Source organism: Chelonia mydas, chromosome 9 (genome assembly GCF_015237465.2).
Source record: "Chelonia mydas isolate rCheMyd1 chromosome 9, rCheMyd1.pri.v2, whole genome shotgun sequence".
NCBI classification, from domain to species: domain Eukaryota; kingdom Metazoa; phylum Chordata; order Testudines; family Cheloniidae; genus Chelonia; species Chelonia mydas.
The window spans coordinates 74199023-74259970 of record NC_057855.1 but is presented as its reverse complement, the minus strand read 5'-3'; the positions used below and the strand labels follow the sequence as shown (position 1 = coordinate 74259970).

General features: G+C 40.6%; 1 protein-coding gene across 1 annotated transcript; it reads left to right on the top strand.

The window, feature by feature from the left end:
* Positions 1-1073: 1073 nt before the first annotated feature.
* LOC102930405 (transmembrane protein 182) lies at positions 1074-22505 on the top strand. Its single transcript, XM_007055285.4, has 5 exons — positions 1074-1226; positions 3474-3591; positions 8393-8491; positions 13064-13201; positions 21861-22505. Exons 1-5 carry the CDS (start codon positions 1074-1076, stop codon positions 22088-22090), a joined length of 738 nt encoding a protein of 245 aa, XP_007055347.2. The 3' UTR covers positions 22091-22505.
* The last annotated feature ends 38443 nt before the right edge of the window (positions 22506-60948 follow it).

The following is a 60948-nucleotide window of genomic DNA, read 5'->3' as shown; positions in this document are numbered from 1 at the left end:
CCATCCTGAAATTATTATTCTCCTAGTCTGGCATCCTGTCCCTGGCAGTAATCTATGACAGATGCTTCAGAAGAAGACAAAAAACATTAGCATCCAAATGAGAATGAACTCTCTACTCATTAAGGATTTCCCCATTTCTGAGGGGACATTTCCTTCCTGGTCTGGTTAGGTGTTGGTGGGGCAAATTAACACCATAGTTGTACTTCTTTATGAGAGGAAAGTAGAAAAGAGAGAGTCTTTTCAAGACCACCTAAAGGGATGGACCAGTGTTCTATCTGTCCACTTGCACCTGATTTAAATGCCTATTTATGGTTTGACTTAACATAGTCACATGACATGATTAACTATACTTGCAACAGGAGGTAGTACTGTATGAGCAGCATCGCCTCTGAAACAGAGACTTTAAAAGAGATATTGGCCAAATTTTAAATATTGCTTTTTTCATCTGAAATCAAGACTTGTGTTCTATTGTAATGGGAAGGCGAGAGGAGAGGAGGTGAGAGCAGAAGGAATAAAGGAATAGCTTGGGGATGGTGGATGTGCCGCCTTCATACTACAGGTGTGGCAGAGCAGCTAAAGATGTGCCTCTAGACGCGGCTATGGAGTTTTCAGCTTTGACCAGGCAGTTCACAGACTCTGTGCCACACAAACACAGAGCAAATATAAAAATAACCTGTTCACGCAGTAGGCGTTACTTGGACAATTTTACGTCATCGATCTATAGAAGCTGCTTGACACCAGTCCAATAACTGTTTTTCATGATAAGTTCTCCACATTGCTTTTGTAAAATGAATGCCCATATGTTTATTTGGGAATATTCATACCTTAGCTCTATAGATAGTTAGTTATAATGTTTCTTTAATACCACAGCTGTTTGGCTGTGCCAGCTCATCTGCTTTTATTAGTCCTTTTGCCACTGCAACTCAAACCAGTCATGCAACTATGCTAATCTGTGTCCAAAAATAGCATCCTCTCTGCGTACTCCACCTCTCAGTCTCCCTTTCAAACGTTGGACACTTCAGTACTTTTCTTCTTTTCTGACTTTCAAGCTTACTACCTATTGTTGTTCCATCATGAAGGCTGGAATACCAGCCTTTATAGCAGGAATTCTTGGTGGCATTGGTGTTCTACTGTTTCTCATAGCTTTTGGGACAGATTATTGGCTCCTAGCAACAGAGACCTGTGGAATCTTTGAAACTGAAAATAAAACTCTTCACACCACAGAGGTAAAAACTAGAAATCTTGTGATATTCTGCAAGTTAAAAAATACATGTTTAAAATAACTTGCTATAGAAATGTTTTAAAACCAACACAAATGCTCTCAGTGTTGGTGCTGGTAGTTTTAAGGCAATGGTAATATGTGCTTATTGTATATACATTTGATGTATAAAAACTCAACTCGGCCTTACCTATAAAGTCACAACCTGTATCTCAATAAAGTGTATCATTGATAAAGACTTGAAGCAAAATATGCATAGGGAGCCATTACAGGAAACACTTCTGTATTCTGATAGCTATGGAGCAGAACGCTGAAATGTGAAAATGTAATACGTTTATTTGCTGATACCAGCATCAGCCACTAAAGACAAACTGTATTATGCTGAGCTTCATATAATAAAATGACATTTGATTGCTAAGTTCTAATATGGCCCTTTAGAAATCCTGATTTGAGCTGAATTTGCTTATGGTGAAACTGTTCAATAAATGCTATGAAATAACAGCTGGATCAGCTCTCTGATTCTTTAAATTCTTCTTAAAAATTTTTGGGCTGGTCAATGTGTGTAGTATTAACATTTTTAAGAAATATCCCTCTCTTATGCAGACTTTTCTTTACTTTAATGTCCAAACCAATTACTTTTGCTTTTTCTGTTCAATGATTCACTTTTGGAAAACTTTATGGTGTCAACAATAAGTGTCCTTGGTTCCAGGGTTTCAGAATAAAGTGTAGGTTTCTGGCTGCATCAGCCATATTTCCAAATGACTTTTCATATAGAAAGCAGACGTCCCAGCAGAAGTCATCTTTGTATAAAACAGTATAATAAGGCCAAAGAGGGCAGAGAGCAAAAGTTTAGCAGGCATAAATGTCCAGCTCCATTTTGTTGCACTTAGAAATGAAACATCAACGTGAGAGGTTTCAGAACGTTTTAAATTTACTTTGATCTCTAGTGTGAAAAAGGTTCCGGGCTAGAAGTGTTGCACTGTATTAAATAAAATAAACATCCCAAATATTCAAGATATGTGGTTACGCCAACTGCCTGTCTGGCATAGGGGTCCCGGAAGTGCCTGTCAGAGCAGCATCAACTATTGTTTCTGAGGTTATTGTTTTTATTTTAATCAATGGTTTTATACTTGGATTATTGCTCCCTACTCTTTGCTCCATGCTATTCCCCCCCATTGACACACTCTCTACCCCCTTTTAAACTGGCAGGCTCTACTTCTTATGCTCATTGATGTCTTGATTGTATCTTAGCTATCAACCAGCCATCAAAACTAGCATAGATTTAACAAGTCAGCAGAGTCACCCTGTTGATGGTGTGTGCCTCTTGCATATCACTGCAGTCAAGGCTCATACCTGAACCTGAAAGAAGCAGCTCTTCCAGATGAGCCAAGTGAGTGTGTCTCTGGTCAACCCAATAGGACCTGTGTATTGGTATTTGGTATGTAAGGACTCCAGGGCTTGGAGAAGCTGAGTGCCTCAAATCCCATTGAACGCAATACTTTCCAAGAGGTGTTCTGCCCTTAATAGGATCAAGCTCTATTGATGCTCCATCAAACTGTGCTGGATAAAGATAAGTGTTTTTAATGACAGATTTAATTATTTTCCTAACGAGTTAACTCACAGCACAGACAGTACAGTTCTCCTGACATGACTTGTGTCTCATGTTTGCAGAACTTTCATGCAAGTTACAATAAATGAGAAATTGGTGCAAATCAATCAAGATAAGTAAGTGTGTGTCAGTAGTCATAGTTGAACTCATGAGGATATACTGATATAGACAAAGAGTAACTTCTGTCTGAGATAAACTAAGCACAGCGCCCACTGATTTGATCAGAGAGAGGGGGAGACCTTTTTGGGTCATCCAATAGAAGGGGTTAATGAGAGGTTTAGAGACGGTAGTAATTTTGGTGCATAAAGCCTGCAAGATGGGATCTGCACAGGATAAAAAAATCCTACTTTCTCAATGATCTGAAGAAATGTTTCACTTATCAGAAAGTTAGGAAAGCCGCAGATAAAGGCCTGAGGTCAATGGCATTCTGCATAGCCAAGGAGGTCTGTATTAATGGAGCTCAATTCAAGATGCTAAAATGTTACTTTTATTTGTCATTTTGACAATGCAACCCCCTCCACCCCAAAACACTCCCTCCCTCAAAAACTGACTTGCCAGCCTAGTAACTAAGCCAATAGTAAAGATGAATTCCATGTTATCTGTCGTTAATACAGTTTCATAGGCTTGTGCTTTATTCTCTTGTAGGATGAGGTTTTGAGCGAGGTCAGAAAAGAGATCCTCACTTTTCACCATGAAGGTTTCTTTTGGAGATGCTGGTTCTATGGCGAGGATTATGAGGAGACGATATGGAACTTCTGGTTCAGTGAGTGTTACTGATACATTTTATAGCTTTGTTTAGCAATGTTTTAAGGGGCTGGATCTGACATCAATGATAGTTTATTATAGTGTCCATGTTGCTGTGTTAGGGTTGTGTCAGCACTTCTATTATAAAGCTCTAATTCTACCAGAAAATTGAGCTATAAAAATACAATCTGGACTGCAAGTCAGTGAGGGAGGTCTCTCCCAACTGAGAAGCAAGCTGTCTTTACATTTATTTTATTTTTCACAGGATCTGCTTGGCCATTTTTAAATAGGACAAAACCAAAGCTATCCCCAAATTCCCCCGATCAGGACACTTTTTCTGCGCTCCATTTAACTCTGAAATTTTTGGTCTCAGATGGTCTTTTGCAGATTCTAGGAGCACAGTGACTCACCCATTTTCTCCCTTTTTAAATATCATCTTCTCCAACAGGGACAGAACTCCCACTCATGCCCCTATTGCTACTTCATGTAGTCACCAGACGGACTTGGTAGACTAGAACCCTGTGGCTCTCTGCCCTTTTATCTTTATTGTCCTATTAATGTCTTCATCCTATGTGGTGTCCAGTGTCCTCAATTCTCATTGACTACAATCTGTGGGACACTCTGGCCAATGCAGGAGATGCTAAGCACCAGGTAGGATCAGACCCATATAAATCTGAGTGTAAATGCAATCAGGACACTTACTTTACAGCATTGTCTATTTCCCTTTTTTCATGGAAATTATGAGAATCAGCGCACCCACTATTAGTAAACACCGATGATAGCAAAATTCATCTTTTTGAAACTGCACTAATTAGTTGGAAAACAACTTTAAGCAGAATGGAGAAGTTTAATCTTGCAAACCTCTGATTTGCCAGTTGGAATCCAGCTCATCTGATAGTAGTTGAGTGGTCCATGTGAAGTGAATTTGGTGGTCTCAGTAAGACAGGTGTTCATATATCAAACAACTGCCATCACAGTTGACACTAAGTAGCACTCTTTGTTGACAGTAGAGAAGCTAAGGACTGGATGGAACATGAAGATGGAGCTGTCTTTTCTTTCCTAGAGGTGGTTGGGTTGCACTGGCATGGCAGTACTTGTACTGCTGATGCCCCAGTTATATCTACTCTGTAGATAATTAGAGGGCTTCAGTTTCCCAGGCTACCAAAACCATAGATAAGCACTAAAGAGAAATCACTCAAACAATCTCTGTAAACCTTTTAAGTACTATATAAACCTAGGCTTCTAAAGGTCTCCCAGTCATACAGTTAAATGTCATTCACACAGCCACCATTTTCTGTGACATCTTTCCTGGGAGGGCAAACCCTCAGGCAGTGATGCCATCAGACCTTAATTTGTGCTGGGGCTTGCTGGAGCTCAGCCCCAGGAAATGGCTGAGATGAGCAGTTATGGGTGTTTGACTCCTGGATGGCCTCTTTTCTTGTTGGGGCACAGCCCTGGCACCTCTTCTGTCAGTTGTGCAAGGTGCGATGTAGAACACAAGAACATAAGAATGGCCATACTGGGTCAGACCAAAGGTCCATCCAGCCCAGTATCCTATCTACCGACAGTGGCCAATGCCAGGTGCTCCAGAGGGAGTGAACCTAACAGGTAATGATCAGTGATCTCTCTCCTGCCATCCATCTCCACCCTCTGACAAATTCCAGGGACACCATTCCTTACCAATCCTGGCTAATAGCCATTAATGGACTTAACCTCCATGAATTTATCCAGTTCTCTTTTAAACTCTGTTATAATCCTAGCCTTCACAACCTCCTCAGGCAAGGAGTTCCACAGGTTGACTGTGCGCTGTGTGAAGAAGAACTTCCTTTTATTTGTTTTAAACCTGCTCCCCATTAATTTCATTTGGAGGCCCCTAGTTCTTATAGTATGGGAACAAGTAAATAACGTTCCTTATTCACTTTCTCCACACCACTCATGATCTTATATACCTCTATCATATCCCCCCTTAGTCTCCTCTTTTCCAAGCTGAAAAGTCTTAGCCTCTTTAATCTCTCCTCATATGGGACCCATTCCAAACCCCTAATCATTTTAGTTGCCCTTCTCTGAACCTTTTCTAATGCCAGTACATCTTTTTTGAGATGAGGAGACCACATCTGTATGCAGTATTCAGGATGTGGGCGTACCATGGATTTATATAAGGGCAATAAGATATTCTCCGTCTTATTCTCTATCCCCTTTTTAATGATTCCTAACATCCTGTTTGCTTTTTTGACTGCTGCTGCACACTGTGTGGACGTCTTCAGAGAACTATCCACAGTGACTCCAAGATCTCTTTCCTGATTAGTTGTAGCTAAATTAGCCCCCATCATATTGTATGTATAGTGGGGATATTTTTTCCAATGTGCATTACTTTACATTTATCCACATTAAATTTCATTTGCCATTTTGTTGCCCAATCACTTAGTTTTGTGAGATCTTTTTGAAGTTCTTCACAGTCTGCTTTGGTCTTAACTATCTTGAGCAGTTTAGTATCATCTGCAAACTTTGCCACCTCACTGTTTACCCCTTTCTCCAGATCATTTATGAATAAGTTGAATAGGAGTGGTCCTAGGACTGACCCATGGGGAACACCACTAGTTACCCCTCTCCATTCTGAAAATTTACCATTTATTCCTACCCTTTGTTCCCTGTCTTTTAACCAGTTCTCAATCCATGAAAGGATCTCCCCTCTTATCCCATGAAAACTTAATTTACGTAAGAGCCTTTGGTGAGGGACCTCGTCAAAGGCTTTCTGGAAATCTAAGTACACTGTGTCCACTGGATCCCTCTTGTCCACATGTTTGTTGACCCCTTCAAAGAACTCTAATAGATTAGTAAGACATGATTTCCCTTTACAGAAACCATGTTGACTTTTGCCCAACAATTTATGTTCTTCTATGTGTCTGACAATTTTATTCTTTACTATTGTTTCAACTAATTTGCCCGGTACTGATGTTAGACTTACCAGGCTGTAATTGCTGGGATCATCTCTAGAGCCCTTTTTAAATATTGGCGTTACATTAGCTATCTTCCAGTCATTGGGTACAGAAGCTGATTTAAAGGACAGGTTACAAACCACAGTTAATAGTTCCACAATTTCACATTTGCGTTCTTTCAGAACTCTTGGGTGAATGCCATCTGGTCCCGGTGACTTGTTACTGTTAAGTTTATCAATTAATTCCAACACCTCCTCTGTGACAATTCCTCAGATTTGTCACCTACAAAAGACGGCTCAGGTTTAGGAATTTTCCTAACATCCTCAGCCGTGAAGACTGAAGCAAAGAATTCATTTAGTTTCATTGGACCTGCCATGTACAGTGTGTGAGAGGTCTTACTGTGCGCTGGACAGCATTTTCAATCCTGGCACCTCTTTCTTTACAAATTAAGCACTGAATGTCACCAAGATCTGCCTATCACTGTTTCTGAGTCAGCAGTATCACTTTCAGGAGTACTGCATTAGGGTGGGGTATGGAACTTTATGGAATAACATCAGAGAAAATAGGGTGACCAGATGTCCCGATTTTATAGGGACAGTCCCGATTTTTGGGTCTTTTTCTTATATAGGCTTCTATTACCTCCCACATCCTGTCCCAATTTTTCACATTTGCAGTCTGGTCAGCCTAAGAAAAAATGAAACTGATGGGTATTCAAAGGCTGAGAAGAGTCAACAAAACAGACAACCAACTCTCGGATAGTTGAGTTATTCAATGTTCATCTGTGACTGATGTTTCCTAAAGTGGTTAAGTCCCTCTCTAAACTACATGTAGTGGGGTCACCACAAAATGCGATCAAGTCATAGCAAATTTACCATATGATCATAAAGTTAACAATGCAGTTCTGTCAGGAACCCATAGTGAATTTACTATATGATGATCAACATTTCAGGTGATTCCTACTCTTTGCAAACTACTGTATATTTTAGGATATGGTTGTCTCCATTATAAAATTAATATTTGCTAGAGTATGAAATTTGCTAGAGTATAAAATTTTTCATACAGAAAGTGTTTCTGTCAAAAAAATGTCCTGAGAAGATTTACTACCCAATTGCATTACATGGGAATCCATGATATAATATAATGTTACGTGAAGTAAAATGATGAAATAAATCACCAGTTGGAATCCTTTTAATAACACTAATATTAGATAACTGGCAAATCTGTATTATTTCTTTAGGTATTTATTGTAATATGATTAATCATGGCAAATTAGTTTGCTGCTATTGTGGATGTAATAATTAATTCAATAGATATTCCATAGTTAATTTAGTATGAACTAATGTCCACCTATTATAACTGTTCCTATGAGCTGGGGAACATTTAAAAATAAGTGGCCAATCATTAATTAATTCATTTAACATTAATTCTATTACCATTAATCATGATAAGCCTCAGTGGTATTAATATTGATGGGACACTTCCATTGTAATTGTGCTTTCCTTTCCCACAAACTAGAGATACTATATGGTAGGTAGTTCTAGTATCCAAATATTTAAATCACTTCTAGACAGAATGGAAAAAAAACCTAGGCATGGGGAGAATTATTCTAATTTGAACAAATCCATATTCCTATGATTTTGTCTGGTTCAAGTTAATTTTTGAGGGAATTAAAACTGGCTGTGTAATGTTCTCAAATCCTGTTGCATCCTATCTATCTCATTTTGCATTTTGAACATGTTCAACTTATACTTTACTCCATATCCCCTTTAATGCCTATGAGTGTTTGACAGGTTTTGCAGGATTGGACATTTTATCTGAGTATAAAGGTTGTCATTTTGCATATAATAAAAATGAAATGCTATTTATTCTCCATTTCTTTTTCAGCTAGCCAAGCACATCCCAAGTATTGCATGCATGGCTACCTGTTTCCTATGCCCATTGCTCTTGGACCTTTCCCTCATCCTTCCTATGATGCTTCCGCAGGTTGGTACTTAACCAGCTGTGTTCACCTCTTCCTTTACACAGGGATCCAATAGAGTGCTCAGATGTGTAGATCTGTACTGTAATTACTCGGTGACCTTGATCTTGTTTCCTACCATTATAAACTTGCATGGGGGCATAAGAGAAAATGGGGGCACACTCCCCTTTGCAGAGTCTATATGAGTCCTTGCCACAGCTGCAGCCCCACAATTTAAGGAAGCAAAGGGGGCTGTGCTCCAGATGCTTTCCTCCGAGGGTATGCAGGGAGTAAATGGAGCCAGGACTCCAGCCCTTCAATGCATGCCAGCCAGCACAGCTATCCTACACCCTTCTAATGTATCTAGTAAATTACTTCTCTCCAGCACAACTGCGGTCTCCTGGTTACACACCCACTAATGCAACAGCCTTACTTGGACTACATGATAAAATTATGATCTAGCGCTCTTTTGTGAAGGGTGTTTTCAATAGGATCTTACCTCCCTTGCTATTAATCCCTCAGCTCTACCAGGGATATACTAACACACCATGGTAGAAAGAACACTAGGAACTTGCACTTGGATAGGTCACTGGAAACTGTCTGTTGTGCTTTATTAGAAACTCATGATGGCAGAGGTGCAGCTGAATGTCAGCAACAAAAGAGCAGCTTGTTGTTTTGTTTTCACACTTTTGTTCAGACCCCAGATGCAAACTGCCCGCCAACAGGAACCTGTTATAGACCTGGGTCACACTGGTCTCCTTAGGAAGAAGGCTCTGAATATGGGCTTAGGGCTAGATCATAACTTTATGATCTACCCTGAGTGAGGGGCAGCTGCAGCGTCACTGTCCCAGGAACAGACCTGGGAACTGAATTGTGACAGAACCTTGCTGTCCACTTCCCCACTTGCTGCCCATCTCCAGGGAAAATTATTTCATTCCTTTATGCAGAGCAGTTTTCTCCCCCTTTATGGCAGATGGGGCAATTTCCTGCAATATTCTTGAAAAATCGTGTTGAATTACGTTTAGGTATATCTAGAATCCATCATATTAAATGCAAAGGTCATTTGTTATTGTGAGGCCAGGATTGTATCTGACCGTCTAGGAGAGACGTAGGGTGTGAGCCCTGGGAAGTGTTATGAACTTCAAAGGACTATACTAAACAATGGGACAGACAAGAAAGGACTGTTGGACAAAGGGTCAAGTGGTTTCCAGGGGAATCTCAAGGGGGAGGTGAATGCAAATTCCCCGCCTCCAGTTATGCAAAAATTCAGCTTTTGGAAGCTCCATCTTATCTGTTCCCAAGTCTGAAGATCAAAGGCCCAAGCTTTATAAAGACAAGATTAACTTATGTATGAGTGTGCTTGTTCTGAGCTAAGGCTGTTATGAATTTGTAACCACAGAAAACCCCTTTGTGGGGTTTGCAGGACTGACTTCTACCAGAGCCCTTGTGGAGATTGAGGGTGATCCCTTGTTAAACTGATTGGCAGGAGTATAAGGTTCATTCTTATTGTTTTTAACATGTTTTCTCTGTAATGCTTTTACCTTAAGAATAAACATGTTTGCTTAGAAAGAGCTGTGTGGGAAATTAGGCTGTTCATAGGCTCTGAAGAGAGAGAGCAAGCACAGAAGCTGGACTGGCTAGTCAGTCTGACTTGTTGGGAGTATCTCAGTGTAGGAAGGGAACTGTGCAGCCTGGAAAAACCCCAGTCAGAAGAGAGAGAGACATGGGGCTTTGTCCAGGAGAGCTGAGAGCTGTGAGGAGCTGGAAGCCTAACAGTGGATACCCTTGCTGGACTATGGAGGGGGATATAGATGGAGTTGCCCTGAACTGTGATTCCCCCTTCCCCTGCTTTGTTCAGCAGACTACTCTGGCCAGCAAGTAAGTGATGTGGAACCAGAGCACTTCCTGCTTCTCACTGCTCTCCAACCCCTCCTTGCCCTCTTCCTCCCAGGGGGGAACACTGGGCAAGTAGTTCCTGCTCTTCCCCAGTGCAACCGGATTTATGATCTGGGCAAGGAGTAATGAGTGTTATATTTACCCTTATTCCCTGGTGTGGCTGAGTACTGGCATGGGCCAGTCTAGCCTTGAGTCACTGAATAAACTGTAGTGTTGTTGGGTTGGTTTTGTTAAAAGAAAAAGCACTAAAAACTATTCTTAAAAGACCTACATTGGCAAAGCAAACTGAGTCCGTTACTAAAATAGAGAAAATCAGTTAAACCAACAAATTCAAATTGATTTCCCCCCAGTGTTTTCCCTGGATTCCCATCCCCATATATTTTTGGATTTCTGCAATGAATTAGCTGCTGTTTGGAATTTTAATATAACTGGTGGCAGAGGACAGAATTAATCCACTAGTCTTTTTTAAAATTAATTGATTTCTTTAAATAGTACACATCACTCTGCTGTGCCTCCTGGGACCTTGGGCAGGTATACTGTACAAACAAACATCTTGACCTTTTCTTTAGCCTTTAGCAATATCGTTTTTTATGGGGAATTCATTAAAAAAATTGTCTGGTTTTTTTTCTGTGCTGTGTATGATTTCTGCCCCAGGGAGCACACTGCAGTATAAAATGGATATGATGTGTGTGTTGACAGTAAAGTGAGTAGCACATTTCAGGCTCTATCGTAGACTGTATAAAAACACCATCCAGAGTTAGTTAAGCAGTGGTGGGTTTTTTTTCTTTTCTTTTTTTCTTACAAGAGACAGTCAGGGTTACCAGTTTCTGAATGATTTTACTAATAAACAGACTAACTTTTCTGAGCTAAATAAAGGGCCCCCAAGCCATCTGTTCCTGTCTGTCAGTCCGTGCTATGAAACAAACCCCTCAGCTGCCTCTTATGAATCTTTTCTGAGACTGGCTTCTGAAAGGCTGTTAGATTACTTAAAGTGCATGTGTGAGCAAAAAGTTATACAAAGAAATATCTTCTCCTATAGCACTGTCCCTTGAAAGGAACTCGTTACTCACCCTAGGGCCTGTAAGATTATGTTGTTCTGTAGGAGACACAGTGATAATACTAGAGTGGTGATATGGGGATGTTCTCTGCATGGATTGTTAGCCAGAACTGTGTAGTTCTTGCCTCATGTTTAGCATCCAGTCTTTACTGCGTCCCTGTCTATAGACTTAGACTTAATTATATGACCACTTGCATCCAGGTTTACAATGCTATTCCTCACCTATAACATCAGGATGTAATAATGCTTATGTACACAAAGGGTGTTGGGAAGCTAACTTAATTCAGTCTAAAGTATTTGAGATCTGCCAACAGAAAGTACTAGTTAAGAGTACAGTATTGCTTTATTTCAAGTAAGAAAGTGTTTATATGTAAAATACCATAGAGCGGGAGGTGCCCAAGGAAAGAGTGACTGACTAAGGGCCATATCATAGTCAATAGGATGTAACTGAGGGAAGAATTTGGGGTGATGTGGTGTTAAGGTATACACGTGAATCATGGGATTTCTTTAAAAGTTCAGGATTCTTTTACTAAATGGATTCCTCGTCAGGCTGGCTTAAAATGAGTAAAATGTGTCTGCTGTAATATCATTTTTCTTTCATGTGTGAATCATGACGGAATTGCCCATTTTCTCCTGCTTAAGTCAAATAGTCATAACTACTGCTTCACAGACACAGTGCACAAAAAGTGGAAGATGATAGCATGAGGGGGCTGGATGGCTGAAGAGATGGGTGGTGGGCTATGGAGCCTTTTCACCTGTTTGAATCTAGTCGGGGATTGTGGTATTCACTGAAAGTTATTCCCATCAGATGGTGTTCAGCGAAATAAGTTGGTGATCAGGCCTGTTCTTAGCGGGAAAGTGCCCACTACACAAAAACACTACAGTTAGTACTAACTAGAACTGTTGCTTGAAGTCCTAGCAGAAAATCCAAGACTCTATGAGTCAAAGAATCTGAATCCCCTCCACTAGTTGTGATCCTTCTGGTTCAGGAGGGAAGGCAAACTAGAGCAATGAAAAGCTTGCACTGTTGCTTTCTGTGTTTCACCTGCTCTATGGGTGAATATGGCTCAACACTCCAGGATCATGAACCTGGAATCTTTAACTATTGCTAAGTAAAGGGAGGAGGTGTGTGTGTGTGTGTGTGGGGGGGGGTTAGGGGAGAAAAGAGATGATTCTATGTCTTTGAGTTTAGTTTCCATTTCTTTCTTTCCTACCCCAAGCTTGTTGCTCTCCCACAAAGTTTGTGCCGTATTTTACCCTGGCAATAAAAAACCCTTTTGAGCCAGGCCTTCCTGACACACCCATCGGAGTTCTGCTATTCAGTCTAGGCCCATTATTTATGGTATGAAGTACATGACAAATAAGCTAAACCTTTCAAGTGCTGGCCATACACTGTATATCTGAGGACACTAGGGAGTTAGTAATATGTCCGATACAACTCTTCTCGACATGAACAATAACTCAATAAGTCTAATAAAATATTTAAAAATTGTTCATAATCCTGGTATTCATTACAGCAAGGTTATTATTTTTGTGGTTGCTGAAACTGGAGTTATATGCATGTTTCATACAGACTTCTGAAAACTGATCTGATTACGCTGGTTTCCTGTCCTTTCCAACAACTTTATTCTTTCCCATTGTACAGTGTACAGAGGTTTCTGGACTGCATTCATTGTACTAGCTGTCGCTGCCAGTCTGGTGGGAGGATTCCTGTTGGTGTGTGGTGTGCCCTTTTTCAATGCTAGATTCTATAAAGTAGGAGGTGGATTCCTCATCACATCTGGTAAGCTGCCAAGTCATGGTAATTGGATATACTAGTGCCTGGAATGCTGAGACCAAGTTCCTCTTTGTGTGTGTGTGTGCGTGTGTGTGTGTGTATGAAAAGGGTAGGAACTCTAATTATGAGGAACAGTAGTAGAAAGATGTGAGCGCTGGCAAATTATGTATGAAAATTTAAGCACTGACTTCGGAGAAACTGTATTTCCCCACCACTCTAAAAAATAAATTTTGTTAAATGAAGTTTTAGAAAGATATTGCTTTGCCATAAAAGACTTTACTTTTCAGAAATGCATTTTTTTCTTCTTGTATAAGGCTCTGATTTTGTTATGCAATCCACTGGGAAAGACCTCTGAGCCTAAATGGGGTCTATGGCCCTCGTATTTTTTGACAGTAATTATCTAGGCCCCAGTCCTGCAATGCAATCTTCTAATTTGGACCACTGTTGTATATTGCCGTCAACAGTGGACAGAAATAAACATTTGTACACTATCAATAAAAATCCAAGGTGAAATAAAACTTGAGGGACATGTTCACATTTAATCTGAAAATTATATAGAGTAGCATCAAGTCAGGAAAATGAACTAGAAACATTAATTTATAACCCTTCATGCTAACCTGATTAATCACTCCACTGTAGTGTTATTAGCACCTGGAATTACAAGACATTTTTCCTCTCTCTCTTTTTGGGATTGGTGGGATTATTGTGGGGGCTTTGTTGGAATTGGTGAATTTGTTTAACTAAAATAAATCATTGTTTTCAACCTTTGACCAAAAATCAAAAACCTTGTAACCAAACATGAACCTGATTGACAAAAGTTTGGTTAACTTTTCTTTATATATATGGCACTCTTTGTAGGATCAGGGAAAACGAATGGAATTGTCTTAATTTTTTTCAGGGCCTAATTCATTAAAACACTTAAGCACATACATAACTTGAAACATGCAAGTAGCCATTTGAAGTCATTGGGAAATACTCTGTGAAATAGGCCATTATTTCAAAGTTGAATAGATTTTAAAGGAAGTAAAATTCTGTACTTAAAAAAGAAGAATAAAACTGACTCACTACATTTCACTGTTGGTGTTTTATTTTAATCTTTAGTTGACAACTTTTTCATTAAAAACCAGGACCGAGAATTTCACAATTCTTAAAATACCTGATTGTGTGCCACATAACCTCTTAGCCTTAGCCAAAGATGCTCCTATTAAATAAAATTTGTGCTAATGCTGTCTCGATTTAAGCAGCAGTCATTATTATTAACTATCATTAGACTAAATCAGTTCCTTGGGAGCTGTCCTAGGTAAGTAGATTTATTGTTCAGTGATTTATCACTGTATTTTTAATGCAAATGAGAACTGAAAGAAGGGGCAACCTTGCAAAAGTGATCATTCTTGTGATATTTCCAGCAAGATTTACTCAGTGGTTCACCAGATGATTTTTGATAAACATCCAAATGTCTGGATTCTTATTGAAACTGAGTCTCTAAAATATTTGGAATGCGTTGCTCAGTAGTTATTTTCTTTGTTTCCATAAAATATAATCTGTTCTGAAAATATCTTGGTTTTTGACTCTCTATCATGTGGATGGCAGGATTTGGTCTGATGGTACAAGAGGAAGCTGGTATTGCCTTCTACTCATGGCCTGAAGCTCAATTTTAATTAACCTTCTTCACAAAATGCTCTATCTTCTCAGAAGTGTGAAAACATTTGTAATTTATAGAGAGGAGTGTAGTCTAGTGATTAGATTTTGAGATTAGAAATCAGGACTCCTCAGTTCCATTCCTGCCTCTGCCACTGATTCACTGTGTCCTTAGGAAAGCCGTTATTTAATCCTTAACCTCTGTGTGCTTCAGTTTACTCTGATAAGACTTTCCTACTTTCCTCAGAGGTACATTAGGAGGCTTAATTAATGCTTGTAAAGCAATGTGAGATTCTTTCCTGGAAGACTCCTAATCTAACATAGATGTAAATATGCTGAAAAGCAATTTTTTTTTTTTGGTAAATCAGATATTCCTAAATTTCTCTTGGAAAGCAGAGATTTTACTATGTGCATTTATTATTTATTTAGATTGACACTGTCTCACACTCTAGATACCCCTAACAACTAGATAAAAATGCAGTCTATACCATCAGTATCCCCTAGATCTGAAAGCTATACTTTAAAATACACACTGTAGGAAAGAGAACCTAAAAGATGGCTTGGCTGTTTTCTTTGAGGGCAGTGCTGACACTGAAGATGAAGCCCCATCTCTAAGTTATTCCATTGGCAACAGCAGACTGTGTGTCCCTACACTGCAGGGGAAATTCAGTGTTTCACAGTGAAGTTTTTATCATCCCACTGGATTCCTTGGGTTTGCTTTCCAAGAACTGCCTCTCATTATTTACTGTACTTTCAGAGGATGAGTCTGATAGCCTGCCAGCTACCATAACAAATCTTGTGCTCTGTGGGTGGTATTCTTGAGAGCTCTTTCAGAAGAACCAGCTCATTTTGCTTGATTTATTCTGAAGGATAATTCAGTAGATAGAACCGGAAACTGCTTGACGTTTATTGCTAGTTTCATTTGTAGATCTTTCTCCCCGCCCCAGTTAAACAGTTGTCCTTGACAACCTGCTTCCAAAAATGACTCAACCACACGAGCAGCTAACCAGGGTATCATCTTTCTTTCTAGAATTTGACATGCTGTCAATAGTTTAAAGGCATCTTTTGGGAAGAAAGACACTAACCAATGACTAGTTTTCACTTGTTTCAGTAGTCAGAAAATGATATAATTAATTATAATTACGGTGTCACCACTAGGGCTGGGTGAATACTGCAAAATATTTTGTGAAAACAGTGTTTGTATTTTGAAATAAATTCACTTTGACTGTATTTGTGCCTCCTTTTGTTTCAGTTCCCATGGATAATTTAGCAAGCAAGTTTAATGGTAAGAATGTATGGGTCTGATCCAAAGCCACTGAAGTCAATGGGAGGCTTTCTATTGACTCTAGTGGGCTTTGGATCAGGCTCTAAAATGGTAGGATTAAGAGAACATGTGACCTGTTGCCCATGTGCTGAGTCGAGGAGAGGCAGCGAAGGGACTGTTGGGGGAAGAGCAAAGGCCTGCTGCAAACAATAGAGCTGTGAGACCTTCTCAAAGAAAAGGTCAAGAATACTTGATAATGGAAAGTGTTAGGCAACCTAAATATCGGGGTTGGTACCAGCTCCCCCATCACAGAACACACAAATACACAATAATCCAATATGTCTATATTTTTCTCTCAGCCATTCAGATCAGAATGTTATTATACAGGGTTCCAAATACTGTTGTGTGATTCCAGCCTGTTACATTTTTACACAAATGACCTGAATATTTTAACAGTGAAACATTTCTAATAACCACTCTGCAATTAAGAGGAACTATTCCAATGTTATAAAGTAATTCTACTGTGAGCAAGATGTCTGAGGTTTTGTGTGTGTGTGTGTGCTTGTATTAATCTGTTCTGTAATACTGGCTTATTGCAAAATTAAAGATGAACTCTCTGCCAGTCTTATGGCTGGAATTCTTTGTATTTTATACTCTATTTCCTTTTTTCCAAAATGAGAGCTCCACATTCAGCAATCACCAGGTATTTTGTATATAATGCATCTATTATGTAAGACAGGTGAAAGTCAGCATTCCATTTTCTTACCATAAGGTTCTTTAAGAAACTAGTAGTCTAGAAGGTGAATGAGACACTGAGAGTTAAAGTTCAGTTTTCCTATAGCTAGCAGATTATATGAAAACTCTTTAGCTTCCAAGGAATAAGAGTTAGAGATTGAGTTCATTCATCTGTCCTTACAATTAGCTGCTATAAAGGTGTCACAAGCATATAAAACAAGAGGAAGAAAGACCCAGAGTTAGACTTCAATTTACTCACTAGGTGCTACTATCCTTTAGAGTGGGAAGACAAAGAGTCAGGGGTTAGTTGTCTTGCAGTTAGCCCCTAGCTGGTGTCATCAGGGTATGAAGGAGAAAGATTTAATGCCACAAGTTCAATTTTCTTGCAATTAGCCACTCCCCAGAAGATGCCATTGACCTCATCAGCACTGCGACTGAGTTTCACAGTTAATTTTTTCCGTACCAGCCTAATGAATAGAGGCAGAGGGAGAAAAAGAAAGAGATCACTCTGCTAATTTTCTACCCAGCAGAAACCAGCGAGCTATTAAGAGGAATATATGGACTGTCTCATTTGACATGCCAGTCGCTTATACTTACCAGAACCCAACACACAACAGGAGAGACAACACTACTGCATGTGTAAGCAGGAAGGTTGTCTGGTTTAGTAATCTCTTACCATTGCGCTCTGCCACCTTGTCCCCGCACTTCTAAATACTATATTAACAAAAAGCCTAACTGCAGCAAAACAATCCCCAATCCTTAACTTGACCCCCAAAGTGGCTCTTTTGCTCACTACAGTGCATAGCCATGCTCCTCATTTTATCTTTATTATGCAAGTGGCATATAGCGTTTTACAGGCACTTGCGTAAATGTCAAGGGTCTAAGGGTCTGATCAATTTTTATTCATCCCTGTTTGATTTCTGCAGTTAAAATCTTAGGACTTCAATGTCCCAGTGACCTTTCTGTTCCTTCTGATGGCATCCTGAGGCAGGGCTGTTAACTCCAGTTTCAGTTCTCTGCACTTCCTCTTCTATTTTCCTATTCCATTTGTCCTCTTCATTTTGTCTTCTCATTACTGTGATTGTGTAAATTCCAGGGGCTCTTCTCCACCTCATTTGTAATTATTCTGATGGAGAAATTGCTTATTTTACTCTCTTTTTTGTCACATTCAAAGAGTATGAAATTGTTCTTAATTTAGATTCCATTGTTACTCTGGTGCCATCATCTCCAATACTTTGTTTAATAACAAATCCTGAAGTGTGAAGAGCTGGTGATTTTTCTAGTGAGGACTAAGGAGACATTTTCCTATTCAGCACTATGGGAACCTGAATATTGTTTGTCCTTCCTCTTCATTGGCCACTCATGCTTTCCTATGTTGTTTATCCAGTCATCATCCAATGATAATTATTTTCTTCCATCTTTATAGTGAAGGTATGAAATTTTCTTCTGAAAATGGGGATATACATATATAAATGGGGATATGCATTTTCAGAAGAAAATTGCATATATATATTTTAAAAGAGAGTAGATACAAGCTAGATCTAAATATGTATGTTAGCATATCACTGTCCCATGCCCCTCAGGAATATATTTTTTTATTTAGGTCTATTAAGGTAGATATCGTATGTTAATAAGATATGAATTGATCTTAAGAAGGATGCTTACTGAGGTTCATTTGGTATCCAATTAGTTTAATTTTCAATTACATTAACAATAAAGACTTAATTACATTCTTATCAATATATTGTATTTTGTGAAGAATGTGTGACTATTAATTTATACATACAGCAATTTCCTTATAGCAAGATAATTGATATTTTAAACATACAACTGTCATATTCCATGTAAATTACTTATTTGCGACGCTTAATTTAAAGTGCTACTACAAATTATAATGAACATCTGGGTATTAGAACACATAGCATTTAACTCCTTGACATCCAGTCCCAGTAGGCATAGGGCCTTTTCCTTATAAGTCTAAAACATTAGAAAAAAATAGAGTTCCCCTAGTATGTTCATAGGTTCCAATTCTAAGGTACTGGAGAGCCGGTCTGCAATTTTAATAAAAGTAAGACAAATCTAGTGACTTAGTTTTCATTCTCTCTCTCTCTCTCTCTCTCTCTCTCTCTCTCTCTCTCTCTCTCTCTCTCTCTCACACACACACACACACACACTTTGTATATAACCCAGCATGACTTAGCTGAAGATTATTTTGGCTCCTATATATCTTCATTTAGACCTTCTGTTAGGCTTTGATGCAGGAAAGCACTGAAGCATAATCTGACTCATTACATTTCTTTATTTAATGCTGACCATCATTGGCTTTACCATTGAAAAGGCACCACTTCCCTACAGTTAGCATACAGCAGTATTTGAGGTGATGTAGGTTATTCAAATCTGTAGTATTTTACAAAACTCTGTGTGACAATGTTGACTGACTAATGGGGACCACTGCACTAATTGTAACATAATAAATAATATGTTTCTATGATATTTTGGAGCATGACATGGCTGTCGGCTAAACTAGAGTTTTGTGACAGGGGAAGTGGTCTCCTCTTTTTCAAAGAATCCACCCACATGATAAAGATGGGCCATACTTTGGAATCTTAAGTCTCCATCTTTTGAATTTTGGGGGAGGAAGTTTCTGATTAGGATACCTGGATGTGAACCCGTTCTGGGTTGGATCCAGATCTGGTAGGCAACTATTTTCCAGTTCTGTTTCGGATGCAGCTGGAATCTCACAAAAAAGCTGACCTCGCGATGTTTTCCCCATTTATGAATGTGGAAATCTATTGAGATCACTAGGTCTCATCTGACATTTTGAGCCAATGTATTTTAAAAACTGAAGGGTTAAAATCCATTGCTCATGTAATCACCTGGTATATGGATTTGTGTACAGGACCAAAGTCCAGAGTTCGGTCAAGAGGTCAGAGGCCTAGCAATAGCTAAAAGAAAGCAGAATAACCAAAAGATAACCTTGTTTTTGCTAAGATATGCCTGGTCAGCAAAACGCCAGATGTTGGGGGCAATAATTGTGTCTTATTCAAAGTTGCAGATAGAACAAAGAAGCCCTGGTTTTGTTGTGTTAGTTTCTTCTGTAGGGAAATGTTCTTCCCACACTTCCAACCGTGAGTTTATGAAAGGTTCAAGCATGTCAGTATAAGATATGGCCTCCTCCCACCTCCCTTTCCCAGGGACCAATGCCTGCCTTAAAACACAAATGAACAACTTAAAAGACAATCTTGTTTGCCACATACTTTCGTTTCTTTGCTTTTACCCCTAGATATGTATCTGTTAATCAAAGGAGCTACTTCATTCCGATGGACCCCAAATAAAAATTCAACATATATATTTTATACTAATACATTTATTAAAGTACTAATTAAATGTTAAATGTTAATTTATCAATTTAAGACCATGGGCGGAGGCATTATGTAACCTTTGACCATTGGCTACTGTGCTATCATGTCTTGCTGCTAGACCTAACCGGGGATGTGGGACTGCCTAGCCAGTCACTGTCCCCCGCCCATGAAAAATCCATATATTCCATTGTAATCAATTAATTGACAGTGTCTCTAAGCCTAATAAGCAAGGTGACACTCTGTCAGCGCTGTACGTAATAAACTCCTGTGCTTGACCTCTACACGGTGTGGATTTATGTCCTTCAAAAACACCTTGCAAGATTTTTGTGGCAACAAATAGGAGCACAATTTCAAAACCTTCTCCTGATGTGGCACTGAAGCTGAATACTACCTTAACCCAATATCCAGATCTGACTGTGATCTCAGTCCATTTCTGGCACATGGCTGTAGAGGAGGATTATCAAGGTATTGCTTGAGAATATGGGTAATACTCCCCCAAAACTGTACCATCCCCCAAGAATTCCAAACTTCATAGACATTTCTAGCTGTGGTGTAAATTATTTATTTATTATTATTATTAAACAATCTATCTGAGATTATGTAGAGTGGCTTTGCTTGACTTTTTTATGTTGTATTTCCTAGTGAAATACTATCTTCTAGGCCCAGTGTCAGGTGTTTTTTTGATACTTTGTTCCAATGCTTAAGAAGACATCATACAAGATGAAAAAAGGCAGGTCACCAGAGCTGCAGCAGCCACTGCACTTGGTCTATCCATCATTGATCGTGCTTTCTCTGTCCGGCCACGGAAGTAACTACAGAGCAATGTTATGTAAAATGATTCTCACCATCAGCAAATCCACATCCCCACATTTTTGCATTTCTTGTGGAAAGCAAAGCCGGTTCTAGCTGGAATGTCTGATTTGTTTTTTTCGAGAAGATAAAAATAAGGTTTTTGTTTTAATCTTGGCCCATGTTTCATTGCACTCTTGCCAGGCAAAAAAGCCTCTGATGAAAATGGAAATGATACACATTTTTCCAAATCTGGAAAAATTTATCCGTTTTTCAAAATTAACATGGCTCTAGATCCTGTTCCCACTGAAATCAATGGGAGCCTTGCAATGTCAATGAGTGAGCCAAAATGGGAAGACCATATTAAGCGTCATTTGTAAAGACGCACTGCACAGAGGTGAATTTCACTCAGTGAGAGTAGGCTCCGACCCCACACTATGTTATCCTAGGGGCAATTTTCTAAATAATATCCAGCACTAGACTCTAATATAAGGGAGCCAAAAAGTGTGGCCTGAATGACCAAAACTGAGTGGTGAGTGTGGGTTTTATGTAAATATTCTGCTGATTCAGTGTAAAAACATTTTTGGGAATTTATATTTATTATAAAATATAATCAGATGTTATAAATATAAATAATCTTACATAAAATTTTGCACTGTTTTAAAGAAAAGAAACTCTTTACAAAGCTTGCTGCATAGTTTGAAAAGCTCAAATACCAGTTTTTCATATTCAGTCTGTTTAGTGTATGGCAAGCAGCTTTAAAAACAAACACTGACATATAGCCAGTACAGATTCATAGACAGAATTTTGTTAATTTCATTAATGATTTCATATGCTGATCACACTTTGAAAATCATCGATCTTTGTCTCTTTTCAGGAGGCTTATTTTTCCTGCTCATATTTCTCTTTGTGATGTGGAAGGAGTTTGCAGCTGATCTCCAGAAATACATACTTCTGGAAAGAAGTGAAAAATGCATGGACGGTGTCCCTGTAAATGTGTATTATGGATGGTCGTTTATGTTTGCTGCAACTGGGGTTCCCTTGGTTTTACTTTCTGGACTTCTCTTTTATCTTGTTGGCCGAAGCATTCTGCTGGAAGTGGAGTAAACAAGCTGTGCGGCTGAAAAACCCTCTGAGAAGATCTTTGAAACCACCTGAAAATGAGGATAAAACTGTTTGGGGAACTAGACAATTTTTGTAGCTTAGGTTCTTGATTAAGGGTCATTGTTAAATGATGCTAAGGAACACTGGAAATATAAACCAAGTCATTTCAAATAGAGCTGATTCTGAACCAAAACCTCAGTGCCAAAATATCCAAATAGCTTTCCCATCATTATCATGGGAAAGACCAAAGGTCCAGATACAAACATGTAGACCTGTAAAAACATAAATGTTCAGATTCAGACCCAAATTTTACAGCTCTGGTTCAATTCTCACTTCAAAATCAATGTAATACTCTTCATTTTGTAATAGACTGGGCATATCTAAAACCAGGCTGTGGGCTTCACTATTTATAAATATTCAGAGGGATAGGGATATTATGCTGAAATTTCTAGTACCTTCATTTCTTGTTAAATGTAATCAAATCTGGCTGTGATGATATACCCTGTAATGTCTATTTGTGAAAACCAATTAGGATGATTTTTTGAGCGAGCAAGCTCTCATTGACATTAAAGGACAACTATTACAAGGCTTTTAAATACAACAGGAAAGTGATTTGTCAGGAGATACACGAATTTTTTGGCTCCTTTAAGGTCCCAAATCTGCAAATACAAATGCACATGCCTAACTTTAAATATGTGAACAGCCCCACATCTGTTACATGCATAACAAAACATATGATTAGTATAATTTATCAATTATTTACGGTATTACCCACTGTGTGCTAGGTGTTTTCTAAACAATCAAGAAATATTGTCGCTGTGAAGAGTTCACAGTCCAAGGACAGAGAAGTAGACAGAATTTAGAGAAATGGGAACGGGCACAACAATATTATTATTAGTGTTTGTTTCAGTAGTGCCTTGAGGCCAACCGAGAACAGGCTCCCATTGTGCTAGGCACTGTACAAACACAGAATAAGAAACAGTCCCAAATAAGCAGACAAAAGATTTAAGTGTCTGGAATTACTCAAGTGCATACGATTTGCAGGCTAGTTACCATCAGACATGCTAATTTGAATGCACTGTATACAAGACAATTGAGATCCAAAAGGCAAGCTAGTTTATATTTGTATTATACATAAGGATTTGTAAAAATATTGGAGTAATGACAAGATTTGGTGCTGTCACTATGTGTTTTGGGTTTGATCTCAGTGCTTTGAAGTAATTTTTGCTAGGTCCTTGCTTGTTTTTATGGTTTGCATAATGTTTGAATCAAACTTACAAAATTATGTGCTGAATTCATGAATGCCATTATTTGTTCCAAACATATATCTTTAAGCTATATGCCATGCTATTGACTATTTGTAGTTAATAATGTGATGTAAATCTATTGTAGAATGCAGTGAAAATTGTTGGAGGTATAAATTATTTATTATTACTCTTCCTAAAATATTATGAAAGTCACTGTAGCAAGTTCTAATTACTCATTTACAGAATCCATGGTATGTATAGAATGATAATTTGTAATTCCAATGTAAAGAATACTTCTTTCATCTGAATAACAGACTTGGTCTGTAGTTTTCACTTAAGTAAAACTCTCATTGATCTCCATTAATGGGAGCTTTGTTTGAATAAGGATGGATATAAACAATATCTCTTATAGTACTCCAGCAAATAGATATTTCATGACATTTAGAAATACACAGATATTTAAATGTTTTATTTGTCAATTTTAAAGGGTTTTTTAATTATATCCGTTAGAGTTATGTTTGTGCCCCATCGGTTCTTCAGGTGATAATTTCTCACTATAAATTGTCTCTCTTTGGGTAATTTTTGTCATTTAATTATCTATTCAGTGTGAAGCTGAACACTTATGGCCACAAAGAATAAAAGTATGTAATCTGGGAGCAGAAGAGGTCAAGATTTACAGTCACTTGCCTTTCACTGATCCCATAAAACAATCCAAGCATGCAGAAATGATGAGCCCATAAGAGACACCAGGGCAGAAGTATGAGAATGCAGCAAGAAATCCATCAGACTTATTGATATCTACGAAACGAAGGATCCCTGAAGTTGTGAATAGAGAAGTGAATTTTATAATATAGAATGAAATATTTATTAACTTTCTCCATCTGTTCTTTAAAAAATTTAGTTTAATGTCATCAAGGCATTTATGGAATACATTTAGTTTAATCACGCATTCATGCCTTGGGGAGTAACTGTCCCTTGGAGACCTACTCATTCTGGATCAGGTCTAGAACAAGCAATAGTTTAAAACTCAATCATTCTTTTAGAAAACACATGACTTCGACTCATGTCACAATAACTTGGGTTTTAAAACTTTTTGTATTCCAGGCATCGTGAATCATGAAGCCGTGGCAATAGAAGCTACATACACTACAGTAACACAACAAAATGATGTATTAAATCCTATGTTAAAATGCATCATTTATGGCTGGCTTATATGTTGAGCAAACGTGTCATTCTTTTGGGCTACAGAAAAGATACGTTTATTTCTCAGCTCTTCTGTTGCCTAAACTCAGGATAACTTGTCTGGACAAAATTGTCCTTCTGAGGAATCATTTCTTCTGAAGAGGAATTTTCAGAGATAACCTCCTGGGTTCAGTGACATAGTTTGGAAATTATGGGTGCCTCAATCTCTTTTATCTGTTGGATTTGAAGGCGGTTGACGAAAAGCTTAAGTGGTATAGTGACAAGATTATGGGTTTGATTCTGATCTGACATGCACCAGTGCAATTCCAGTTAAATCAATGGACTCACAACTGTATAAAACTGGTATAATTGGATCAGAATCAGGCCTAATAAATACATTTTCAAAAATGCATAATTAAACTGGTGATTTCATATCACTCTAATGAATTTTAGTCAAGGTTGTCTTCAAGGATGCTTTTCTCACATTAGTATTTTGACATTAGTAAGCAATGAATAATTCCATTTTTTCTTTCTAACATCTGGGACACTTCCTGCTTCATTTGCTAGTCACTCAACAGTCTGCAGGAAATATTAATGAGTCCTAGGTGTTCAAATACAGGCCCTATGATCATAGTCAGGAGGCAAGGTTACCTCTGAGAGGTCCCGAATAAGAGGCTTGTTTTGGGCGAAATGAAAGGTCAGTCAGCATAAGGAAAGGACTAATAGTAGTGTACTGAAACAGCCAGTGAGGTGCCCAAAAGTCACTAGAACACTCCTGAACAGGCCACCACTGGACTTCTATCTTGAATCTGTAGCATCTGTCATGCATTCTGTGTATTAGAGCTGAATGCATGCAATATACTTCAAATATATTTCTGGCCCTGCTCTGTGATAGCCAAGACAGGGTTATTGCCGTGCACACTGCTAGACAAAGCTCCTTCCTACATTGGCCTGTGTCCACAATAGAGAACTGAACCATTGATATCTGAAGTGGCAGGATTGCCCCATTGCAAATGCCAAAGGTGCATTGCATCTACACTAGCCATTCTGTTTCAGGTGCAGGTCCCTCTAGTACTCATGTACAACACTGTAGTGCACCATTACATTTGCACTGTGGTCTGGGTACCTATCTCAGAGCCCCGATTTCTTGAATCACTAGCTTGTGGGAAATTTTGGAGGCCATCCAGGAATCAAAGGCCCATAACTGCTGATCTCTGCCATTTCCTCCATATCAGTTTTTTAAAATGAAGGCATGGATGAATGGTAAAATTGTGCCAATAAATGTCTGTTGGTGTCTCTAAAAAATAGTCTCCAACTTCCTCCGGTAGCTCAGGACAGCTGATTGAGTGTGTGCCAGCAGCGCCTGCAGGGAGCTAGATAAGGAGACCAGCAGCTAATATAATATGTGTTGCAAGGCTCAACCCCCCCTCCTCACAACCTCTGTAGTAACTGGCTCTGTGTATAGCTTCTGCATGAAGCTCACAGAATAAAGCATCACATTAAATCAGGACTACAGACTAATGGGACCAGGTTGTTCCGACTTGGAGTGAGCAGCAGTGGCTAGAGCTTCAGAATGAGGAAGGAGACTTCTCTAGAGAGCTGAGCCCAACACTGCAGCACCAAGCCAGAAGGATGAAAATACTGTTGAATGTGGGAGAGTGATTGGTTCCTGTGCAAACTGGCACTAACCTTAGATAGTTACCCATTGGAGAGCCACTAGTTTGGGTTGGGAAGCCCATGATGCATACTTCTGTGATGAGTGTCTGTGTATCGCCAACAGACCCCGGTCATGGGGATTGAACCTGGGACCTCTGGAGCTTAGTGCATGAGCCTCTGATACATGAGCTAAAAGCCAGCTGGCTGCTATCAAAGGCAGTAGAGCAGACTAGTTAACCTCCTTCTCTCTCTCTAAGTGGTCTCGGTGCCACTAGATGGGACAGAACACCACACCCCGAAGATGTGTGGGTTACATTTGCATGGCAATATCTGCTATGTTACAGTGGCATGTGAAGTAGGTAGCAAAAGTCTCAGAGACTGCTGAATAACTGGGCTTCTCTAACTGTGCAGGGGCTACAGAGGAAGCTCATGTGCCCATTCTGGGCTCTCCAGTCAAACCCAGGAATACATTAACAGAAAAGACCCTCGCCCCTTCTTCCCCCCACCCCAGATGATGTAAGCCTTAGAGGCCATCATGGCAAGTCTCTGCATGTGCAAGTAAAATCCACAATGCCAGACTTTTTAAAAACTCTGGATTTTTCCCACCCCACAAAGTTGACATTAATGGTGTCTCCGTCCCTTTTATGATTTGCTGTGATCCACCACACTTGTTGCTGCTTGGCACGTAGAGCCATATCTCAGTTACATGAAACCAGTCAAGACAGCGATCTAGCTACATGCTTCACCGTTGCAGGCTGGTGTTGAGCATGCTTTCAGCAGGCATAAAGTGAAGTGGAAATATCTATTGATACATGTGACAAATGTGGGCGTTCTGTTTAATAATTACTAATACTGTTTCTGTACCATGTATGGGGGGGGTGCACTTCTCTCTAGTCATGGGGTCTTCCTGGATAGCAGAGCCAAGGTCAAAATCAAGGGGAGGCCCTTTCTAAGAGTTGTATAACAGCTGACACTTAAGAATCACTGAGAGATAATCCCAGAGCCAGCTTCTTACTAGCTTTAGCCCATTCTTCGAGGCAGTTCGAATTGGGAAAACCAGCCTGAGAGACCCAAAGATACATAGAAGGATTTTGTTGTTAAATTTGAGTCGGTTCAGGTCAATTCCTGTAACTCACATGGAAAGCCTGTCTCGCTTAGCTGGTGGTGAAACGTAGGATTAGATGAGACTAAATATGCAGGCAGGCTGATTGCTGTTTTAAAATCTGCTAAATAAAACTGTTAAATAAAAGTCATTTGTTTTAAAGAGGATCTTGCTCAAGCTCACTGGTCACAAGTTCCTGAAGGGAGGAAACACAGGTGCCTAAACCCCACTCAGACCTGCAGGGCAATAAGCAGCATGCTCAGGTCCTGGCCTAAGGCTGGACGACTGGAGAGATTCTGTCCCAAGACAGATAAGCGCCAGAGGCTTACAATCTGAGGGGATGTGCACTCCGTGAGACCAGAAAGGAGACAGCGGTGTCGCTACCCCCATAACTGTGACCATACATGACAGTGTCATCAGCAATGTGGCTCCGTCAGTTGTAGTCTGCATAAAATCTATCCAAGCAAGGAAGAAAAGTGTCCAATAAATGTGGAGTTAGGAGGCTTCAAGACTTGTACAAATTATGCACTGCCGGACACGCGGGCTGCAGCAACTGATGTCGTGACTTGTGACAGCAGACCTTGTAGTGAGCATGAGTACCAAATCAGGTGTGCCTTGTGTGTCTAGTTTGCAATTAAAAGGCGACAGCAAGAAGTTGTGGATGGATGTTCAAGATGTAGATGCATATTTGTTGGTATTGTACATCTTAGTAATCGCATATCAGAAGTTGTCTTAGCCCTCTAATAATAATGGAAATTAAGGAAGCATGATCCAGTCTATTTAGGAGTGCTCCTGGCTTGCCTCATTGATGCTAAAATCTCACAGAGCAACACGGGCAAGTAAATCTTGCTACCATCTCTGGTTGGCTAGGAGACTTCACCCCAGCCTGGAGGACAATGACTTGGCCTGGTATTTATGCCTTCATCACCTCTTGGATGGACTACTGCAATGCAATGCATCTGGGCATGAAGCCATCAACCCTTAGGAAACTCCAACTAACACAGAACACTGCAGTGCATCTTCTCAGCAGCACAGGCTACCAGAAGTGCATCAGACCTGTTCACCATTGGTTTCCCATAGAACGCTGTGTCAAATGCAAGATCTTCTTGTCTTCACGGCACTCCAAAGTCTGGGACCAGGGTATCTAAAAGATCACCCAAAGCTGGGGAATGAGGTCCATAGTCAACAACTCCACGCCAGGCATGTTGGAACTTCTTACCACAAGGGCAAAGCTTGTCTGTGCAGGCACCAGAGACCCGGCCCAAGACTGTGGAGCCAACTCCCACAGGAACGAAAAGCTGTCACAAACCTGACCACCTTCTGCTCCACGTGCAAGGCATACTTCTTCATTGTAGCTTTCTCTAATACAAGCACAGAGCTACATTCACATTTAAAAAGAGAGAACTCCTACCAAAACACAGCCCTATGCTGTGTACCCCCTGGGGATTTTTCCCCTTCCTCTGCAGCATGTGGGTGCAGATCAGTTGCCAGGATTATCTGGGTGTGCCTCATTCAATCATTTCCCTGCCATGGCAGGGGCCTAGGGCACGCGTGCACCTCGGTCCCTTCTAATCTCTGCTTGTGGCCCGGCATAGTCTAATCTCCTGTGGGCTGGAATACTTCTGTCTCCTTTTGGTTGTTGGGTTAATGTGCGGGTGCTGGGTGGCGTCAGTGGCCTGTGATATAAAGGAGGTCAAACATGTTGATCTAGAGGTCCCTTTTGGCTTTAAGCGCTCTGACACAATTGTACCGCTGGGGACAGAATGGGAGAAAGAACAAACCACATGTGACAGAGGTGTAGTCGCGGGGCTTAATATGCTGGTGTTCAGATACTACAGTGATAAAGGCAATATAAGAACCCACACAGAATAGAATTTAGTAAGAAACCAGTATCTCTTTAATTATTACATCAGCAGGAATGCATATGCATGGTTTTGATAGAAAGATGCCAGTCCTTCCTCCCTCCTATTATCAAACGCAAAGGAAAATGGAGGTATTATCTGTCAGGCATTGTCTGTCTATTGAGGCTAAGACAACTAGCTAAGGTTTACATGGCTCGCATCCCACTTGTTCCCATTTGGCCGCCTACCCCTTGCCCTGCTGAATCAACATCTTTTGAAGTACATCTTGTCAGTCACAGAGAGGAAACGCTGCCTCATGAAGTGCTGATGAGGCAATGGGAAGCAGCAGTGTAGTAGGTGGACAAGGGGACAGACACAGTTCAGAAAATTAAGGCGCAAACAAAATTAAAATAAAAAAGTAAATATAAACTAGCACCATGCATCCTGCACCAGGCAGTGTATTATTCCCAGATTAAGACACATTGTCTAGAGTACATTTTACAAGAGTGCACAGCACCTCGATCCCATAATCAGTAACAGTACATGCTGCGGCACAAAGAACTTTTATCTAGAATACTACTTTGAATTTAGTGAATGTATTTAATCCCTGGTGCCTGCGGAGCATCAATACTGTCTTCTGGGTTAATTTATTTATTCCAGTGATCTATTTTTAGTCTTTCAAGTGCTTGACATTTGAGAAGCAGATTTTTTCCTTCTATTAAAAAAAAATCTGAATTGATGAAAAATACTGTTTAGGGAAATTATTTGTTCCATAGTTCATTCCTCACTTTTCCTCCTGAGCCACGTAGCCCTTCTATCAATAGTATGGAGCTCATTCCTGAATTCTCGCTGCCTGTCTATGCACATTCTTAAATCAGTCGTTGATGATCTGTGGATCTTCTCTTCTTCTCCCCATCTCTTTCCCCAAAAATATTCTCTGCTCCTGTCCAAAGAATTACTTCCCTTTGAGATATATTCAAGATACCGCCAGGTGTTTAGTTTGGGAGTTGTAATGAATATACACAGTGCTCTTATTTTATGGGACTTGAATTATTGACGTTATTGTAACATGAACAATAGATTGAAACCAAAAGAAAACAGTGGTTTGAATTAGGTGAATACGGACGTTGGTTTTTTTAAAGGAAAAACAATATGAAAAAATGCTTTTACCGCAGATGCACTGATGATGTAGTAGCAGTTATTATCAGAGCAGTAAAGAATGCGTCCCAATGAACCCAAATGGTAGGCACTAAACACTTGATTATGGGAGAGTAGATTGAAGCTGTCTGAGTTTTAGGGACTGGCAAGAAGAAAAAAAAAATCTTATCTGACCTTGATTAGATTAATGATGGCTGCATAAAAGATGGGGAGGGGGGGAACCGTGAAAGCAAAGTAAAATAAAAGCCAATTGTGTGAGAAACAGAGGGTTAATGACATTTTCTCTTTTCATCTTCCAATATTTCTCTGCCTGGCTTTCATTAAAAATGCAACAAACGTTGACAGAATGAACCTTCCATAGGACGGAGATATTCCCCAGAAAAAATGTACTACCTGTCCTCAGAAATATTTGTTTTAAAGGCCCAGAGTGCAATTGTTTTTTCCACCTCTGATTTTTTTTTAAAAAAAATCTTCCATACAGTTTCTTCTTTGTAAAAATTATTCTGTGTGAGAAGCCATTCATCGAACTGATCAGAAATGCTGTAGAAATGTTACACAATGAAATGACTGCTTTAAGTTCTGAAACATTTATTACTGGTGAAATCTCATCTGTTACTCACTAAAATGACTTCAATGCACAGTGAATAAGATTCAGTTCATACTGAAATAAAGACATCCATTGAATTTATTCTCACCAGAAAAAGGTAGGAAAACTTAACAAATCAGACAAATCAACCATTGAATTAGACCCATTACTTATAAAGGTGGATACATGCACTGACTAAAATATATCAGATAATTTCTTATTGATCTAGACAAGCTATCAAATCAAATACATCATTTTCAGAATCAAGGTTAATACCTAGTGAATCAAATAATTATTTCTAAAATCCTATCGATAATGAATCAAATATATTGCACAATTCTTGCAGCATGTCCTGAAATAAATACATAAGTATAAATATATTAGCTATTAAAACGGATACAGCTCACAGTAGACTTTATGTTTGCTTTTTAAAAGTTTTCTCTAGGAGGAGGCTTAAGTCTTGTTCAGTTTCAGAGCTTTTTTCTTGTGTCATTTGGCCTGACAGAAGATACCTTCTGAAGAGCATTGATGTAAATGCTTTAGATTCGTAGCAATTTCCCTAACATGGCTTTCCTATTTTCACACCAACATGGAGAGATAGCTCAGTGGTTTGAGCATTGGCCTGCTAAACCCAGGGTTGTGAGTTCAATCCTTGAGGGGGCCATTTAGGGATCTGGGGCAAAAACTGGGGATTGGTCCTGCTTTGAGCAGGAGGTTGAACTAGATGACCTCCTGAGGTCCCTTCCAACCTTGATATTCTATGATTTGCTTAACACTTTTACAGAAAAAAATGATGATGACAAGGGAAAGTGTTAAGGAAACCTAGAGGCAAAAGTAAATGAAGAATTCTAATCTCTCACTTCCATGAGCAATAAATTAATCTATAAAATTAACACCAGGAGACTTAATCCTGCAGTCTTCATGCTGTCCTCTCTCAGTTTAAAAGCTACTTCTCACCCCAGGCAGTCACTGGGCTTGATTTTTTTTTTATATAGAATATCAGGGTTGGAAGGGACCCCAGGAGGTCATCTACTCTAACCCCCTGCTCAAAGCAGAGCCAATCCACAATTTTTACCCCAGATCCCTAAATGGCCCCCTCAAGGATTGAACTCGCAACCCTGGGTTTAGCAGGTTAACGCTCAAACCACTGAGCTATCCCTCCCCCCAACTTTGCTGGTTTATCCCAGCTTATGGTAGGGTCCCCAGTGGTGGAAAATATACTGGGGGGATTTTGAGGTGGCACAAATCAGGCATAACTTCCCATTGTCCCCTCTCTTGGGGTCTATGCAGGCTGTAGGTACTCAGAGTCCTTAAAAAATAGGCAGTGCTTGTAACAAGGACACAATATGGCACCTGTGTAACAGGATTACTAGAAAGAGACATTGGCTTTTTGCTGGCCAAAGTCACCTGGCATTGGCCAGGGTTACAAATAACCCTGTCACTTGTTGTGGGTCACTATCCACTAACTCCAGTGGCTACTGTTCCAATCCTGATTGGGATGGGACATGGCCAGGACACTAAGGAGCAGCAGTGATTCAGTGCATCCAGGCTGAGCACTTCACTTTTGGGAATCTTACGGACCCTAAACAGATTAACACTGCTCTCCCCACTGAATGCCTTCTGGGCCTCCCCGGGGAAGGAAGGGCAAGCAGCATTGCCCTTTACTTGTGAAGGTGATTTGAGCCAGCCAGCATTCATCTCGCCCTCCGCATTGTGCTGGAAGATACTGACCACCCTCCTCAAACCATCTCGCTATTTTATATTGGAAGAGTACTGCAAGCTACAGTAGCTGACCTTCACCTGCATCTCTAATAGTCACACCACATATGCTGGCAACCCAGCCATGATTTTCACAGTATTCAATTCAGTATCATCCGCAGTACAAGTGATCTGGGTGGACAAACACATTGGAGAACTCAAATAACATATTTGAATATCCTGTCCTGTTGGGAGTTAGGATCACCACCACCTCTATCGGTCACTCATGTAGATAATAGTCTTAAAATATTATTGTCTATGTGAAAACCAGAGCCTGGGTTTTATGGTCAATAAGTGACACACTAAGAATTTGTAAGGAGCTTTTCCAGAGGTTTAATTTGAACGAGAGGGGAAAGCCTTAGCTCAGATGATTCTGAGATCAAAAAATACCTGAGTTTGAGAGAGAAGAAAGCATGAAAAAATAGAGAGGCAACGCCACAGGCCAGTGGAGTTTAAAAATCCCTGTAACAAAAATCTATTCATTAGCTTTTGGTACTTTTAGGTGCAGTGGGATTATAGAGTTTTGAAGCACAGATCCTAGAGCAGTTATGTAATATGTAGATTGCAGCTCCCTCTTAATACTCCATGTGATGGGAACTTCCTTTTCCCAGGGAGGCATTATATAACTATTTCCATTCTTTTTTCTTTTCCTACTAATTTCTCAGCAGGATCATTTGGCAGTTGGGTAGTCTGATGAGATAAATAAATGGACAGGAAGCCTAGCTCTGGCTGTGTCAAAGAAGATATATGGTATAGCCCCTCAGCTAGCTATCTCAGAAAGGCTAAGAACAATGCAGATATTGTCCATCTCCGCCACTGTCCAGGAGTTTGTCAGGGTGCAATTCCCTTCACCGGCCCAAAGCCAGAGTTACCAGACATTATGCTGGTGAAATACGTGGCAAGAGAGGAGCAAAATTCTCACCCTCTCCTCAGAGTTACAGTGAGGGGATTTAATTCACTCTCCATTAAAACAGTTTTCCCAGTCTATAGGCCTTACCTCAGCTCACCCCAATCCATCACCGCTGCTGCACAAGGCACACAGCCAATGGACATTTTCAATTTCAGATTCAGTCTAAGTCTCTGGTCCCCCGCTTGTGAAGTATCTGTGACTCAGGCTGTAGCCATTCTCAGAGCATGGAAGCCAGTGGCTTTTTTTGTAAGTAAGATTCAAGAACACAAGTATACTTAAAGCCACTGGTTTTGCTCTGTAGGGGCCCTCAGCCCATGCCACAAACACTTCAAAGGCAGGAGATGCTCACAGCTAGGGTTGAAGATGAGACTAGAAGTGCTGGCTTCAGTTCAGTCTCTACATAAAAGAATAAATGGACACAAATCAGACGTCAAGAATTATAACATTCAAAAACCAGTCAGAAAACACTTCAATCTCTCTGGTCACTTGATTACAGACCTAAAAGTGGCAATTCTTCAACAAAAAAACTTCAAAACCAGACTCCAGCGAGAGACTGCTGAATTGGAATTAATTTGCAAACTGGATACAATTAACTTAGGCTTGAATAAAGACTGGGAGTGGATGTGTCATTACACAAAGTAAAACTATTTCCCCTTGTTTATTTCCCCCCCTACTGTTCTTGTCAACTGCTGGAAATGGCCCACCTTGATTATCACTACAAAAGGTCGTCCCCCCCCCCCCACTCTCCTGCTGGTAATAGCTCACCTTTCCTGATCACTCTTGTGACAGTGTGTATGGTAACACCCATTTTTTCATGTTCTCTGTGTATATAAAATCTCCCCACTGTATTCTCCACTGAATGCATCCGATGAAGTGAGCTGTAGCTCAGGAAGGCTTATGCTCAAATAAATTGGTTAGGCTCTAAGGTGCCACAAGTACTCCTTTTCTTTTTGCAAATACAGACTAACACGGCTGCTCTGAAAGTTGACACTAGGTTTCAGGATCTTAGGGCATGAAGCACTTTTCATGCCCTTTTAGTGACTTAAAATGGAAAAGATAAATAGAGAAATAGCTTAAAATTCATTTTCTGAAAGTCTCTTTTACTTAAAAGTGCCAATTTAAGATTAAACAACCCTTTAAATAGGCTATTTATAAATGTTCAGTGTTTAAAAGTGGCTGCAGAAACCCATTCACAGTAGCCATTTTGGAGTGTGGATGTTTCTCTCTATTTGACAACAATAACATGGTTACCAGCATGTTCTCCAGTTTCACAGCAGATGATGGACTATCCTCATTTGACAACTTTAATGTGTGCCACTGAAGCTTACTGAATGGAGTTGTAGACACTTCTATCAGGTTCTAGCTGTGGCCCCAGTCCTCTGAGTTTGACAGTATAATGTATTCCCCAGGCAAATAAAGAAATGTTCTTGGATTGCATAAAGCCAGAGGGCTTGATTCTTTACACTAAGGCCCTTCACACTGCTCTGGCAATGGAAAGGGAACATAAAGTGGGTGTAAATGTAACAAATTAAGTCTCAGTAGGCCTTAAGCATGTGATTAAAGTTAAGTACATGCTTAACAGCCCATCCTTGCGGAATAATGGGGTTGCTTTCTTGCCTTTCTCTCACCCTGCCATTCCATTTAGGGCCTCTCTGCCAATGTGTTTCTCTTCTTCCTGGCTTCCAACTCAGAGCTAGAGTGGGCTGACAAGTGCTGCTTGCTGACAGTAGGGTATTTCTTGCTCTGTTTCTTTGTGAGCAGTCCTCTAACTGGTACTCTGTTCCCTCCTTCGGATGTGGCAGGACTGGATTGACTGAGGGTGGCCAGTTGTATCTGAGTCACAATGCCCCTCACAATGCAATCCTGTAGTCACGCACTGGGAGTGTTGGCTGCCTAAGGCCTGCACTCCTAACGGGGATGGACTTTAGTTTTCTAGATAGGCAGCCCATATTCAGGCAACCTGATTTCCTACGGAAGCATTGGAGCTGGAAATGATAAACAAGGGTGATGCTCAGAATGCCTTGCTCTTAATGACAGCCTTTCCTCCATATTTACAGTGTGTGTATGTCTTTAAAAGTCTCCCTGGGTGGGTTTTTAACGTTATTGGAAGTATTTACAGTATTTGTGCTATTTCCTGTGCTTATAGTGGAATAATTGCTTAAACATTTCAATGAGGTAAATGCATGTATTTGAGCTGTGTCTCTCATTTCAGTCTGTGGGACAGCCATTGGAACTGCGTGTGACTTCAGAACGAAATCATAAAGCTCACCACCTTGCATGGCTGCACAAGGACCTCATTGATGGCAGTCTCTGTGCTCGGGAGAACAGATACCACTTGCCTCTGCTACCCACCCATGGTATAAGCCACATCAAGGGAGTGGGACGGCTAAGGAGAGGACAGAGACCATAAACTAGACCCCTCTTGCAATCCTGCATAGACCACGCACTGGGGCTGGGGGAGGAGAGCAATCTGGTCAGGAAGCAGCCCCCAAAAAGATTGTACACTGTCTGCAGGCCTTGAAAGCCACAACCTTGCCTTAAACGTAGACATCAAGATGAGCTCACTTTAATACAAAAATGTAAAAACTGTAAGAAAGAGAGAGAGAGAGCTGATGGGTTATTACTAGCAACCTGGTTCTGTCTCACTCTGCCAACTGCAGGGGGAAGTTAAAACTGGAGCATATCATTAGTACTTTTCCCCAGTTTGACCACTAGACATATTACCTTCCAGGGTTATATGTAACACTGGATACTGTGCATTTGAGGCCAGATCCTCAGCTGATGTAAACCAGCAGATTTCTATGCTTACACTGATTAATACCAACTAAGCATCTGGCCTAGCACCTGCAAAAACAACTCTTCTGAGCTCTTAGGTACTACTAATAGGTACAAAAGAAAACAGTGCATTCTAATTGCAGAAAGATTGACAGAACTTTCTTCTATAGAACAGCTCCTAAGCTTGCCCTCAGAAAAGAAAAATTGCTACTGTGTATTTTTCCTTTCTATGACTGTTTGCCAGCAGGCTCTAAACAGATCTTGCAAAGTTCCCTCTGGGATTCCTGAGCTTAGAGAACTATCAAGGAAAGTGGCAGAGTTCAACTGGGCACAGCTGGCTTGCTCTTGATTGTCAGAACTGAATAGATTTGGGTTTTATATAAGCAACTTTCATTTTCCAGGTGTCTCAAAGTACTGTACAAAGAAAAGAGCAAAATACTGGTAGTTCAGTGACTGTGGAAGCAAATGGTGCAGCCATTATATGCTGAACAATAGCTGACACACAGACGTGGACATTAGAACCTTTTTCATTACCAGGGGAAATGTTGGCCAGGACTCTGGGGTTATCCCTGCAGTTTTCAAACAGTGCCATCTGATCTTTAGCTTCCACTTAGACATATCCCTTAACCTTTCCTGGCTCCCCACAATCTCCTCTCACGGGCTTGTCAGTTAGAACACAGTGCAAACTCTCAACTGCCTAACACAGAGCTCAGGAGTCTGTGTATTATGAAAAATCCAGGGTCTACATCCCATGCAAATCACAAGGACCCCATCCAGGGACATTCACTGAAAAACAGTAAAGGCACAAACTGCACATTAGTGACTTTTCGAATATAAAACATTATCTATACTATTTTAAATATAACATTCCTGTCAGGTTTTCTACATTCCATCCTGTTGGAAGTCAAATACCTGCTTAAGGAAGAGTTATTGCTGCAAAGGACCTCATTAAATATCAGGGCCAGTTATCTGATAATTAGCAAATTATCATTGTGGGGTTAGATTTTGACTTTAGAGACAGCCCTGAGCAAAGTGTGGTGCATAAACTGCGCCACCCCAAGATAAGCAGTGTTACACAGTTGGAATAAGCAGTGGGACAGAGTTGGAGATACACCTGAGTCACAATTCTTCACCTGCTTCCTCCTTGCCCCTGGACTCAGAGTATGTGTGTGTGTGTGTGATGGGTGGGTAGTAGGGCTGTCAAGCGATTAAAACAAATGATTGTGATTAATCACATGATTAAAAAAATTAATTGTGATTAATTGCACTGTTAATAATAGAACACCATTTATTTAAATATTTTGTATGTTTTCTACATTTTCAAATATATTGATTTCACTTACAACACAGAATACAAAGTGTACAGTGCTTATATTTATTTTTGATTTATAAGTATTTGCACTGTAAAAAAATAGTATTTTTCAATTCACCAAATACAAGTACTGTAAATCAATCCCTTTATCTTGAAAGTTGAACTTACAAATGTAGAACTATGTACAAAAATACCTGCATTCAAAAATAAAACAATGTAACATTTTAGAGCCTGCAAGTCCACTCAGTCCTACTTCTTGGTCAGCCAATTGCTCAGACAAACAAGTTTGTTTACACTTACAGGAGATAATGCTGCCAGCTTCTTTTTTACAATGTCAGCTGCAAGTGAGAACAGGTGTTCTCATGGCACTGTTGTAACTGGCGTTGCAAGATATTTACGTGCCAGATGCGCTAAAGATTCATATGTCCCTTCATGCTTCAACCACCATTCCAGAGGACCTGCGTTCATGCTGATGATGGGTTCTGCTCGATAACAATCCAAAGCAGTGAAGACGAAAGCATGTTCATTTTCATCATCTGAGTCAGATGCCACCAGCAGAAGGCTGATTTTCTTTTTTGGTGGTTTGAGTTCTGTAGTTTCTACATTGTAGTGTTGCACTTTAAAGACTTCTGAAAGCATGCTCTCCACACCTTGTGCCTCTCAGAGTTTGGAAGGCACTTCAGATTCTTAAACCCTGGGTTGAGTGCTGTAGCTATCTTTAGAAATCTCACATTGGTACCTTCTTTGCGTTTTATCAAATCTGCAGTGAAAGTGTTCTTAAAATGAATATGTGCTGGGTCATCATCCAAGACTGCTATAATATGAAATATATGGCAGAATGGGGGTAAAACAGAGCAGGGGACATACAATTCTCCCCCCAAGGCGTTCAGTCACAAATTTAATTAATGCATTATTTTTTTAACGAGCATCATCAACATGGAAGCATGTCCTCTGGAATGGTGGCCGAAGCATGAATGGGCATAGGAATGTTTAGCATACCTGGCATGTAAATACCTTGCAATGCCGGCTAGAAAAGTGCCATGCAAATGCTTGTTCTCACTTTCTGGTGACATTGTAAATAAGAAGAGGGCAGCATTATCTTCTGTAAATGTAAACAAACTTATTTGTCTTAGCGATTGGCTGAACAAGAAATAGGACTGAGTGGACTTGTAAGCTCTAAAGTTTTACATTGTTTTGTTTTTGTGTGCAGTTATGTCACCAAAAAAACTACATTGGTAAGTTGCACTTTCACGACAAAGAGATTGCACTACAGTACTTGTATGAGGTGAAATGAAAACTACTATTTCTTCTGTTTATCATTTTTACAGTGCAAATATTTGTCATAAAAATAATATACACTTTGTATTCTGTGTTGTAATTGAAATCAGTATATATGAAAATGTAGAAAACATCCAAAATATTTAAATAAATGGTGTTTTATTATTTTTAACAGTGCGATTCATTGTTTTGAGTTAATCGTGTGAGTTAACTGCAATTAATCAACAGCCCTAGTGGGTAGGCATTTATTTTGAGTTTATACCAACAGTATATTAGTACTCGATACCCGCCACACACTGGCTCAGTTACTGTGACCAGAGAGAGAGCTGTAGACAAGGCTCCACCCATTCCCTTCCCACTCCTCACTCCTTGCCAGCCACTTGCTCTGGAGATAGGCAAGTAGCCCCACTTATTCCTATGTCCTAGACCCAAGGTTTTGGTAGCTTGGGTAGCTATATAAGAGGAGTTCTTACTCCCTCTTTTTCTCTCACATGGGAGCACAGTCCAAGTCACAATTTAGCCCATGGAGAAGCTATTTTAGGACTGTTGGCCTATAAACATTTACAGCAGCTGTATGACTTATGCCCTGCTTTTCTGAATCTGGTTGTGGCCTAACTTAAATGCAGAAGCAAAACCTGAATCATTCATTTAATTTAGTACAGAAATCATAAGCAAAGCACTACAGTACCTGGTGAAGGATGCAGTAATTACGGATAATATAACTAATCAGTACCAATCAACATTTTATGATCTTCACTTAATATTTAATATAATGTTAATTATAATTGCTTTTGCCATAAATTGTGCAAAATACTTGATATCATTTCTCTTCAGAGTGTATCTCATATAACATGTAAAAAGTCATAGGGTATAAATTATATGTGTCGTTTGGGCTACACATATAATTGATGGCTGATAATATACACAACAACGGCTCTTTATGGCACACAGGTGTTCTGCCACCAGGGGGAGCTTTCGTTCCTAAATTTCTTTGCACTCGCCTGCTTGATTCTTCATTTTGAACGGTGATGTTAACTAAGTAGTGGTGAGTCTGAACATTATTAGAATGGAGTTTTGATCATGCATAAGTACCTTCCAGCTACAAACAAGGAAAGTTCATTTAATTAAAGACAAGTTTAGTGTAAGTTAATATGACTGCAGTTCAAAATGAATCTGAAAGTGTAGCAAGAGGCTGCAGGAAAAAGCAAAATAATCTGGATGAAACATACAATCCATTTCTGTATATTCAAATCTTCAAGTTTGCTAGTTCTGGCTTTTGGGGGGAGTAATTTGTAGAGATCAGTTAACACAGAATCTGGACAGTTTCGATTACCTCACTGAAACTGTGATACTTAAGAACATTTTACCTACTCGGCTCTCTTCTCTTCTCTTGCTTACCAAAGCTCTTTAACCTGACAGATTTGGAACTCTTTCCACGCGCGTCCACCACCTTTAAGATTTTCAGTTTCCCAGTGAGTGATTTTTCCTGTAGGAGGTGGGGTAGGGATCCCCCTAAGATTTTTAGTGCAGTACTCAGGGATATCACAAATAGGGTGACCAAATGTTCCAATTTTATAGGGACAGTCCCGATTTTTGGGTCTTTTTCTTATAATAGGTTCCCATTACCCCCCAGCCCCTGTCCCGGTTTTTCACACTTGCTGTCTGGTCACCCTAATCACAAAATACATAACCTACTAGATCATAAGACTCCGTGCGATCCTGTTTGTTAAGATTTTGAAGCCCACATTGCAATTCCAGATAATTTATAAACAGTTCTGAATTTCTGAATCTCTGATCAGTGTAACCTAGAGAGATAGCATGAGGGAAATAGAATAGGACAGTGTACTATCTATCAGAGTCTGGATACAAGGACACAGTTTTAAAAACAGTATCTGTTTTAATTAATGTTAATTAATCATGATGTTTAGAATCAGAACTCATCCTCTTGTAGCATCAAGAACACCTAAAATATACAGAAAATCTGGATGAGTGTTATCCTACTAAGAAGTCATTTTACTTTTTTTTTTTTAAAGATGATAGAGGTATTTATACAATATACACTTACTGAGTTTCTTCATTCATTAACTTGCTTGGTCAGTTTCAACAGTCTTACAAACTGTGTACAGACTCCTTATAGGCAGGTGGATCTACCACTTTAATCTTCAAAGTGCATGGGTCATTATAAAGAAAAGTGATGCATAAAGAGAAACATCCTTATAACATTATGGATCTAGACTTGGAGTATATAAAATGGTTACAATTAAGATGCTGCACAAAATTCTGTGTATGAATTATGTTTCCCCTCTACTGTATATTGTAGTCTAACTTTTCAGAGCTGAGAACCTAAAGTTAGGCCTAAATACATATTTAAGGACCTAAATAAAATTACCTGATTTTCAGAGATATTAAGCACTCACAGGTGCCACTGGCCTGTGAAGGATCTGTGGGTGCCCTGAACCTATACAAATCAAGCCACTGTTATTTTCATGTCTAAGTCTGGACACAGTCTTGGGGCCCATTGCAGTCAATGGCAAAACTTCCACTGTTTATCATGACAGGTTTCAGAGTAGCAGCCATGTTAGTCTGTATCCGTAAAAAGAAAAGGAGTACTTGTGGCACCTTAGAGACTAACAAATTTATTACAGCATAAGCTTTCATGAGCTTGAGCTCACTTCATCGGATGCATACGGTAGAAAATATAGTGGGGAGATTTTATATACACAGAGAACATGAAACAATGCATGTTACCATACAGACTGTAACAAGAATGACCAGGAAAGGTGAGCTATTACCAGCAGGAGAGTGGGTGCGTGGGAACCTTTTGTAGTGATAATCAAGGTGGGCCATTTCCAGCAGTTGACAAGAACAGTAGGGGGGGAAATAAACAAGGGGAAACAGTTTTACTTTGTGTAATGACACATCCACTCCCAGTTTTATTCAAGCCTAAGTTAATTGTATCCAGTTTGCAAATTAATTCCAATTCAGCAGTCTCTCGCTGGAGTCTGGTTTTGAAGGTTTTTTGTTGAAGAATTGCCACTTTTAGGTCTGTAATCGAGTGATCAAAGAGATTGAAGTGTTCTCCGACTGGTTTTTGAATGTTACAATTCTTGACATCTGATTTGTGTCCATCTATTCTTTTACGTAGAGACCGTCCAGTTTGGCCAATGTACATGGCAGAGGGGCATTGCTGGCACATGATGGCATATATAACATTGGTAGATGCACAGGTGAACGAGCCTCTGATAGTGTGGCTGATGTGATTCGGCCCTATGATGGTGTCCCCTGAATAGATATATGGACACAGTTGGCAACGGGCTTTGTTGCAAGGATAGGTTCCTGGGTTAGTGTTTTTGTTGTGTGGTGTGTGATTGCTGGTGAGCAACCACACAGACTATACTGACAGCTTGTGCCACACACTCTCAAAGAAACTGCGGAACCACCTAATCAACATCCTCTACAGCAAACAGGGAAAGATTAAGAATGAGCTCTCAAAACTGGATACTCTCATAAAAAAACAACCTTCCACACAAGCTTCCTCATGGCTGGACTTTACAAAAACTAAACAAGCCATTTACAACACACACTTTGCTTCTCTACAAAGAAAAAGGACACTAAACTACTACATGCCACAAGGGGCCACAACAGTGGTTCCCTTAACCCACCCAGCAATATTGTTAATCTATCCAACTATACTCTTAGCCCAGAAGAAGAATCTGTCCTACCTTGGGGCCTCTCCTTCTGCCCCTCCACTCCCATGAACATGATACAGTTCTGTGGTGACCTAGAATCCTATTTTTGACGTCTCCTACTCAAGGAATATTTCCAACACACCTCTGAACAACATACTAACCCACAGAAACCTTCCTACCAACACTACAAAAAGAAGGATTCTGGGTGGACTCCTCCTGAAGGTTGAAACAACAGACTGGACTTCTACATAGAGTGCTTCTGCCAAAGTGCACGGGCTGAAATTGTGGAAAAGCAATATCACTTGCCCCATAACCTCAGCCGTGCAGAATACAATGCCATCCACAGCCTCAGAAACAACTCTGACATCATAATCAAAAAGGCTGACAAAGGAGATGCTGTTGTCATCATGAATAGGTCGGAATATGAACAAGAGGCTGCTCGGCAGTTCTCCAACACCACTTTCGACAAGCCATTACCCTCTGATCCCACTGAGGGTTACCAATAGAAACTACACCATCTGCTCAAGAAACTCCCTGAAAAAGCACAAGAACAAATCCGCACAGACACACCCCTAGAACTCCGACCAGGGGTATTCTATCTGCTACCCAAGATCCATTAATCTGGAAATCCTGGACGCCCCATCATCTCAGGCATTGGCACCCTGACAGCAGGATTGTCTGGCTATGTAGACTCCCTCCTCAGGCCCTACGCTACCAGCACTCCCAGCTATCTTCGAGACACCACTGACTTCCTGAGGAAACTATAATCCATCGGTGATCTTCCTGAAAACACCCTCCTGGCCACTATGGATGTAGAAGCCCTCTACACCAACATTCCACACAAAGATGGACTACAAGCCGTCAGGAACAGTATCCCCGATAATGTCACGGCAAACCTGGTGGCTAAACTTTGTGACTTTGTCTTCACCCATAACTATTTCACATTTGGGGACAATGTATACATAGATACATAGATTCATAGATATTAAGGTCAGAAGGGACCATTATGATCACCTAGTCCGACCTCCTGCACAACGCAGGCGACAGAATCTCACCCACCCACTCCTGCAAAAAACCTCACACCTATATCTGTGCCATTGAAGTCCTCAAATCATAGTTTAAAGACTTCAAGGAGCAGAGAATCCTCCAGCAAGTGACCCGTGCCCCATGCTACAGAGGAAGGCGAAAAACCTCCAGGGCCTCTTCCAATCTGCCCTGGAGGAAAATTCCTTCCCGACCCCAAATATGGTGATCAGCTAAACCCTGAGCATATGGGCAAGATTCATCAGCCAGATACTACAGAAAATTCTTTTCTGGGTAACTCAGAGTTACACCATCTCCCCCGGATGTTATCAATTAATAATAATAAAAAGGGCCGAATCTTCAGTGGAGCTCCATTGCAGTCAATGGAATTGCACCAATTTATACAGAACTGAGATCTGGCTTGGAGATTTTAAGGGAACATTAATCTAGAATGTTAAAATCTCTCAGGATAAGAAAATTTTAAAAAGAACATTGTGACATTGCACTCCATATGCTTTGTGAAAATATGCTTGGAATGTGAATATAATGTAACTGGAATATGCTTTATGCAAAAGGTCTCTTGTAAGGTATCATTACAAAGCTTATAATCTACTGAGGGTGTTCATCCTATTTGTATGTATGTATCATTCTTGTATCTAAAACTAGAAATATGAAGTTAACTCTGAAGTTCTATTGTAATTATGCAAAGTGTGAGCCATTAATCGTGGTTTGGAATCTTGATGGCTCCCATTAACTAGGACAATTGGTTGTAGATGGCTCTGTTTACTTATAAGCCTGCCTGTATACTTGTGTGCCAGCGAGTGGGTAATGAAGTCTCACAGGACATGTGAACATGTCACGTGATACTGAAATCCGTCTTAAACCTGGTGCTTTTCCATTTAGAAGGAGGGGTGGGGACCCAGAGAGAGACAAATGATTCCTGCCTTGTGCCAAAGCTATAAAAGGGGGTGGAACAGAACAAATGGGGCTGCCAGTCATTATAATCCCCTAGTTACCACCTGGGCTGGAACTAACAAGAACTGTACCAGGCGAAAGGATTGGGGCCAGACTAAGAAGGAGTCTAGTCTGTGAAAGAAGCTTATTGGAACATCTCTGAAGGTGAGATTTACTTGTATTCAGTTTCTTAATGTATTAGGCTTAGACTTGCGTGTTTTGTTTTATTTTGCTTGGTAACTTACTTTGTTCTGTCTGTTATTACTTGAAAACACTTAAATCTTACTTTTTATACTTAATAAAATCACTTTTATTCATTATTAAACCCAGAGTCAGTGATTAATACCTGGGGGAGCAAACAGCTGTGCATATCTCTCTATCAGTGTTACAGAGGGCGGACAATTTATGAGTTTATCCTGTATAAGCTTTATACAGAGTAAAACAGATTTATTTGGGGTTTTGATCCCATTGGGAACTGGGTGCCTGAGTGCTGGAGATAGGTAACCTGCTGAGTGGTTTTCAGTTAAAGCCTGCAGCTTTGGAGGTGTGGTTCAGACCCTGGGTCTGTGTTGCAGAGGAGTAGCGTGTCTGGCTCAACAAGACAGGGTTCTGGAGTTCCAAGCTGGCAGGGAAAATGGGCTCAGAGGTAGTTTCAGCACATCAGGTGACAGTCCCAAGGGGGTCTCTGTGACCGAACCCATCACAAACATCTTACAGGATTTTCTGCTGTTCAAATCCAACTAGTTAGGACTCTGTTGCTGTGTGATGTCCATCCATGACAGCAGCAACAGCATGAATTTAGGGATGTAGACTTCATGTCCAGCTCTGCTGAACTTTAATAGAGTCATCTGCCTGTGCTAGTTTATTCACTGAACTATATGGAAAACAAAACACAACTTTATTTATGGAGTTGCAAAGGCAGCTTTATCTGAGTGCTGTAAGATGCATGGCCTCTGAATAGTTACAGAATGTGGGACATAAAGAGTTAATAAAAGCGCTCCCATGTTGAAGGAGGACTTATATACTAAAGGACATCTATTGGAATTTTTAGGTAATTTTCATTGATGCAATAGAGATTAGGGTGGCAACCAGTTGCTAGAGAGAAATGCTACAGTGTCTAACAGAATACTTATTTAACTAAAGAGAGGAAGTTTGCCCAGCTTCTGGACACATGTTATAAACAGAGACAAATTCTCCAGTGCCTTTGTGGCACTTTTACCTTGGCTATGTTTTTTCTTACCCTTCTCTCCTTCTGTCACCTAAAATCTCTCACACCCAGTTATATTCTTCTTGAAGCCTATATTTTAGTTCATTATTACTAGAGCTGAATGAATAATTTGAAGTGAATAATTTATCCAATGAATTTTACCTCACCTCCTTTTCAGCTTACAATTTTCTTGGATGCATTCATTATTCACAATTATTTGCTGAATGCTTTTGGTGAATAATTCTCCATCTGTAGTTGGTTCTCAAGCAGTTTGTTGCAATTATTTAACATTCAAATTCAAGCTTAGTTATGACTGCGTACATGGGTCATGAGGTATATTTTTTTGTTCCTTGATGGGATGAGTATCACTTCTAGAATCTGGTGTCTGGTGTGGGTAACCCCAGTGACGGGTAAATTTTATTGCCGGGGAACATCCTCTCATAGTCACTTAACATTCATTACATGGCATCCCACCTGCCCTATGGCCACTCCCATACATGGAGTAGCAGAAAACATCCCAACCCCATACATGGAGTAGCAGAAAACCTCCCACAGAAACAGAGACAGCAGCTGGGGCATTAGGAAGAGGGGCCCCAGTACTGACCTCAGCAGCCAGGGTGTATCTGCTTGCTGGAGTGAATGCGTGAATACTATGCTTTTCTCCTCCTGCCATATACACAGTCTGCTGCTGGGGAAGAGGTGTTGGTGAGGTTCCCCAGAGCAGTGGGTCTTGGAGTTAACACTTCATTGAGATTTACTGAGGCAGTTCACACTTCTCAGAGTTGCTGTTTCAGGCTGTCTGCAGATTCAGGCAGATATTCCTCTGTCAGTTACATTCAGGTCACATTTTCAAGCTTTTCTTCACCATTGAGAGCTACAAACTTTTATAAAATATGAAATCTTAAATCACTGATGAAACCACACGACTCCAGAAGCCAGGGCCCAAGGCACTGGACCTAGATAGTGCCTATGCCTTAATCCAGCTCTGCCCATGAATGTTCCTGTCCATAAACACCTGGGTCAGACTGTCCATGGGAAGTGAATACAAACCCAGCTAAACTGAATTCAAGGTTTTATTCCAGGGGACAGTCACTGAACATTTTTCAGGGGGTTGCTCAGCTGTAACTGTTACCAAAGAAAAAACATTCATTTCATTACATATATTCAGTGTATTTCAAAATCTTTTTGTCACCTATAACTAATTTTCCATGTTATTAAAAATCTTGCTGGCCTTGCTGCTATAAAGTATGACTGTATGAGGAGAAGGCAATGTCTTTAAACCAGTCAGGGGTGGATTGCCTAAAACCTTCTCTCCAGGATGGAAAGACATAGTTTTTCGCAGCAAGTTAAACACAACTTTACTAAATAAACTCAAGAAAACAGCCCTGTCCCTAGCAGCTTCCAAAAACAGCTTTACTGACATGCCCAGCATCTAATTTCTTACCTCAGTTCTAATTTTCATACTTTTTTTTTAAATTTGGTTTATTGTTGCTGCTATTAATCTCATACAGTGTCTCTCCAGTTCAAAAGGTTAGGCCTTTCTCATTTCTTATTGAAGCCATCCTTTGTACACACTGTCATAGGCTTCCTTTCCCCCATTAGCAGGGTTGCAGGTGGGTATAGTTTGAGGGAGGACTGAAAGTAAGTGTTGTTTTGATGGGAAGTGCTGTCTGTTGCCAGCTCTAGGAAAGGCAGGTGTAGCTAGCCGAGGGCTCTGGCTGTATTAAAGCGAGTTGAATGTTTTGATAATGTGATCTTGCCTCAATTCTTTTGAGAGCCCTGATGCTACCCTATGAAGTATGCTGCCGGGCCTTTTTGGCCAGCCATGCTCCAAGAATATCCCTTTAAAAGGGTTTTTCACTTGGGAGGGGGCATGCAAAAAAGTCTTGTTTGCCCTGCTTAGGGTGAGAGAATATGAATTCCTGAACACAGCCCTGGAGGCCCTACCTCATCCTCTTTCCTAGTCTTGGATCACCAGCCCCATGGAGGTCTCCTTGCAGCGTCCTGAGAAGAGAAATGGTTCTCCAGAGGTGGCTGACAACCCCACTCCAGCCAGGATCTTCTATTCCATGACAAATATAGTGGAAGCAACCAGGAAGGTGCAGAGAAATGGCCAGGTATTGACACAAAGGAGACGGGTCTCTGAGGCTTATGTTGTGGTGCAGGCAGGAGTAAGGACCCCACAGAGTCACGTGAGGTTCAACAAGATGAAATACTTTATTACAGACAACCTGTGGGCTATACAAATAGTCAGCATTGCCTACAGGTTTCATGAGACTTTCTGGATGAACCCCTTAAGTGTCTACCAGCACATGTCCCCTCTTGTAGATTCAAAATCACTTATTAACCCTGACTAGTCCCAAGAGGCCTAGCTCCAAACTCTAACGGAGGCCAGGCTAGATCAGTGGCTCTCAACCTTTCCAGACTACTGTACCCTTTTCAGGAGTGTGATTTGTCTTGTGTAGCGCAAGTTTCACCTCACTTAAAGACTTGGGCTTCAGTTTTCTGCCCTGGGTACCAACATGGGCCCTGGCAACCCCGTTAAAACGAACTCACCCACAGTTAGAATCGCTGTTACAGTATATACAACAGTATAAACAAGTCATTGACTGTATGAAATGTAAGTGTGTACTGACTTCACTAGCGCTTTTTAGGTAGCGTGGTGTAAAACTAGGCAAATATTTAGATGAATTGATGTACCTCAAGGGCTACACATACCCCTGGTTGAGAATCACTGGGCTAGATTACCTGAACCTCTGCCCACTGCCACCTAGCTGTGGGGAGCCTTAGTAAGCAAAGTCCTGCCAAACAGTTTTAAAACCTGAGAGCTGGCAAGAGCCAGCAAGTCTGGGCTTTTAAAAGCCTTATTTTATTCATTAAAGTGCTGCCAACATGGGTTATTTTATCATGTGCAGAACATATTACAAATGATTTCCCTTCATTTGAAATGGAAGCTAGCAACACTTTGATAAAGGGTATAATGTTTCCCCTCCAACGCTTTTTGTCCATCTTGTCTAGTTATATTGCAAGTTCTCTTGTGTATTAGCTCTTACTACGTATGTCTTTGCATCTTGACTAGCACGCTCAGAGCCCAATCTTGGTTGGAGTCTCTAGTTGCTACTCTAATGTAAATCATAATAATAAATAAACGGCTGTCTAGTTTTCACTGCCTCTGTGCTGACATCTAGCTAGGTAATGTTTTACAGTAAAGCTTCTCACAGTATCACAAAAGGTATCCTTATGTCTTCTATAGTTAAAGTACATTTTAGCAGTGCTATTTTTCCTTCCTTTGCATCGGTGGAAGCTCCCATCTTGGATGTGGCTGCATTGTCAGGATGTAAATAGGTTTACTTTGGTGCCAGTGGGACCTACACTTAAATTATACATCCGAAGAAGCTGGGAAGACTATGTCACCCCCAGTCCAATGCAGAAGGTCTGCAATGGCAGGAAACACCAGTACAAAACACAAACAAATTATAATCAGCTGAGGCTGCCTCTTCAGCACTACAGGGCGAAACAGCTGGCTGGTGATTCACAGCAGTGAAGGGTGCATTAAATCTTGATTTCTTGTTGCCAGTGAGTGGTGCAGCATGTGCTCACTGAGATATCCGGTCAATGATTCAGCTCAGGCCTGGATACAGGTGTGAGCAGGCTTCTGTACACAGAGTGGGAAATCCCTGTGGCTGGATTCAGTGGAAAGAGCACAAGGCTGGATTCCATTCCTGACTCTGCCACTGACTCACCATGTGACCTGATTAAAGTCACTTAACCCCTCTGTGCATCACTTTCCTCATCTATAAAATAGGGATAATGATACTTACCCGCATTTGTAAAGCATGTTGAAATCTATGAATGTAAAGTGTTATGTATGTGTTAAATATTATTATTGCTGCTTTAGCCTGTTGCCACTGAAGGCAGAGTGCCCGTTCACTGTAGTTCAGGCAGGACTAGGCTGCTAGCCGATTTATTGTAATTTCATGTTAGTGCATTTGTAATCTCATTACTTCCTCTATTAATTTTAGAGGTTAGTCTGTTTAGGGCTTTACTGTTTCATTATTTCTCCATATGTGAGGTATATAGCATTATTAAAACAAGCATAGATTTCAGAGTCTATGATCTTACACAGATGTATGACTACAAAAAGCAAATTCAAACAAAATCTAGCCTGTTAGGAGACAAAACAGATATTTTGGAAGCTATGAGTGTTTAAGTACAGCACTGCCAATTTTGTCAACAAAAATTCTGCACATTTATTTCCTAAGTACTCAAGGAAAATGCTTGATATATTATTGTGCCAGATCTAAAGGGGCCATGTAATTGAAAATTCTTTTCCCTTTTCCCTTGCTGACAACTTGTTTGACTGCACAGAACAGAGGAGATACAGACACGTCTTTGACGTCATTTGCCACGCTGCAGGTAAGAAGCAAATCTAATGCTGATTAGATGCTAAACTACACATACATATTCTGCAAAGGAATTTCACTTTTATGTGATCTGTCTGATGTTCTGCCTGCATATGTGTGTGTGTGTGTGTGTTCAACTATAGCCCAGGGTTTACAGAAGATGGAACACAAGTGCAATATTAGCTCTTGTGACTTCATTTCTCCCCATATAGAGAGAGAAAATATAATCTCTCTAAAATGCTTTTACCTACTGAGTTCCCAACAAAAGCTGTAACACTTATATTTCCCAGTCATTTTGATAGTCTGGGTTTAGAGGACAGAAACTTTTTGAGGAGTTTGATGTTTTAAACTTCTTACAGTTCTGCATACTAAGTCATAAAAGATTGATTTACCACGTCTGTATAATTTCTTTCTAAAATTAAAAAAAGTTGTCAAATCAATGCCTCCTCCAATTATGCTGAAGATGCCTCAGCGCTGATTCACTGGTTTTTATCCCTGTAAAATAGTAGGGTCCATTACATGACAAAATGTCAGCTGCAATGTTTCACTGGGACTGAATGAAACGTTTAGAGCCACAGAACAGCAGCAGCAACAAAAGCTAGAATGTGCACAAAGCAATGAGGACTTGCTGTAGGATATTGCAAGGTCAGGATTTAGAAAACAGCTCTTCACTATAAAGCTACTGTATTCTTTGATGCCTCAGCCTTTTTTAGGTTGATTTTTGATGTTCGCATTTGGTTGGAATAGAATAGTTTCAAGAACTGGGGCAGTTCTGTTCCAGCAACCTCCTGTTTACAACAGAAACAGGATGCATCAAATATGTTCCACGTATTTTTTGCAGTTGCACAATTTCAGCTGGTGGGTGGGGGATAGGGGGAGATATTTGCAACAAAATTAAATATCTGAGTATGTTTGCATTTCATTGCAAATTTAAATTGTTCCCCTTTGTGTATAATGCGTTAGTTGCTTGTCTTCAGTGCCAGGTGATAATATTGTAACACCATTTAACAATTAATATTTTGTTGTTGTTGTGATTGATGTTTTATTTTAAAAAAGAGACATTCAAAAGAAATTTAAAATCCCTTTTTTGGACATCATATCTTTTGGACCAAACACAGGATAGGGCCTAAAACAAAGTGCAGTGATATACGCTGTGGCCTGGTCTACACTACGAGTTTATGTCGGATTTAGCAGCGTTAAATCCAAATTAACCCTACACCCGTCCACACAATGAAGCCATTTTTTCGACATAAAGGGCTCTTAAAACCGATTTCTGTACTCCTCCCCAACGAGGGAATTAGTGCTGAAATCAACATCGCCGTTTCGAATTAGGGTTAGTGTGGACGCAATTCGAAAGTATTGGCCTCCGGGAGCTATCCCACAGTGCACCATTGTGACTGCTGGACAGCACTCTGAACTCGGATGCACTGGCCAGGTGTACAGGAAAAGCCCTGGGAACTTTTGAATCTCATTTCCCGTTCGGCCAGGCGAGCTCATCAGCACAGGTAACCATGCAGTTCCAGAATCAAAAAAGAGCTCCAGCATGGACCAAACGGGAGGTACTGGATCTGATCGCTGTATGGGGAGAGGAATCCGTGCTATCAGAACTACATTCCAAAAGATGAAATGCCAAAACATTTCAAAAAAATCTCAGAGGTCATGAGGGACAGAGGCTACGTCAGGGACGCAACACAATGCCGCGTGAAACTTAAGGAGCTCAGACAAGCATACCAGAAAACCAAAGAATCAAACGGACGCTCCGGGACAGAGCCCCAGACGTGCCGTTTCTACACTGAGCTGCATGCAATTCTAGGGGGGGCCGACACCACTACCCCACCCCTGTCCGTGGACTCTGATGATGGGGTACTCTCCGCCATGCCTGAGGATTTTGCAGATAGGGAAGATGAGGAGGAGGAGGATGAGCTTGGGGAGAGCACAGACCACACCATTCTCCCCGACAGCCAGGATCTTCTTATCACCCTGACTGAAATACCCTCTCAACCCAAGGAAGCTGGAGAAGGGACCTCTGGTGAGTGTACCTTTTAAAATATAATACATGTCTGTGGCTACTTGCATCACAGCAACCCCCACAGTAGATTTGCCCATTCCAAATTGATTACCGACTGATTGGTAGCTGTCTGGCGTTACAAGCTTCCACAGGGCTATCGCCACTCACTTGTGAACTGTGAGGGCTGCTCTCATCTTGGTATTCTTGTGCTTCAGGGCAGGGGAAAGCAAGTCACAAAGTTCCATGAAAGTGCCTTTACGCATGCAAAAGTTTCGGAGCCACTGGGAATCATTCTAGGCCTGCAACACTATGTGGTCCCACCACTCTGTGCTTGTTTCCCGGGCCCAGAATCGGCGTTCCACCGCATGAGCCTGCCCCATTAGCACCATGAACTCCAAATTGCGGGGGAACGCGATTTTAGAGAAAAGTGTGTTCGTGTCCTCATCACTGCGCTGCCGTTGCCTCCTCGCCTGGTTTTTCAGGTGCTGGTTCTGCATACACTGCACGATAATGTGCGAGGTGTTTATAATGGTCATAACTGCTGCGGTGAGCTGAACGGGCTCCATGCTTGTTGTGCTACGGCATCTGCTCCTGCTCGGGCAAGCCAGGGGAAAGGGAGCGAAACGATTGTTTGCCGTTGCTCTGGCGGAGGGAGGGGCGACTGACGACATGGCTTACAGGGTTGGCTTACAGGGAATGAAAATCAACAAAGGGGGTGGCTTTGCGAGAAACAGACTGGCCCCCTCAAGGATAGAACTCAAAACCTCAAGGATAGAACTAAAAACTGGGTTTAGCAGGCTGTTGATTTCAAGGAGGGAGGGAGGAGAAAATCAATACAAAACAAATCTGGTCTATTTCTTGTTTTGATCCACTTCATCTATCTTTATACATCTTGCTGGCAGTAGACTGTGCAGTATGACCGCTAGCCTTCGTCATCTCCTGGGTGCTCGGCAGAAGACGGTGCAGTATGACCACTAGCCATCGTCATCTCCTGGGTGCTCGGCAGAAGACGGTGCAGTACGACCGCTGGCCATCGTCGTCTCCTGGCTGCTCATTAAAAGACGGTGCAGTAGTACTGCCGGCAGGACTGAATCGCCATGAGACGAAACTTAAAAGGGTAATGACCTGGCTGAGTCACTCCCATATTTGCCCAGGTGCCCCTGACCTCACTGAGGTCAGTTAAAAGAGCACCCTGGACTACGTCGACAACGGCTACCAGTCATACTGCACTGTCTGCTGCCAAAAGGCAATAAGCTGCTGCTGTGTAGCAATGCAGTACTGCGTCTGCCAGCACCCAGGAGACATGCGGTGACGGTGAGCTGAGCGGGCTCCATGCTTGCCGTGGTATGGCGTCTGCACGGGTAACTCAGGGAAAAAAGACGCGAAATGATTGTCTGCCCTTGCTTTCATGGAGGGAGGGAGGGAACGGGGGCCTGACGATATGTACCCAGAACCACTCGCGACAATGTTTTAGTCCCATGAGGCATTGGGATTTCTACCCAGAATTCAAATGGGCAGCGGAGACTGCGGGAACTGTGGGATAGCTACCCACAGTGCAACGCTCTGGAAGTTGACGGTGGCCTCAGTACTGTGGGCGCAGTCCACCGAATACATGCACTTAGAGCATTTGTGTGGGGACACACACAATCGACTGTATAAAAATGCTGTCTACAAAACCGACTTCTATAAATTCGACCTAATTTCATAGTGTAGACAAGGCCTGTGAGAGCCTGACCCAAGTTCCAAAGCCATTGAAATCAGTGGAAAGACTCTCAATGACTTCCATATTGACCAAACCTCAGCCACAGAGCACCAATTTCAGAAGAGGGATGCTTTAAGTCCAACTGAACTCATGTGTCCATTGAGGTAAAGCTGAGGAATTTCATTATGCCAGCAGACTTGCCCCCACAAAGTGTTGCTCTTTGTGTAAAAATAGCAGTCTTAAAAGTGGTGGTTTGCTGACATTTTGGGCAGAGTTATGGGCAAAGTTGGCTCTTCTGCACTTTCACTTTGTTATGGGCTGAAATAATTTCCTGAGAGCTTTTACTACTGTCTTAATCCTGAAGATAAGGTGCCCCTTGGATATTTTCAGTGGAACAGTCAGAGAATGTAGGTGAAAGGCAAATATAGAAGGTTTTGAGATTCAGCTGTCTCTCTTTTTTGTTTTCCTGCTTACTGAACTATCACAGAGAATGCAAAGCCTATAGATCAGACTGGGAATTGAGAGACATGGGTTTGATTCCTGTCTCAGCTGCTGCTTGACATTGGGCAAGTCATATAACTTCTCTGTGTGCCAATTCCTCACGTGTAAAATGTGGCCAACCAAACTTACTTACATCACAGGCATGTGGTGAAGTCTATTTCACTGGTTGTAAAATGCCTTGAGCTCCAGTGATGGACAGCACTAGAGAAGTACAAAGTATTATATTATTGCTTTATCTCTTTGATCTTCCTTCTCCGATTTACCTATTTAGTTATTTTCTGGCAAGTTACATTGATAATCTCGCATTTCCCACACACAGGAAGGCTAGGATTTTTTTATTTTAAGCAATCGCCTGCATTTTAACAGGCATTTTAGAAAAGATGACTCTGGCCTTTTTCCTTGAGCCATTGTACTACAATAGCTCGCCACTCCCAGCAGTGGAAGGGTTAATCACAAACCGTGTTTAAAGATAGCCAGTGATATCCAGCCAAGAGGTGGTGGCAGCTAAGTCAAAGGGAGAGAATAAATACTGCATATGGGTTAGAATCTGGCTTCCTGAACTGGCCTGCCAAGTAACTGCCTCAAAGGGCTCCAGAATGATAACAAGGTTTTTAATCAGCTCATACTTTTTTACTGAAAACATAATGTCCAGTCCTTGAATTTTGTGGCTCTGAGGGTAATTATGCAGCTCCAGTTGTTGCTCCTGGAGCCTAGTTAAAGAATAATGTGTGTGGACCCAGATCCTTAGCTGGTGTAAACCAGCATATTTCCATTGACTTCAAAGGAGCCTCTGCCACTTTATACCAGCTGAGAGTCTGGCCTTGAAATTCTACCTTGCGACGGCTAGGGACGGCACCGTGTTATTTTAGAGACTGTCCAGGGACTGCAGAGCTATTAGACTCTTTTGTGCCTTTGCTGAGGCAGGCAAGTGATGATGGATTTCTTGACAGTTCCAGTGAAATCTTCTGGTTGGCAGATTTTACCGAGAAAGACACTGACCAACAGGTCCAGTCAGTTTGCAAAACAAGGCACATGTGTCTAGTTGCCCTTGTTGACCAGGGTGAGGATATTAGGTAACATTTTAGCTGTTAGCTCATAATATGCCAAGCTACACATCTCTCTGAATGCAGAAGGATGTAAGAAGTTAAGTAAATACCACATGGTTACTAAAAGAAAATTAGTCCAAGGTTTAACGTCAATTCTTCCTGCAAAAACCCAGTATTTGTTGTAAGGATTTGCTGCGAGGAATTCAGAGGTTCATTCAAGTTCTGTCCTGCCATTTGCTCCTCAGATTGCTTCCACTGATATGTGGTAAATTGGATTTGTTTAGTATTTCCAGGACTTCAGCATTTTTGAAGCCAGCCTATGCCAATAATGACCAAAAGTTGCCACCATCTCATGGCTATTTGAGGGCTTTCTGGACACATATTCATGGTCTCATCCCTTTTTACTGCATATCACAGAAAACACTACTCTAACTGCCTCTAACTGGAGACCTGGCTAACCTTTTGATCAGAGGTCAAGGACTGAATGGACATGGAAAATGATGTATTCTTTGAGCCCTAGAGTTGGTCTCTCCAGGTCACTATTGAAGCAATTAGATCTCAGGAGTATGTGCTGAGAAGGGGGCCTGCTACTTTAGGATTGATATGTTCAATTGTGAATGCTTTCAGAGAATTTTGCAGAAAGTTTGTGCTCATGTCTGGGTCTTGCTGCTCGGCCGGCGAGTGCCTATACTTCACTCTATTCATTGGTTAGACACTTATTTTATGATAGAAATTGCTCTTTGCTAGAAAAATAGACAAGTATGTGTGTGGTTTTTATGTGGCTGCATCACGTCATCAGTTTAACAGGCAAGGGGAGTGATATCTCTGTAGCTCAGGATATAGGCTATGCCTGCAGGGATGCATATTCAGTCACTTACTTTAACCTCATCCTGGTCGCCGAAGGTTTTAGACATACAAGAAGCATCGTTACTACAATTAGATTGTTCGCAGCCGGTGCCAGGATTGCAAGGGACGAAGGTGAGAACTCCGAGGAAGTACTGGAGGTGGCACAGGGAGCACCAGAAGGAAGATAAATGGTTCAGGACTTTACGAATGGGCTATGAAGCTCAGCTCAGCAGCAACTGAAATTCTTTGATTACTCTCCAAATGGCCTACGTGAACGATGATAATTGCAATTTATTTTATGTTGCATTCTCCATATACACCTCCACACAATGCTTTACAGAGAGAGCCATCCATAAGCGAAAGACAAAAGGAAGGTAAAACTTGAGAAGAGAGGGTGAAACTTAATAATCAAAAGGTGATACAAGCATAGGGATATCCTGCTTTTTTAGACAGGGCTAGATTATATGACACAGTTACCAGGTGAACCACACCTATGATCTCTCCTCTAACTGTTAGTTGTCTCTCAGGGTGGAATCACATGATTCTCTTACTGTTAGACCAGGCCTTAGGTTACAGTGCCCTGCATACCGATTTATTTCAGCAAGTCTGACTTATATCCCTTCAGTTCTATTCTCTCTGAGGCACTGACAGTGATCATCAGTGACCCGACAGCGTCCTTCAAAGCAGTGTATTATTTATTTAAAACAAAAGCATTTAAGAGGAAAATAGATGCTAAAACAATAAAACAGACCACATACATGTCTAGCTTACTGGGTGTTCAGCCATTTTTACCATGGGGATGCTGGTAGTAGTAGGTCCCTATAGACTCTTACTCAGAGCCTCTCTCTGAGTCTGTCAGCCTGTCTCCCTAGACATCTTCTCCGGCAAGTGCCCCTCGTCTTCTCCTTAGAAGGCTTTTTAACTCTTTAGTGTTCTTTTGATCTACAGCCTCCTCATTTTGGTGAAAGGAGGCAGGATCCTTTAAGCTAACAACTAGCCCTAGTGTCTTTTAAGTGTATGCTTGGGATCCTGTTGTGTTGCTTTCCTATTAACTCTTCCCACAGCCCCCTGCTAAGTTAGATCAATACAGTCATTCAGGAAATATTAATAACCCACCATAATTTTACAGTAACTTTACCTCACTGACCAGGACACTTACAATAGTCATATCATTTTTAAGAGCAGGTTAGACACACACCTGTCAAGGATGGTCTAGATAATACTTAGTCCTGCCATGTGTGCAGGGGACTGGACTAAATGACCTCTCGAGGTCCCTTCCAGTCCTATGATTCTATGGTTATACACCGGTATTCATAGATAAATACATAATAGCGACTCAGCTGTCACACACATTATAAACTCTAATAATATTTGTAAGTGAATGCTCAGTTAAAGGCAATTAAATCCCATGCTTCTCGGTATGAGCTGATTGCTGCAAGGTTCAGGAAGGAATTTTTCTCCATGCACACCATTGCACAATGGCCATGTGATTTATATGTTTCCCACCTAAAGCAAGGCCTTAGTTATAGGCCACCAGGGAAAGGATGTTGCTCTCTGCTGTGTTTTACTTAAATAAATAAATAAATAAATAAATCCCAAGAGAACCCAACAAACTCAAAACCTCATTTTAAAAGGGGGAGGGGGACTATTTGTCCAGCCTTCATGTTCTTCCCCGCAACTCAGCTTGATACAGGCAGATGAGTCATTACGTAACCCATGTACAAAGTACCACTCAAAAGCTATGCATCGCCTTATATTGTTAGCATACTTACTGAGGGTTAGATTCTGATTATATTGCACCAAATAGTACCAATGAGACTATTTGTGGAGAAAGGTGCTTCTAAACATGAGAAAAGGGTGTCAGAATCTGGCCTTAAGTGTGTTAAATTTTTAAGAGGAGATAGAATAGCAGCTCATCCTAAATGTTCCATCATGTGTTTAACCAACAGAATACAGAAGAGCAGATGAGAATTTTGCAGTGGTGGTTTTGCTCTTCAACTGGAGTAGTCTGTCATCCTAGCAGCTCTCATGGACCCTCCTATTTGCAGAAAATATGCAGTCAGTGAAAATGGCTAATGAAGATCATGCACAAACAGCTGAGTGCTTCTTTAAAGCCATCATACCTAAAATAATCCATATTTCAGGAATGTATATTCATATGCAAAATGTAATAAATGTGTGACAGTTTTCAATATAAAGTTATTTATTTATTATTGCAGTATGAGAAATTAAGTTGAGAATTCTTAAAAATAAATGAGAGATCTCAGAAATAAAAAAACCCAAGCCAGAGGAGGCCACCAACCTTAAAGCTACATTTTTTGCCATATTTTCTTAGTGCCTGGTACTGAAGCTAATGTGCAGCGCATATGATAAGAAGCTGCCGTGTAGCATGCCATCATTGCTACCTAAAAGCAAATGAAACTGGCATAAATAATTGTGCTGTAGAAAGCCTTTCTGTTGCACCTTGCCTATCACTGACAATTTACATATCTTAGGAAAACCTTTGTCAGCTTCTGTCATTTCTGCACTATTATGTGCCTTTCTGGATAATTACCAGTTAATGTGAAAAAGCAGATGGAAAAAACCTTGAAATTTCTGATAGAGAATCCTCAAACCTCTCCCCTTATCTGTGCACAGCAGCTTCCTGATTTCAAAAGAAGTTTGAAAACCTTTGTTAAAAATGTCCCTGATTCCCAGTTTGAATGAACCAAATGACATTCAGCTAAAATTATTCAGCTTTTTCCACAATTAAATTCCATTATCGTGAACTGTCAAAGTAAAATGGAAGGTCTCTTAACTAATGTGTTGGTTGTTTGGTTGTATTTTTCGTGGTGCGTTTTGTATAAAGCTGCGTGAAGTAGAAGGAGGATAAACAATAACTGTAATTTTGCATCAATGAGTAGGGCATTTTTAGACCCTTCATTATGGGAACGTGTATGGTGTGTTTTGTTTTGTTTTTTTATTCTTCTTCCTGAAACCCCCCCCACTGAGACTGATTGGATATTTCACCAAACTTAAGGAATGGTGCGTAGTGACAGTTTGGTTTTTAGTCCAGCAAATGATTTGTTTATGCAGGTTCCTCATGAATGCTAGGCACTGGACAATCTCAAGCAGCTTTCCTCTTCCTTTAATGAAGAAGCAGCAACAGCAGCGCACAGAAAAAAATTATTTTAAAGATTTTATTAAAATAGGCAGTCAAATCATCCTGATTTTTCTCACTCTGCTGCATTGTTTGAAATGAAGACTTGCCGGCAATAAAGGGTGCAATGTTGGTTTGCTTATGTGTAGTGTGAAGAAAATCAGAATAATTTTCATAACAATTAACTCTCATATTATCCCAAATGGGGATATTTCTTTCTACCTAACTGCTGTGCTGCTCCCCCAGATCGGAACAGAGCGGCTGCCTTTTTCTGATCCCAGTTTGGGTGCTGTGACTGTAAGCTGTCTTTTAGAATGGGAGTTAACTTTTTGAACACGAATGGTAAAGGGCTTTGGATACCCCTTTTCTGTGGGAAACACGCTGTTTAACAGAACTGGTGGTCTCAGATTTAGCTCTTGCTCTTAAAAGCATTCCCTCACTCAAAGGCTGTCGGTAATAAGCATTGCCATCAGAAAATTGCAGGTGCAATGAAATGGTGAATTCCGCAGTTTGCATTCGGCTCAACAATTTTCTCAGCGCTCTGCAATTTCCTGGCTTTGGCAGGCCCACTGTTTAAAGGTACATTTGAGTAGTTGCCAAACGGTCCCTCCCATCTAAAGCTCATGGAACTCCACCCACTATAAAGTAGTGCTTCCCAAAGTGCTCAGTCATTTCAAAGGAGGCATAGCAGATGTGGGATGTTGGTCCTGGGACGCCGTACAGGTAAAATAAAAGCACAGAGATGATGTAAAGCGAGCAGGAGAATAGTGATGAAGAGAGAGAGAGAAAATAGCGGAGTGGGAGGGAAAAGATAAATAACAGAGTGGGTGGGAACTTTTTTGCACAGGGACCATTTCTTCTTATTTGTCAGGATATAGCAACATGCACATCAATTGCACTACATCAATAATATAGAATAATACACAAATAATGCTAAATGTTTACATAGGGTAGGCACATTCTGATTCCACACCAGTTTAACTGTGTTGGAGTTACACCTGATTCTGGCCCTGATTCAGGAAAGAAAAACTGTTAAGCATGATCTTAAATGAAGTCCATCTCTATTCAAGACAGCACGTATGCACTTGCTTACATCCTATTAAGGAGGCTTTCATGAATCACAGCGAAAATTGGCTGATTAGGGGGGAAACCTGTTCTTGAACAGCTCACTGGATTAGAAACCAAGTATCCATTTAGTTTGTTCATCCACAAAGATTCTAAAGATCAGATTTATAGAGGTGAAGCTGTAAGAGCTTGTATACAACAACTCTAGAACATCTCTTTGCTTTGAGCATTATACGGCATGAGGGAGTGTTAGTGAGGATCATTATAATGGGGCATAAAGTAGTCTGATATCTGATGTTGTATCACAGAACTTTATAATCAAAGGCCATATATTTACATGATTGTCATGCTGGTTTAGACTGATGGCGTTTTCCTTCCTGATTGGCCTTTAGAATCTGCATCCCGATAGAATGACATTTCAGTTACTGATTAAAATCAAAAGCTTTTATCTTGGAGAAAGTTTGTTCTTCAAA

Bases quoted from the DNA above. Each gene is read 5' to 3' on its own strand.
- LOC102930405 (XM_007055285.4), top strand. From the start codon at position 1,074: ATGAAGGCTGGAATACCAGCCTTTATAGCAGGAATTCTTGGTGGCATT. The intron at 8,492-13,063 runs GTTGGTACTTAA...CCCATTGTACAG, and splicing joins TTCCTATGATGCTTCCGCAG to TGTACAGAGGTTTCTGGACT. The intron at 13,202-21,860 runs GTAAGCTGCCAA...GTCTCTTTTCAG, and splicing joins TGGATTCCTCATCACATCTG to GAGGCTTATTTTTCCTGCTC.